This window comes from Phyllobates terribilis, unplaced genomic scaffold (genome assembly GCF_046119375.1).
Source record: "Phyllobates terribilis strain yellow unplaced genomic scaffold, ASM4611937v1 Scaffold_1__5_contigs__length_1240528914, whole genome shotgun sequence".
Lineage (NCBI taxonomy): Eukaryota > Metazoa > Chordata > Amphibia > Anura > Dendrobatidae > Phyllobates > Phyllobates terribilis.
Window position 1 is genome coordinate 1,226,524,987 of NW_027362761.1, and position 72,089 is coordinate 1,226,597,075.

The window sequence follows — 72,089 nt, forward strand, 5'->3', positions numbered from 1 at the left end:
GTGAGGTGTGCGCCCCCCAGTAATGGCCGCTACGTGTATAATAAAGCTCTGCACTATGTGTATATACAGATACTAAAGGCTGTAGTGATATAGTATGAGGTGTGCGCCCCCCAGTAATGGCCGCTACGTGTATAATAAAGCTCTGCACTATGTGTATATACAGATACTAAAGGCTGTAGTGATATAGTGTGAGGTGTGCGCCCCCCAGTAATGGCCGCTACGTGTATAATAAAGCTCTGCACTATGTGTATATACAGATACTAAAGGCTGTAGTGATATAGTGTGAGGTGTGCGCCCCCAGTAATGGCCGCTACGTGTATAATAAAGCTCTGCACTATGTGTATATACAGATACTAAAGGCTGTAGTGATATAGTGTGAGGTGTGCGCCTCCCAGTAATGGCCGCTACGTGTATAATAAAGCTCTGCACTATGTGTATATACAGATACTAAAGGCTGTAGTGATATAGTGTGAGGTGTACTCCCCCCAGTAATGGCCGCTACGGGTATAATAAAGCTCTGCGCTATGTGTATATACAGATACTAAAGGCTGTAGTGATATAGTGTGAGGTGTGTGCCCCTATTAATGGCCGCTACGTGTATAATAAAGCTCTGCACTATGTGTATATACAGATACTAAAGGCTGTAGTGATATAGTGTGAGGTGTGCTCCCCCCAGTAATGGCCGCTACGTGTATAATAAAGCTCTGCGCTATGTGTATATACAGATACTAAAGGCTGTAGTGATATAGTGTGAGGTGTGCGCCCCCCAGTAATGGCCGCTACGTGTATAATAAAGCTCTGCGCTATGTGTATATACAGATACTAAAGGCTGTAGTGATATAGTGTGAGGTGTGCGCCCCCAGTAATGGCCGCTACGTGTATAATAAAGCTCTGCGCTATGTGTATATACAGATACTAAAGGCTGTAGTGATATAGTGTGAGGTGTGCGCCCCCAGTAATGGCCGCTACGTGTATAATAAAGCTCTGCGCTATGTGTATATACAGATACTAAAGGCTGTAGTGATATAGTGTGAGGTGTGTGCCCCCAGTAATGGCCACTACGTGTATAATAAAGCTCTGCACTATGTGTATATACAGATACTAAAGGCTGTAGTGATATAGTGTGAGGTGTGCGCCCCCAGTAATGGCAGCTACGTGTATAATAAAGCTCTGCGCTATGTGTATATACAGATACTAAAGGCTGTAGTGATATAGTGTGAGGTGTGCGCCCCCAGTAATGGCAGCTACGTGTATAATAAAGCTCTGCACTATGTGTATATACAGATACTAAAGGCTGTAGTGATATAGTGTGAGGTGTGCTCCCCCAGTAATGGCAGCTACGTGTATAATAAAGCTCTGCGCTATGTGTATATACAGATACTAAAGGCTGTAGTGATATAGTGTGAGGTGTGCGCCCCCAGTAATGGCCGCTACGTGTGTAATAAAGCTCTGCGCTATGTGTATATACAGATACTAAAGGCTGTAGTGATACAGTGTGAGGTGTGCGCCCCCCAGTAATGGCCGCTACGTGTATAATAAAGCTCTGCGCTATGTGTATATACAGATACAAAAGGCTGTAGTGATATAGTGTGAGGTGTGCGCCCCCAGTAATGGCTGCTACGTGTATAATAAAGCTCTGCACTATGTGTATATACAGATACTAAAGGCTGTAGTGATATAGTGTGAGGTGTGCGCCCCCAGTAATGGCCGCTACGTGTGTAATAAAGCTCTGCGCTATGTGGTCGCCTCATGTCACGTCGGTGTAATCTATTCTTATACTGGAGGAAATCCCAGAATATGGTGGTCGGCCGTCTACCACAATGGCCTCCATCTATCTGAGGCGCTTGGCTGCTCGGTGTTATGAATTGGATTCCCACGGCTGTTGTCATGGATTGTGATGGACGACATTAGACAGAGGCCTGTACTAAAGCCAGCAGTGGTGATATGCGGTGGTCCGGGACCCTCGGGTAGACCTCCAACACCCTCAGCTCCTGGGGAGAATCATCTGCCGCCAAGAAGCTGATTTTCCCTCCATTTATTTGCATTATAAAGAGTCCAAGATAGTTTGTGTACACGAATACACATGTATGGACGCCCTGCGGATGAGGGCGAGCGGCGGAGGACGACGGAGCTCCACTGTACAGCCCGGTCATAGGCTGCGAATGCCTCTGGTCGCTGTATGGACCGGCGCCCCTGACTGCTCAATACATGGGGGGCACATCCTTTGCTCATTACATGGGGGGCGCATACTTTGTTCACTACTGTACATGGAATCACAGCTGGGCTGGAAGGAGTTACTGTCTCTTTAAGAGTAAAATACAATAATAAGGTCTAGGTTAGTAGATAATGCACAACATAGAGGTCCTGGAGACGACCCCCCAGTCTGGTGTATTCACTGTGTTATATGGTGATATTTATGAATGTCCTCAGGGGATATAGTGTGACTGTTCCTCCTGCTCACCGGGGGATATAGTGTGACTGTTCCTCCTGCTCACCGGGGGATATAGTGTGACTCTTCCCCCTGCTCACCAGGGGATATAGTGTGACTGTTCCCCCTGCTCACCGGGGGATATAGTGTGACTGTTCCTCCTGCTCACCGGGGGATATAGTGTGACTCTTCCCCCTGCTCACCGGGGGATATAGTGTGACTGTTCCCCCTGCTCACCAGGGGATTGCCACGGGTGTGTCGCCACGAAGATCGTCACGATTACACAGCCTGACTTCTCGCAGCTGACTTTTTGGTGCTTTGTGTTTTTCGGCAGTGAGGGAGTTAATTCTCTCTCTCTCTGTGCTAGACGAGGTCCTGCCTCGCCCAGCTGCAATCAATGCTGCTGTAGTGAGACTCCTTCAAATGCCTGCTGGTCTGTTTGGGAAGTGTCGGTGAAAGCATTTCATGCAGACTAACAGAGCGGATCGTGGTATTTGGGGTTTCTGAGATAAGTGTATTTGGAGTGTTTTTTCCCTTCCTCGCTTTATCATTTATCTCCTTTCCCGTTGGTGTTCCCTCTGTTGTAGTTGTGTAGTTTTTGTATGCAAGGTGGTTTTGGTTTTTCCCTTGTACTGTCTCGTTCGTCTAAGTACTGTGTGTGGGCATATTATTACTTGTCCCCTTTTGTTGTGATCGGGGTCCTTCTCAGGACTAGATTACTTAGGTGCAGGGATCCTCAGGAGGTAGGGGTTACGCTGGCGGCCTGGACCTCTGTACCTTTAACAGTACCTCCAGGTTGAGGGATTAGTCAGGGCCCCAGCTTAGGGTCAGCTTAGGCCCCCTACCTCCAGTATACAGAGACAGCGTGACATTTTCACCGACCCACTTAGTTTTTCTCCAGCTACCATGGATCCAGTAGCCGGTCTAGCTCGGCAGTTGCAGAGTTTGTCCATGGAGCTGGCGGACGTTAGGTCCAAGGTTTTGCATCCTCAGGAGCAAGCCAGACCAGAACCTAAAGTAGCTCTCCCTGACAGGTTCACTGGGGGGCGGGACAAGTTTTTTGTTTTCCGGGAGGCATGCAAGTTGTACTTTCGGCTGCGGCCTCGGTCATCGGTGCGGTTACTCCTTGGGTCTTACCTCCATTTCTGGCGGACTTTGAGGATGTATTCTCGGAGAAAGGGTGTCAGGAACTACCTCCTCATCGCGAGTATGACTGTTCTGTAAAACTGCTCCCTGAGGCCAAGTTACCTAAAGCTAGGTTGTATAACCTTTCTGGTCCTGAGAGGCAGGCCATGAAGGATTATATTTCAGAAAGTCTGGCTAAGGGGCATATTAGACCTTCATCTTCACCGGTGGCTGCGGGGTTCTTCTTTGTTAAGAAGAAAGATGGAGGCCTACGCCCTTGCCTGGATTTCCGTGACCTTAATCGGATTACGGTCCGAGATCCGTATCCGCTCCCACTTATTCCCGATCTCTTTAATCAGATCGTGGGCGCCAAATGGTTCTCTAAGTTGGATCTCAGGGGGGCGTACAATCTGATTAGGATGAAGGAGGGGGATGAGTGGAAGACGGCGTTTAACACTCCGGAGGGGCATTATGAGAACCTTGTCATGCCATTCGGTCTGACTAATGCCCCGGCGGTGTTCCAACACTTTGTTAATGACATTTTTCGCCGCCTGGTGGGACAGTTTGTTGTCATATATCTGGATGATATCTTAATTTACTCGCCGGATCTGGTGTCTCATCAGGAGCACGTTAGGCAGGTGTTACAGATCTTGCGGGATAATAAACTGTATGCCAGATGGGAAAAGTGTGTGTTCGCCGTACAGGAACTCCAGTTTTTAGGCTTCCTGGTTTCAGCGTCCGGTTTTCGTATGGACCCTGGGAAAGTGCGGGCAGTTCTTGAGTGGGATCGGCCAGAGAATCTTAAGGCACTACAACGTTTCCTGGGGTTTGCTAATTATTACCGGAAGTTCATTCGTAATTTCTCGTCCATGGTTAAGCCTCTCACAGACATGACTAAAAAGGGGACGGATTTTTCTAGGTGGTCTGACAAGGCTTGTCAAGCATTCTCCTCCTTGAAAAAAATGTTTTGCCTCGGCACCCATACTCATTCAACCTGATGCGTCACAGCCATTCATTGTAGAGGTAGACGCTTCCGAGGTAGGGGTGGGAGCAGTATTGTCACAGGGTTCGTCCCCTGGTAAGTGGCATCCGTGCGCCTTTTTCTCTAAAAAATTGTCGTCCGCTGAGAGGAATTACGATGTCGGCAATAGGGAACTCTTGGCCATTAAGTTAGCTTTTGAGGAGTGGCGCCATTTTTTGGAGGGGGCAGTCCATCCGGTCACCGTCATCACCGATCACAAGAACCTGCTATATCTGGAGACCGCGAAACGTCTGAATCCCAGACAAGCTAGGTGGTCATTGTTTTTTACCAGGTTTAATTTTGTCGTTACATATCGTCCTGGGTCAAAAAATGTAAAGGCGGATTCCTTATCTCGTAGTTTCCCTGGGGCCGGGAATACGGACGACCCGATTCCTATCCTTCAGGAGGGGCTGGTGGTTTCGGCAGTATGCTCTGAGCTGGAGGAGGAGGTATTGGAGGCTCAGGGGGACGCCCCTGTTGGACCTCCGGGGAGACTGTTTGTTCCAGATCAGTTGCGACAAAAGGTGATCGAGGCACACCATAACTCAGTTTTTGCAGGACACCCGGGGAGTAAAGCAACTGTGGATCTCCTCTCGCGTCGGTTTTGGTGGCCTAACTTACAAAAGGAGGTGGTAACTTTTGTCGCGTCTTGTGGGGTTTGTGCGCGCTCTAAGACCTCACATACCCGTCCGTCTGGGGCCCTCTTACCTTTGAAGATCCCGGAGCGTCCTTGGACTCATCTGTCTATGGACTTTATTACGGACCTCCCTCCGTCTTCGGGTAAAACGGTCATACTCGTTGTAGTGGACAGGTTCAGCAAGATGGCACATTTTATCGCTCTTCCGGCTCTCCCTAATGCTAAAACTCTTGCGCAGGTGTTCATTGGGGAGATTGTGAGGCTTCACGGGGTACCCTCCGAGGTGGTGTCTGATCGGGGGTCTCAGTTTGTGTCCAAGTTCTGGAAGGCGTTTTGTGCACGGCGGGGGATGCATTTGTCATTCTCATCGGCTTTTCATCCTCAGACCAATGGTCAGACGGAACGTATGAACCAGAGCTTGGAGACATATCTCCGGTGTTTTGTGTCAGAGAACCAGGAGGACTGGGCTTCTTTCTTACCTCTGGCAGAGTTTGCTCTTAATAATAGGCGGAGCGAGTCCACTGGTAAGTCCCCGTTTTTTGGGGCATATGGTTTTCACCCCCAGTTTTGTACTTTCAGTAGGGGGTTCCTGAGGAGGAACGATTTTCCTCATCACTCGCTTCAGTATGGAGAGGGGTGCTGAAGAATCTGAATACTATGGGGAACCGATACAAACGTATGGCTGATAGGAGGAGAGTGTCTGGTCCGGACCTAAGTGTGAACGATCGGGTATGGTTGTCTACCAGGAATATAAAACTTAAGGTTCCCTCCTGGAAACTGGGTCCCAGGTTCATCGGGCCGTACAGAATCAGTTCTATTATTAATCCGGTGGCATTCCGTCTTGACCTCCCCCCTACGTTTAAAATTCACAACGTGTTCCACAGATCGTTGCTTAAGAGGTATGTGGCGCCGGTGGTACCGTCACCTTTACCTCCCCCTCCTGTGGTGGTTAATGGTAACTTGGAGTTCCAGGTATCGAGGGTCATCGATTCACGCTTTAATCGCCGGTCCCTTCAGTACCTGGTTCATTGGAAAGGGTATGGTCCTGAGGAGAGGATGTGGGTTCCTGCGTCGGATATTAACACAGACCGATTAGTTCGGGCCTTCCACACGACTCACCCGGATAAACCTGGCCCTGAGGGTCCGGAGGCCCCTCGTAGAAGGGGGGGTACTGTCACGGGTGTGTCGCCACGAAGATCGTCACGATTACACAGCCTGACTTCTCGCAGCTGACTTTTTGGTGCTTTGTGTTTTTCGGCAGTGAGGGAGTTAATTCTCTCTCTCTCTGTGCTAGACGAGGTCCTGCCTCGCCCAGCTGCAATCAATGCTGCTGTAGTGAGACTCCTTCAAATGCCTGCTGGTCTGTTTGGGAAGTGTCGGTGAAAGCATTTCATGCAGACTAACAGAGCGGATCGTGGTATTTGGAGTTTCTGAGATAAGTGTATTTGGAGTGTTTTTTCCCTTCCTCGCTTTATCATTTATCTCCTTTCCCGTTGGTGTTCCCTCTGTTGTAGTTGTGTAGTTTTTGTATGCAAGGTGGTTTTGGTTTTTCCCTTGTACTGTCTCGTTCGTCTAAGTACTGTGTGTGGGCATATTATTACTTGTCCCCTTTTGTTGTGATCGGGGTCCTTCTCAGGACTAGATTACTTAGGTGCAGGGATCCTCAGGAGGTAGGGGTTACGCTGGCGGCCTGGACCTCTGTACCTTTAACAGTACCTCCAGGTTGAGGGATTAGTCAGGGCCCCAGCTTAGGGTCAGCTTAGGCCCCCTACCTCCAGTATACAGAGACAGCGTGACAGGGATATAGTGTGACTCTTCTCCCTGCTCACCAGGGGATATAGTGTGACTCTTCCCCCTGCTCGACGGGGGATATAGTGACTCTTCCCCCTGCTCACCAGGGGATATAGTGTGACTGTTCCCCCTGCTCACCGGGGGATATAGTGTGACTCTTCCACCTGCTCACCAGGGGATATAGCGTGACTGTTCCCCCTGCTCACCGGGGGATATAGTGTGACTCTTCCCCCTGCTCACCAGGGGATATAGTGTGACTCTTCCCCCTGCTCACCAGGGGATATAGCGTGACTGTTCCCCCTGCTCACCGGGGGATATAGTGTGACTCTTCCCCCTGCTCACCAGGGGATATAGTGTGACTGTTCCTCCTGCTCACCAGGGGATATAGTGTGACTCTTCTCCCTGCTCACCGGGGGATATAGTGTGACTGTTCCTCCTGCTCACCGGGGGATATAGTGTGACTCTTCCCCCTGCTCACCGGGGGATATAGTGTGACTCTTCCCCCTGCTCACCGGGGGATATAGTGTGACTCTTCCCCCTGCTCACCGGGGGATATAGTGTGACTTTTCCCCCTGCTCACCAGGGGATATAGTGTGACTTTTCCCCCTGCTCACCAGGGGATATAGTGTGACTCTTCCCCCTGCTCACCGGGGGATATAGTGTGACTCTTCCCCCTGCTCACCGGGGGATATAGTGTGACTTTTCCCCCTGCTCACCAGGGGATATAGTGTGACTTTTCCCCCTGCTCACCAGGGGATATAGTGTGACTTTTCCCCCTGCTCACCAGGGGATATAGTGTGACTCTTCCCCCTGCTCACCGGGGGATATAGTGTGACTCTTCCCCCTGCTCACCGGGGGATATAGTGTGACTTTTCCCCCTGCTCACCGGGGGATATAGTGTGACTCTTCCCCCTGCTCACCGGGGGATATAGTGTGACTCTTCCCCCTGCTCACCGGGGGATATAGAGTGACTCTTCCTCTTGCTCACCAGGGGATATAGTGTGACTCTTCCCCCTGCTCACCGGGGGATATAGTGTGACTCTTCCCCCTGCTCACCAGGGGATATAGTGTGACTCTTCCCCCTGCTCACCGGTGGATATAGTGTGACTTTTCCCCCTGCTCACCAGGGGATATAGTGTGACTCTTCCCCCTGCTCACCGGGGGATATAGTGTGACTTTTCCCCCTGCTCACCGGGGGATATAGTGTGACTCTTCCCCCTGCTCACCGGGGGATATAGTGTGACTTTTCCCCCTGCTCACCTGGGGATATAATGTGACTTTTCTGCCTACTCACCAGGGGATATAGTGTGACTCTTCCCCCTGCTCACCGGGGGATATAGTGTGACTCTTCCCCCTGCTCACCGAGAGATATAGTGTGACTTTTCCCCCTGCTCACCAGGGGATATAGTGTGACTTTTCTGCCTGCTCACCAGGGGATATAGTGTGACTCTTCCCCCTGTTCACCAGGGGATATAGTGTGACTCTTCCCCCTGCTCACCAGGGGATATAGTGTGACTCTTCCCCCTGCTCACCAGGGGATATAGTGTGACTCTTCCCCCTGCTCACCAGGGGATATAGTGTGACTCTTCCCCCTGCTCACCAGGGGATATAGTGTGACTCTTCCCCCTGCTCACCAGGGGATATAGTGTGACCTATCGATAGAGGTGTCGTGGCTCTGGCTGCGCAGACTTCTGCTCCAGTCACTTTATTGTTATGACAACAAAGGAAAACCTGCAGCACCTATATAGCAGAAAAAGCAGATAACCTGTTTTTTAGACACAATTTAGGCAATTACGGTATTGGTGTGCAGCTTCTCATTTCTCTTCTACTAATTTACTTTATTCTTATGGCTTTTGCTTGACGTCTCTGCACGCTCTTCTCTGCACGCTCTTCTCTGCACGCTCCTCTCTGCACGCTCCTCTCTGCACGCTCCTCTCTGCAGATCACATCTGTATTTATCTCTGCACGCTCTTCTCTACATGCTCCTCTCTGCACGCTCCTCTCTGCACGCTCCTCTCTGCACGCTCTTCTCTGCGCTCTTCTCTGCACGCTCCTCTCTGCACGCTCCTCTCTGCACTCTCCTCTCTGCACGCTCCTCTCTGCACGCTCCTCTCTGCACGCTCCTCTCTGCACGCTCTTCTCTGCACGCTCTTCTCTGCACGCTCCTCTCTGCACGCTCTTCTCTGCACTCTCCTCTCTGCACGCTCCTCTCTGCACGCTCCTCTCTGCACGCTCCTCTCTGCACGCTCCTCTCTGCACGCTCTTCTCTGCGCTCTTCTCTGCACGCTCCTCTCTGCACGCTCCTCTCTGCACTCTCTTCTCTGCACGCTCCTCTCTGCACGCTCCTCTCTGCACGCTCTTCTCTGCACGCTCTTCTCTGCACGCTCCTCTCTGCACGCTCTTCTCTGCACGCTCTTCTCTGCACGCTCTTCTCTGCACGCTCCTCTCTGCACTCTCCTCTTTGCACGCTCTTCTCTGCAGATCACATCTGTATTTATCTCTGCACGCTCTTCTCTGCACGCTCTTCTCTGCAGATCACATCTGCATTTATCTCTGCATCTCATCACCAAGAAAAATGTGAGAAACTCGACCTGAAAATATCTTCATGCCAGAGATGATGTAATGTGCAGAGTACAGGGTCATCACACAGATTATACCGCCATCACACAGCGTATACACCGCCATCACACAGCGTATACACCGCCATCACACAGCGTATACACCGCCATCACACAGCGTATACACCGCCATCACACAGCGTATACACCGCCATCACACAGCGTATACACCGCCATCACACAGCGTATACCGCCATCACACAGTGTATACCGCCATCGCCATGTGATAGATCTGTGGGGTCTCTGTCGCCCTCTTCTCCCTCCTTGTACTTAATGTTTCGTTCTCTCATAAGCCGTCCACACAGAAGAGACAGAGGAGACAGAGGAGACAGAAGAGACAGAGGAGACAGAAGAGACAGAAGAGACAGAGGAGACAGAAGAGACAGAGGAGACAGAGGAGACAGAGGAGACAGAAGAGACGGCGTAACACAGGGCGCTGCCGCCGCACCCGCCTGGAGCTGCTCTACCGGTCCTGTCAGCGGCAGCCACATCCGGACAGGCCCTGACCTGACTCCATCTCTATATACTCTGTGCTCCGGCTCTCTATATACTCTGTGCTCCATCTCTATATACTCTGTGCTCCATCTCTATATACTCTGTGCTCCGGCTCTATATACTCTGTGCTCCATCTCTATATACTCTGCGCTCCGGCTCTATATACTCTGCGCTCCGGCTCTATATACTCTGTGCTCCATCTCTATATATTCTGTGCTCCATCTCTATATACTCTGTGCTCCGGCTCTATATACTCTGTGCTCCGGCTCTATATACTCTGTGCTCCATCTCTATATACTCTGTGCTCCGGCTCTATATACTCTGTGCTCCATCTCTATATACTCTGTGCTCCATCTCTATATACTCTGCGCTCCGGCTCTATATACTCTGTGCTCCGGCTCTATATACTCTGTGCTCCGGCTCTATATACTCTGCGCTCCGGCTCTATATACTCTGTGCTCCGGCTCTATATACTCTGTGCTCCGGCTCTATATACTCTGTGCTCCGGCTCTATATACTCTGTGCTCCGGCTCTCTATACTCTGTACTCTGGCTCTATATATTCTGTGCTCCATCTCTATATACTCAGTACTCCGGCTCTATATACTCTGTGCTCCATCTCTATATATTCTGTGCTCCATCTCTATATACTCTGTGCTCCGGCTCTATATACTCTGTGCTCCATCTCTATATACTCTGTGCTCCGGCTCTATATACTCTGTACTCCGGCTCTATATACTCTGCGCTCCATCTCTATATACTCTGCGCTCCATCTCTATATACTCTGTGCTCCATCTCTATATACTCTGCGCTCCGGCTCTATATATTCTGTGCTCCATCTCTATATATTCTGTGCTCCATCTCTATATACTCTGTGCTCCGGCTCTATATACTCTGTGCTCCGGCTCTATATACTCTGTGCTCCGGCTCTATATACCCTGTGCTCCGGCTCTCTATACTCTGTGCTCCGGCTCTCTATATTCTGTGCTCCGGCTCTCTATATTCTGTACTCCATCTCTATATACTCTGTGCTCCATCTCTATATACTCTGTGCTCCATCTCTATATACTCTGTGCTCCATCTCTATATACTCTGTACTCCATCTCTATATACTCTGTGCTCCATCTCTCTATATACTCTGTGCTCCATCTCTCTATATACTCTGTGCTCCAGCTCTCTATATACTCTGTACTCCGGCTCTATATACTCTCTGCTCCATCTCTATATACTCTGTGCTCCATCTCTATATACTCTGTACGCCGGCTCTATATACTCTGTGCTCCATCTCTATATTCTCTGCGCTCCATCTCTATATACTCTGCGCTCCATCTCTATATACTCTGTGCTCCATCTCTATATACTCTGTGCTCCGGCTCTATATACTCTGTGCTCCGGCTCTATATACTCTGCGCTCCATCTCTATATACTCTGCGCTCCATCTCTATATACTCTGTGCTCCATCTCTATATACTCTGCGCTCCGGCTCTATATATTCTGTGCTCCATCTCTATATATTCTGTGCTCCATCTCTATATACTCTGTGCTCCGGCTCTATATACTCTGTGCTCCATCTCTAAATACTCTGTGCTCCGGCTCTATATACTCTGCGCTCCGGCTCTATATACTCTGTGCTCCATCTCTATATACTCTGTGCTCCGGCTCTCTATACTCTGCACTCCATCTCTATATACTCTGCGCTCCGGCTCTATATACTCTGCGCTCCATCTCTATATACTCTGCGCTCCGGCTCTATATACTCTGCGCTCCATCTCTATATACTCTGAGCTCCGGCTCTATATACTCTGTGCTCCATCTCTATATACTCTGTGCTCCATCTCTATATACTCTGTGCTCCGGCTCTATATACTCTGTGCTCCGGCTCTATATACTCTGTGCTCCATCTCTATATACTCTGTACGCCGGCTCTATATACTCTGTGCTCCATCTCTATATTCTCTGCGCTCCATCTCTATATACTCTGCGCTCCATCTCTATATACTCTGTGCTCCATCTCTATATACTCTGTGCTCCGGCTCTATATACTCTGTGCTCCGGCTCTATATACTCTGTGCTCCGGCTCTATATACTCTGCGCTCCATCTCTATATACTCTGCGCTCCATCTCTATATACTCTGCGCTCCATCTCTATATACTGTGCGCTCCGGCTCTATATACTGTGCGCTCCGGCTCTATATACTCTGTGCTCCGGCTCTATATACTCTGTGCTCCATCTCTAAATACTCTGTGCTCCGGCTCTATATACTCTGCGCTCCGGCTCTATATACTCTGTGCTCCATCTCTATATACTCTGTGCTCCGGCTCTATATACTCTGCACTCCATCTCTATATACTCTGCGCTCCGGCTCTATATACTCTGCGCTCCATCTCTATATACTCTGCGCTCCGGCTCTATATACTCTGCGCTCCATCTCTATATACTCTGAGCTCCGGCTCTATATACTCTGTGCTCCATCTCTATATACTCTGTGCTCCATCTCTATATACTCTGTGCTCCGGCTCTATATACTCTGTGCTCCGGCTCTATATACTCTGTGCTCCATCTCTATATACTCTGCGCTCCATCTCTATATACTCTGCGCTCCGGCTCTATATACTCTGCGCTCCGGCTCTATATACTCTGCGCTCCATCTCTATATACTCTGCGCTCCGGCTCTACATACTCTGCGCTCCATCTCTATATACTCTGTGCTCCGGCTCTATATACTCTGTGCTCCATCTCTATATACTCTGTGCTCCGGCTCTATATACTCTGCGCTCCGGCTCTATATACTCTGCGCTCCGGCTCTATATACTCTGCGCTCCATCTCTATATATTCTGTGCTCCATCTCTATATACTCTGTACTCCGGCTCTATATACTCTGTGCTCCGGCTCTATATACTCTGTGCTCCGGCTCTATATACTCTGTGCTCCATCTCTATATACTCTGTGCTCCGGCTCTATATACTCTGTGCTCCATCTCTATATACTCTGTGCTCCGGCTCTATATACTCTGTGCTCCATCTCTATATACTCTGTGCTCCATCTCTATATACTCTGTGCTCCGGCTCTATATACTCTGTGCTCCGGCTCTATATACTCTGTGCTCCATCTCTATATACTCTGTGCTCCGGCTCTATATACTCTGTGCTCCGGCTCTATATACTCTGTGCTCCATCTCTATATACTCTGTGCTCCATCTCTATATACTCTGTGCTCCATCTCTATATACTCTGTGCTCCATCTCTATATACTCTGTACTCCATCTCTATATACTCTGTGCTCCGGCTCTATATACTCTGTGCTCCATCTCTATATACTCTGTGCTCCATCTCTATATACTCTGTGCTCCATCTCTATATACTCTGTGCTCCATCTCTATATACTCTGTGCTCCATCTCTATATACTCTGTGCTCCGGCTCTATATACTCTGTGCTCCATCTCTATATACTCTGTGCTCCATCTCTATATACTCTGTGCTCCATCTCTATATACTCTGTGCTCCGGCTCTATATACTCTGTGCTCCGGCTCTATATACTCTGTGCTCCGGCTCTATATACTCTGTGCTCCATCTCTATATACTCTGTGCTCCATCTCTATATACTCTGTGCTCCGGCTCTATATACTCTGTGCTCCGGCTCTATATACTCTGTGCTCCATCTCTATATACTCTGTGCTCTGGCACATTATATATATATTACAGCCTCCTGTACATTATATATATATTACAGTCTTATATATCTATACATACATTACATTGTCTTGTACAGTAGATGACGTCACCTGGCCCCGCCCCCGGAGCGCAGCCGCGCCTGCTGATTGGCTGTCTCTCGGCCGCCTGCCTGTGTTATGATTCGAATATAAATGCAGCGCTGCGGCTGCAGCCGAGCAAAGAGGCCGGGGCAGCGGAGGAGGAGGAGGAGGACGGGAGGAGGAAGGGGAGCGCTGCCGGAGCCACTGCCGGAGCCACTGCCGGAGCCACTGCCGGCCGCCGCCGAGACTCTGCTGCCTGGGACAGACTGTGCCGCTGTGTGCACCCTGCGTGCTGCGCCGATGTCTACGATCTACTGCACGGCCTTACTGTATTCTGCACGCTCCGGTCACTGACTGACGCTCTTCTGCACTCTCCGGTCACTGACTGACGCTCTTCTGCACTCTCCGGTCACTGACTGACGCTCTTCTGCACGCTCCCGTCACTGACTGACGCTCTTCTGCACGCTCCCGTCACTGACTGACGCTCTTCTGCACGCTCCCATCACTGACTGACGCTCTTCTGCACTCTCCGGTCACTGACTGACGCTCTTCTGCACGCTCCCGTCACTGACTGACGCTCTCCTGCATGCTCCGGTCACTGACTGACGCTCTTCTGCACGCTCCCGTCACTGACTGACGCTCTTCTGCACGCTCCCATCACTGACTGACGACCTTCTGCACGCTCCCGTCACTGACTGACGCTCTTCTGCACGCTCCCGTCACTGACTGACGCTCTTCTGCACGCTCCCGTCACTGACTGACGCTCTTCTGCACGCTCCCTTCACTGACTGACGCTCTTCTGCACGCTCCCGTCACTGACTGACGCTCTTCTGCACGCTCCCGTCACTGACTGACGCTCTTCTGCACGCTCCCGTCACTGACTGACGCTCTTCTGCACGCTCCCGTCACTGACTGACGCTCTTCTGCACGCTCCCGTCACTGACTGACGCTCTTCTGCACACTCTGGGTGCTGCTTTTCTGCATTTGCACGGCTTGTCAGCTTTCTTTGCAAGATGGAGATGACAAAACTGCTGAGAGAGTTCAGTCCCGTTCGCCCCGTCCTGCCCCGACCCTGCACCCTGTTACCCTGCGGCCGGAGCCTGCTGTCCCCGGACACCGGAGGGGTGCTGTCCCCGGTCACCAGCCTGACCTTCACCATGAATCGGCTCACCGGCCTGGGAGGGTAAGAACCGACAGAGCACAGTGCTGCGTATACCACGTACCTGCTTTGTGTATTGATATATGTTGGTGTGTACTGATTTACGGCGCTTGGGGTACAGTGCTGTGTATACCATTATATTCTGGTATACTAGTGTGTTGGGAGTACCGAGGTGCAGCGCTGTGTGTAGCAGTGTGCAGCGCTGTGTGTAGCGGTGTACGTAGCGGTCTGCAGCGCTGGGTGTACCGGTGTGCAGCGCTGGGTGTACCGGTGTGCAGCGCTGGGTGTACCGGTGTGCAGCGCTGGGTGTACCGGTGTGCAGCGCTGGGTGTACCGGTGTGCAGCGTTGGGTGTAGCGCTGGGTGTACCGGTGTGCAGCGCTGGGTGTACCGGTGTGCAGCGCTGGGAGCACCGGTGTGCAGCGTTGTGTGCAGCGCTGAGTGTACGGCGCTGGGTGTACCGGTGTGCAGCGCTGGGTGCAGCGCTGGGTGTACCGGTGTGCAGCGCTGGGTGTACCGGTGTGCAGCGCTGGGTGTACCGGTGTGCAGCGTTGTGTGCAGCGCTGAGTGTACGGCGCTGGGTGTACCGGTGTGCAGCGCTGGGTGTACCGGTGTGCAGCGCTGGGAGTACCGGTGTGCAGCGCTGGGTGTACCGGTGTGCAGCGCTGGTTGTACCGGTGTGCAGCGCTGGTTGTACCGGTGTGCAGCGCTGGGTGTAGCGCTGGGTGTACCGGTGTGCAGCGCTGGGAGCACCGGTGTGCAGCGTTGTGTGCAGCGCTGAGTGTACGGCGCTGGGTGTACCGGTGTACGGCGCTGGGTGTACCGGTGTGCAGCGCTGGGTGTACCGGTGTGCAGCGCTGGGTGTACCGGTGTGCAGCGCTGGGTGTACCGGTGTGTAGCGCTGGGTGTACCGGTGTGTAGCGCTGGGTGTACCGGTGTGCAGCGCTGGGTGTACCGGTGTGCAGCGCTGGGTGTACCGGTGTGCAGCGCTGGGTGTACCGGTGTGTAGCGCTGGGTGTACCGGTGTGCAGCGCTGGGTGTACCGGTGTGCAGCGCTGGGTGTACCGGTGTGCAGCGCTGGGTGTACCGGTGTGCAGCGCTGGGAGCACCGGTGTGCAGCGTTGTGTGCAGCGCTGAGTGTACGGCGCTGGGAGTACCGGTGTGCAGCGCTGAGTGTACCGGTGTGCAGCGCTGGGTGTATCGCTGGGTGTAGTGGTGTGTATCGCTGGGTGTAGTGGTGTGCAGTTTAGCTGTGTATATGGGGGTACACATGGGGTGTACAGTATTTTGGGTACATACTATGCTCCGCCTGCCCTGTGTACGGCCCCCGTGTAACCTGGCGCTCGGCCCCAGTGTAACCTGGCGCTCGGCCCCCATGTAACCTGGCGCTCGGCCCCCGTGTAACATGGCGCTCGGCCCCCTTGTAACATGGCGCTCGGCCCCCTTGTAACATGGCGCTCGGCCCCCTTGTAACATGGCGCTCGGCCCCCGTGTAACATGGCGCTCGGCCCCCGTGTAACATGGCGCTCGGCCCCCGTGTAACATGGCGCTCGGCCCCCGTGTAACATGGCGCTCGGCCCCCTTGTAACATGGCGCTCGGCCCCCTTGTAACATGGCGCTCGGCCCCCTTGTAACATGGCGCTCGGCCCCCGTGTAACATGGCGCTCGGCCCCCGTGTAACATGGCGCTCGGCCCCCGTGTAACATGGCGCTCGGCCCCCGTGTAACATGGTTCTCTCTTGTAGGGTTGTGGTATCTGTAGCTGTCAGGTCCCATTAACCCCACCGTGCAGAGACCCCATAGCTGTCCCTGATCCGCCCTGCGGGGTCTTCACATTGGGGCAGCTCGATGGTTCTGAGCCTTGGAGGGAGGAGGCATCATATCCTGTGCAGGGATAGAGCGGTCACCTCGGCCGTGCTGTGACTTGTAGTCCCCTAACGATGATGATGACTGACCGCGGTCCCTCTCACCTTCAACATTACAGGCAAAGCGACACCCCGAAGAGAAGAGCGGAGCTGCCGTCCTATCGGAGTAGGACGCCGTCCCTGAGCCGCACCGCGTCCTCCGACTCCTCTGACTCTGGTGGGTTTTATACTGGTGGGCTTTATAACGAGCCTGCTTCTAGTATGGTGTTAATTATGGCCTCTGTCATCCCCAGGCTTATGTATGGACTACCTCAGCCCCCTGGACCCGGATTTGCCCACAGAAATGTAAGTCTCCTTTTTCTCAGTTGCCAGCCCCCTCACTGGGCGAGGGTGGTCTTAAGGGGCGTATTCACTGACATGAAGCAGAGATGTCCGCCGCGGCTGTCGTCCTCTGTGCACATAGAGCAGCAGGAAGGTACGGCGACATCTGCGGACACCATCTGGTATCTGTCTTTGTGATGGATGCCTCGTAACCCACTGCCATCCATCTCCTGTGGCAGGAGCGTGGCTGTGCAGCCGCAGTCGGGGTGGTGGGCGTCTGCAGCCGCAGTCGGGGTGGTGGGCGTCTGCAGCCGCAGTCGGGGTGGTGGGCGTCTGCAGCCGCAGTCGGGGTGGTGGGCGTCTGCAGCCGCAGTCGGGGTGGTGGGCGTCCGCAGACGGGGTGGTGGGTGTCTGCAGCCTCAGTCGGGGTGGTGGGCGTCTGCAGCCGCAGTCGGGGTGGTGGGCGTCTGCAGCCGCAGTCGGGGTGGTGGGCGTCTGCAGCCGCAGTCGGGGTGGTGGGCGTCTGCAGCCGCAGTCAGGGTGGTGGGCGTCTGCAGCCGCAGTCAGGGTGGTGGGCGTCTGCAGCCGCAGTCGGGGTGGTGGGCGTCTGCAGCCGCAGTCGAGGTGGTGGGCGTCCGCAGACGGGGTGGTGGGCGCCTGCAGCCTCAGTCGGGGTGGTGGGCGTCTGCAGTCGGGGTGGTGGGCGTCCGCAGTCGGGGTGGTGGGCGTCTGCAGCCGCAGTCGGGGTGGTGTGTGTCTGCAGCCGCAGTAAGGGTGGTGGACATCTGCAGCCCCAGTCGGGGTGGTGGGCGTCTGCAGCCGCAGTCGGGGTGGTGGGCGTCTGCAGCCGCAGTCGGGGTGGTGGGCGTCTGCAGCCGCAGTCGGGGTGGTGGGCGTCTGCAGCCGCAGTCGGGGTGGTGGGCGTCTGCAGCCCCAGTCGGGTTGGTGGGCGTCTGCAGCCCCAGTCGGGTTGGTGGGCATCTGCAGCCCCAGTTGGGGTGGTGTTTGTCCGCAGCCGCAATCGGGGTGGTGGGCGTCCGCAGTCGGGGGTGGTGGGCGTCCGCAGTCGGGGAGGTGGGCGTCGTTCACACAGCGCAGTTTGCTTCTGTTCTCCTGCCCAGAGGAATGCAGCTGTAAAGACTGATCCCACGGGATGACAGCTGAGATAGAAGCCAGACCTGTACTGGAATATATATGGGCAGGACTACAACTCCCAGCATGTCAAGAAAGGTTTTTAGAAGTGGACAGACTTGCCGATAAAGTTTATAGAAGATAGAGTTGGCTGTGGTCAGGCTTTCTGGCTACACTGATCACAAACAGTGGAGCAGTTGCCCGTAGCAACCAATCAGATTGCTTGTTTCATTTCCAATCTGCACTGGAAAAAATGAAAGCTGTAATTTGATTGGTTGTTATTGCGGCCTTGTTCTTATATTACATTTTCACTAAGTTCACGTTGTATTATTAACTCCAAACATGTCAGTCAGTAACCTGCACAAAGAGGAGGCATCGGGGGGCGGGGGGGTCATTTACTTTATGGCTTCAGGGACAGGTGCACTTTGTTGATAAAGATGTCAGATATGATGAAATAAATAACACTTTTGGCCCCACGTGCCGCTCCTCCCCCTTGTGGGTGTAATGTCCGCCCTAATTGGGGTCAGTCTGGTGTTGACACTGCCGGGCACCTGTTGGCACTTCATATAACAGGACGGGGGTGCGGGGTCATGTCTGCCCATAAAGGACAGCTGCTGGGCTTCCTGCACCTCTACCCCCGCCATTGTATCCCTCTCATTCCGCTCTATGGTGGTCTCCACACATTATACACGGACATTTGCTTTGCTCCCCTGAAGTGCGAGGGAGGGGGGGGGGGTGAATAAAGGGTGGGGGGCCGGAAGAAAGAGCAGAGAATGGGTTAATGGCGGCCTGCGGAGAATGGAGCAATCTGGGGAGGGTGACAGGTCTGCAGAGGAAGGTAATTGGATGGTGGCTGCCCCCCATCTGCTGCGGTCTGCTCCATCTGTGCGTACACGTGCCCCCCTGCAGCCGGCCATCTTGTAATGAATGGAAGCCACACTTATCAGACAGCTGCGGCCCGACGCTTGCACGGGGCATGCTGACAACAAAGGCGGACATTTACATACAGGTGGAGGGGGCTGCCCGGCCATAGAGACGAGGAGGAGGGGGCTGCTCTGCACGCTGCGGGACAAAAATGCCTTTTGTTGGGGGATTTTATGTATAATGTTTACTCTCGGGGTCATGTGACCTCTGTGTATACCCATCTGCACGCACTGCATATATCCCAGATACAACGCCCATGTGTACCCCGCTCTGCACCTGCACAGGATGGCCGATCACTCGCTGCCGCTTTCTCATTTTCTCTTTCCTTCCTTCCTTCAGTTTCGAGAAGTCTATTTTCGACAGAGGAGTCCTGAACAATGAGTGAGTAATGACGGGTGCTTATCTGATCGCTACTTCTGGCCACTGCTGACACCCCCTCCACTGCTGACACCCCCTCCACCGCTGACACCCCCTCCACCGCTGACACCCCCTCCACCGCTGACACCCCCTCCACTGCTGACTCCCCCTCCACCGCTGACACCCCCCCCCCACTGCTGACACCCCCCCCACTGCTGACCCCCCCCCCCCACTGCTGACCCCCCCCCCACTGCTGACCCCCCCCACTGCTGACACCCCCTCCACTGCTGACACCCCCCTCCACTGCTGACACCCCCCTCCACTGCTGACACCCCCCTCCACTGCTAACACCCCCCTCCACTGCTGACACCCCCCTCCACTGCTGACACACCCCCCTCGCTGACACCCCCTCCACCGCCCCATTCACTGCAACCATAAGAATGGCTGGTGTTAACCCTTTGCGGGTGCATTACAAAAAAGTTTTTACTTAAACTTTATTCGCCGCCATTTCTTCACCCCAGATGATGTGAAATATTCCTATGATGACCCTGACGCTCCGTTCTGATTTCTTTTCTTCTTTTATTCTTGCAGTTGTAAAGCACCGATCAGAAGACAGTCCTTACCGGTAAGTTTCCTCGTATTATAGTGCAAATGACATACAGTGTAGGCTTAATGTATATATACTCCACGGCAGGGGGGCCTTGGACTGGTATCAGTACATACCTAGACTAGTTTCTGCAGGATATCACAACCTGCCGTCTTCTGACCCCATGGTGGTCTGTACATGAGGAGATAATCCCTTTTCCACTAACTGCTTGCCTCCTGTCCCGGGATATCTGCATGTACGTAAAACACGGCTACCATCATCCTGACCGACTGTTCTTGCATTTTATAGGTGACGCGCCTCCATGGAAGCCCGGTCCTGAGAAGACTCTCCAGTACATCAGACCTGGATTTCGCCAGTCCCAGGGAAGGACAGCCTGCAGCCAAAGACAACAAGGAGAATGTAAGTCCCTGGGATCATGGGCAGCACGATGGTTCAGTGGTTAGCACTGTATAGTGGCTCAGTGGTTAGCACTGTTGCTTTGCAGCGCTGGGATCCTGGGTTCAAATCCCACCAAGGACAACATCTGCAAGGAGTGTGTATGTTCTCCCCGTATTTGTGTGGGTTTCCTCCCATATGAAAAAGACACTGATAGGGGATGTAGATTGTGAGCCCCAATGGGGACAGTGATGATTATGTCTATAAAGCGCTGTGGAATATGATGGCGCTACATAAGAAACACATAAATAATGGGTGCGACCTCTGAGGATACTGTATCCCTCCTCACTCCGTATCACTGACGATATCAATTTCCTCCATGAATCTCGGCTTTTGACCCTTTATTTTTAATCTTTGTATTCCCTTCCTTGCAGGACGTCTTCTTATTCAAGAGGCCGTTCATGTGTCCGGTGTTAAGGAACCGTCTACGTAGCTATGAGACCTTCAAGGCAAGACCTAACTCTGCCCCCTCCCTCATGGTGAGTCTCCGGCTGTAGACCGACCCTGCAGGGGGCGCCACTTCTTATGACTAGATATGGTGTGAATAAATTTGCAGGACCTGGTTCAGCAGCGGTATCAGTAATAAATGGCATTCTTACGGACCCCTGATTAGCCGGCCGGGCGCGACGTCCCATTTGTGTCACGCTGCATAGATGACGTCACACAAGGCCAGCTAATCCAATGGGGGGGCCGCGAATGCCATCAGATTAGAAGGGGTTTACAGGGAACCTACTGAGGTGGTCGGTGCAACGCATCCTGCACATCGATTCGCACCATCTCTACTTATGACCCAGAGAATCGTCCTGTTCCAAAAATTCCAATCTATGAAATGGAATTTTGTACATAGGCAACAAATCCATAGATCAGAATGAATAAATGTGTAAGAATATAGAATAAAGCAGAAGATGAAAGAAAATGCTAAAATATTCACCTACTGAATCCAGCGCTGCCGCTGTGGTGGTGCCTGGTGGTCCTGCATGTGGTGCTGCCCGACCTTGTCCTGCACCTGGTCCTGCATGTGGGTGGTGGTCCCTGCTGGTCCTGCATATGGGTGGTGGTCCCTGCTGGTCCTGCATATGGGTGGTGGTCCCCGCTGCAGCTATGATGTTATGTGGATGATAGATAGGACATCATTGCTCCAGGACCGGCGGAGGTATAAAAAGAAACTCTCTGCCCAATGTGAAAGAACACTATACAGTATGGTAGTATGCTCGAGCCAAATTGTCATTCCCCTTCCAGTTCTCCCCGGAGAGAATCGGGTTTGACTTGGATTCTGAAAGCCCAGTCCGGTTACGCAAATCTTCCCTGACCTTCTCTCTGCACGATGATGAAGATGATGACGGCTTCATGGAGATCATGGATGACGATGACGTGAAGGTGCGTCCACCTTTCTTGTAACGAGCGAGACACTTACTTGACACTCTTCTCCTTATTCTCACCTACTGTAATCTACTAATCTAATCTTCAGGGTGAACCAAATCTTCCCACCGGTATGAAGAACCTTCTGTGCGCACCCTTGAAAAAGGAGGAGACGCATGATGTGGTATGCTGTCGCATTTTATCATTCCTCTCTGTAGAGATCTGGTCTGTGACCGGCGTCTGGGTCCTCTCTGTAGAGATCTGTGACCGGCGTCTGGGTCCTCTCTGTAGAGATCTGTGACCGGCGTCTGGGTCCTCTCTGTAGAGATCTGTGACCGGCGTCTGGGTCCTCTCTGTAGAGATCTGTGACCGGCGTCTGGGTCCTCTCTGTAGAGATCTGTGACCGGCGTCTGGGTCCTCTCTGTAGAGATCTGTGACCGGCGTCTGGGTCCTCTCTGTAGAGATCTGTGACCGGCGTCTGGGTCCTCTCTGTAGAGATCTGTGACCGGCATCTGGGTCCTCTCTGTAGAGATCTGTGACCAGCGTCTGGGTCCTCCCTTTAGAGATCTGTGACCAGCGTCTGGGTCCTCCCTTTAGAGATCTGTGACCGGCGTCTGGGTCCTCTCTGTAGAGATCTGTGACCGCCGTCTGGGTCCTCCCTTTAGAGATCTGTGACCGCCGTCTGGGTCCTCTCTGTAGAGATCTGTGACCGGCGTCTGGGTCCTCTCTGTAGAGATCTGTGACCGGCGTCTGGGTCCTCTCTGTAGAGATCTGTGACCGGCGTCTGGGTCCTCTCTGTAGAGATCTGTGACCGGCGTCTGGGTCCTCTCTGTAGAGATTTGTGACCGCCGTCTGGGTCCTCCCTTTAGAGATCTGTGACCGGCGTCTGGGTCCTCTCTGTAGAGATCTGTGACCGGCGTCTGGGTCCTCTCTGTAGAGATCTGTGACCGGCGTCTGGGTCCTCTCTGTAGAGATCTGTGACCGGCGTCTGGGTCCTCTCTGTAGAGATTTGTGACCGGCGTCTGGGCCCTCTCTGTAGAGATCTGTGACCGGCGTCTGGGTCCTCTCTGTAGAGATCTGTGACCGCCGTCTGGGTCCTCCCTTTAGAGATCTGTGACCAGCGTCTGGGTCCTCCCTTTAGAGATCTGTGACCGGCGTCTGGGTCCTCTCTGGAGAGATCTGTGACCGGCGTCTGGGTCCTCTCTGTAGAGATCTGTGGTCTGTGACCGGCGTCTGGGTCCTCCCTTTAGAGATCTGTGACCGGCGTCTGGGTCCTCTCTGTAGAGATCTGTGACCGGCGTCTGGGTCCTCCCTTTAGAGATCTGTGACCGGCGTCTGGGTCCTCTCTGGAGAGATCTGTGACCGGCGTCTGGGTCCTCTCTGTAGAGATCTGTGGTCTGTGACCGGCGTCTGGGTCCTCCCTTTAGAGATCTGTGACCGGCGTCTGGGTCCTCTCTGTAGAGATCTGTGACCGCCGTCTGGGTCCTCTCTGTAGAGATCTGTGACCGCCGTCTGGGTCCTCTCTGTAGAGATCTGTGACCGCCGTCTGGGTCCTCTCTGTAGAGATCTGTGACCGCCGTCTGGGTCCTCTCTGTAGAGATCTGTGACCGGCGTCTGGGTCCTCTCTGTAGAGATCTGTGACCGGCGTCTGGGTCCTCTCTGTAGAGATTTGTGACCGCCGTCTGGGTCCTCCCTTTAGAGATCTGTGACCGGCGTCTGGGTCCTCTCTGTAGAGATCTGTGACCGGCGTCTGGGTCCTCTCTGTAGAGATCTGTGACCGGCGTCTGGGTCCTCTCTGTAGAGATCTGTGACCGGCGTCTGGGTCCTCTCTGTAGAGATTTGTGACCGGCGTCTGGGCCCTCTCTGTAGAGATCTGTGACCGGCGTCTGGGTCCTCTCTGTAGAGATCTGTGACCAGCGTCTGGGTCCTCCCTTTAGAGATCTGTGACCGGCGTCTGGGTCCTCTCTGGAGAGATCTGTGACCGGCGTCTGGGTCCTCTCTGTAGAGATCTGTGGTCTGTGACCGGCGTCTGGGTCCTCCCTTTAGAGATCTGTGACCGGCGTCTGGGTCCTCTCTGTAGAGATCTGTGACCGGCGTCTGGGTCCTCCCTTTAGAGATCTGTGACCGGCGTCTGGGTCCTCTCTGGAGAGATCTGTGACCGGCGTCTGGGTCCTCTCTGTAGAGATCTGTGGTCTGTGACCGGCGTCTGGGTCCTCCCTTTAGAGATCTGTGACCGGCGTCTGGGTCCTCTCTGTAGAGATCTGTGACCGGCGTCTGGGTCCTCTCTGTAGAGATCTGTGACCGGCGTCTGGGTCCTCCCTTTAGAGATCTGTGACCGGCGTCTGGGTCCTCTCTGTAGAGATCTGCGGTCTGTGACCGGCATCTGGGTCCTCTCTGGAGAGATCTGTGACCGGCGTCTGGGTCCTCCCTTTAGAGATCTGTGACCGGCGTCTGGGTCCTCCCTTTAGAGATCTGTGACCGGCGTCTGGGTCCTCCCTTTAGAGATCTGTGACCGGCGTCTGGGTCCTCCCTTTAGAGATCTGTGACCGGCGTCTGGGTCCTCCCTTTAGAGATCTGTGACCGGCGTCTGGGTCCTCTCTGTAGATCTGTGGTCTGTGATCGGCGTCTGGGTCCTCTCTGTAGAGATCTGTGACCGACGTCTGGGTCCTCTCTGTAGAGATCTGTGACCGGCGTCTGGGTCCTCTCTGTAGAGATCTGTGACCAGCGTCTGGGTCCTCCCTTTAGAGATCCGTGACCAGCGTCTGGGTCCTCCCTTTAGAGATCTGTGACCGGCGTCTGAGTCCTCTCTGTAGAGATTTGTGACCGGCGTCTGGGTCCTCTCTGTAGAGATTTGTGACCGGCGTCTGGGTCCTCTCTGTAGAGATTTGTGACCGGCGTCTGGGTCCTCTCTGTAGAGATTTGTGACAGGCGTCTGGGTCCTCTCTGTAGAGATTTGTGACCGGCGTCTGGGTCCTCCCTTTAGATATCTGTGACCGGCGTCTGGGTCCTCTCTGTAGAGATTTGTGACCGGCGTCTGGGTCCTCTCTGTAGAGATTTGTGACCGGCGTCTGGGTCCTCTCTGTAGAGATTTGTGACCGGCGTCTGGGTCCTCTCTGTAGAGATCTGTGACCGCCGTCTGGGTCCTCTCTGTAGAGATTTGTGACCGGCGTCTGGGTCCTCCCTTTAGAGATCTGTGACCGGCGTCTGGGTCCTCTCTGTAGAGATCTGTGACTGCCGTCTAGGCCGCTCTCCTCTACTGACCTCTCGTTTCCCTTCATCTCTTAGGATTTGGTTATAAAAAGCAAATGTCGCCGCCTGTTCCGCTCGCCGTCCATGCCGAGCAGCATCATACGACCAGTCCTGAAACGAGTGGACAGACCAGACGACGGCGACACTCCGGTGAAACCTAAGCGGCAGAAGAACGTGGCCTGTGTGGCCACAGAGGAGCCCGAGCCGGTGGAGCCGGTGAGTACAGAGGAGACCCCCTCTTGTAAGAACCTCGCCGTCATACGGCCATATCTGTAGGTAACTCATCCCGAATGTTTCCCTCCGTATTAGAAAATGAAGCTCGGACGATCCAAGTCACTCTGCGTGGAAACAGTCGAGAACATTTTAGATAACGATCAAAGGGATTTAATTGGCGACTCCTCGAAGGTAAGACGAGAAAGAGTAGTCAACTGATAATATTCTCACGCTGTGTACAGGTGTATATGTATATATATATATATATATATATATATATATATATATATCCTGGCAGGGACCGCTGCAATTCCCAGGAATGACGGTGGTTTGGACACTGCGTATAATCATGTATTACATCTACAGATGTTTGTACCTTTCCATTTTATAGACATATTTATTGAAGACGGTGGACGGTCAGCACCAGGACCTCAAGTACATCACCCCAGAAATGGTGAGTGTGGCCCCTGCTTGCGGCCCCCGGTGCTGTAATACATACGGTATAATATGATATAACCCCCTGCTTGTCCCATCAGATGAATGACGTGCTGAATGGAAAGTATGCGCAGCAGATCGATCGCTGCATCGTTGTGGACTGCCGCTACCCGTACGAGTATGAGGGAGGACACATCAAGGTAAGGGGGAACCACGGTCAATGGTCGGATGGAATAATACATATATATCTGTGCTCAATGCCTTGTGTCCTCCTTCCTGCAGGGGGCAGTGAATCTCCCAATGGAGCAGGACGTGGACGCTTTCCTCCTGAAGACGCCGATCGTGCCGAGCGGCGAGGATAAGAGAGTCATCATCATCTTCCACTGTGAATTCTCCTCCGAGAGAGGACCCCGCATGTACGTGCTTCCCTTGTGTATAACCACACGTATAAGACGTCTTATCTAGAATTGTTATCTCACTATTCCTTATTACTCGGCAGGTGCCGCTTTGTTAGGAAGCAGGACAGGAGCAGCAATGAATACCCCAAACTCCATTACCCCGAGCTGTACGTGCTGAAAGGGGGCTACAAAGAGTTCTTCCCCGGCTTCCAGGTGGGTGACGTCTCACAGTATACATGGTGGTCATCTCTGTACCGTGCCCTCAGATCTGCAGTTTGGGGTGATCACCCCATACACAACTGCAGGTCCGTGCCGGTGTCTGCCATGACTAATGGGCTTTCTCCCTTCCTCTGTTGCAGACGCTGTGCGAGCCTCAGGCTTATCGCTCCATGTATCACAAAGACTTTAAGGAAGACCTAAAACTCTTCCGTGCCAAGAGTCGGACATGGGGAGGCGACAGGAGCAAGCGGGAGATCTACCGGCAGCAGACCAAGTGGTGATGAGTCTACAGAAAGAGCCTCACCCCGGACACCGGACCATCACAAGGCCGGCATTTACGTTGGTCATCAGTTGTGAAAGATCTTGGGATAATCTCAGAGGACGGACCCCCCAGACTGGAGATCATCTGCTGGACCCACCATGGTGTAAGGACAGGACTTCTCTGATGGCTGGAGTCCTGCAGGACACAAACTTGATCATGTCTGTACCACAAGGACGTCTCATGGAGTCGTGTGAATACTTGAAGTTGCACTTGCACTTTTCTTGGGTATTGTAAGGCGGCGGCCGCCTCCTCCACTGCTCTGCGCGGTCAATCAGTCTCCACGCGTCGCCACCACCCGTCTACGGGAGCCCTCACCGCCGTCCTGCTCCGAGGGATGGACTCTACAGGAGGTTATAGTCCAAATTTTTTTTTTTTTTTTTACTATTTTTATATAAAATTTTATATTTCTCCCCTCGGCATTACTTGTGTGTTCTCGTTGCTGTGTATTATATAGGGGGAGGGTTTCTGTATATTCTACATATCGTAACATATATCCACAAATACTGGAGCCGGGGTTAATATTCTCATCTCCTGGGTAGAAGAGAAACGCCTGTTCTGCAGGTAACATGGCCGACACCTAGGTGGACTGCAAAAAAATCCAAAAATATTCTCCTTCACTTAAAGTGGACGTTCTCATCAGTGGGGTACTCTTATGAAATGGAGCGACAGTCGAAGATGCGCAGGTCCCGGCAGTCGGCCCCCCGGCCATCAGCACGTTCTCCCCGGACCCCCTCTAAACACAGCTTACAACATGGCAGCTGCTGCACAATAACTGTGAAATTCAGGAAACCTCAGACGCTTCACTCATGATTAATATCAATGATCCCAGAAATTAATTTTTTTACATTTTTCCAGATTTTATCGCCCGCAGCAAAATTATAACATTTATTTTTTTTGTCATTTTCTTGCATTAAAAAAAATTGTATTTTCTTCCTTATTTTTCTTTCATCCTGATACAAATGGCGTCTCCCCCGGAGCGGCTGGCGCACTTTTATTTTTGCGGTTTTTCTCTCGTTGTTTTTCCCCCGTTTGGTGTTTAGCGCTTGTATTTATGGATGTTCTTGGTTCTTGTGGTCCCTGTCGCCATGATTCTTCTATGTATTCATCCCCCGGTCGGACCTCGCACCGTCCTGTGTACACAATCTGCCGCCATCTTTATATTTCTTATTTATGTCGTTTGCACACTTTGTCTTTTTTTTTTTGCTGTAATGAAGCTGTTTTCTACCAATCTGTTGTGAGGACGCTGGGACCCCGGATGATTAGACGCCGTATCCGGCTGCTGACGCTTCGCGCTTTTATTTTATTTTATTTAATTTTTTTTGCTATTTTTCATTATGTCACAAATTCAGGGATAATAAAATTCTGATTGTTACACTGAACGCGTGGTCTGTGCGCCTGCGGGATTACGGGGGAATCCAGGAGCGGCGGATAGGAGCGCTTAGTGGTCATGTGACCTCCCCTATGGCTTCTGATTGGTGGAGATCAGCGGCGCCTGAGGGATTGTGTCCCGGTATGACACCTACGAGGTGCAGGGATCATTCTGCTTCCCTTTAAGGCCAGAAAATCCCCTACAGAGGGGGAAATACGAAGCGTTATGGGGACAGGATGGTGCTTTCACAATAATGTCTGACTATTCCCACCTCACAATCAGCGTAACCCGGTGATTTCCCAAAGAAATCCCATTAAAGAGGCCATGTAAGTGCGTTTTGTTTGGTTGCTAAGGACGCCCTGCCTAGCAACCGGTGTTGTCGTGCTGCACTCCCCCCCCTTAGCAGCCCCTCGGTTTGATTGCTCAGGCTGTGAGGACACACCGGGGGGGGGGCACGTCACCATGGAGACGCCACTTCTCTGATTTATTTTCTGACGCTTTGTGTGGAGAATTCCTGTAAATTGCTGTTGGATAGCGATGGCTTCCCGTCCGCCCCGTGAGAACCTCGGCTCACAGCGTCAATATCCCCCACATGAGATGAGCGTTCGTATTGCGCCTCCTTCAGGTGCGTGGCAGTACGGCCGCCAGTGCAGCTCTTCTCATATAGGGTCAGCCATGTTTCCCAAACACCATCCTGAACTAGACCACTATGTGACCATTCAGACACCGCAGAAATGTCGGTGACATCTGTGTTCTTCTAAGGTCTTTACCTTCTCTATATAAACAGCTCACGTCCATGTATCTCCCCCCCGACCAGCATATAGGACCAGCACATATATACCGACCCTGCAATCTCCACTACAGACCCCATGAAATCACATGAGCGTCCATCACACAGGAACGGAGAAGTGATCCCACAACTGACGCGTTTCACAGACTCCGCACAGCAGGAAGTGCAGCCGCCTCACCGCAGGGTCTGATCTGGGGCCGGTGAGAAGAAATTGGGTAAATGACAGCAGTGACATCGGAGGGGATCATTAGCGGCCGCAGGTGGTTATAAAGTCCCTATGAACAAATGTGCGTAGTGACCGGGACGAAAAGACTGCAACGACAAAATTTAGATGCATAGATCCATCTGGTGTATGGGTTTCGCACGTACAGAGATCTATCTGGTGTATGAGTTTCGCACATAGAGAGATCCATCTGGTGTATGGGTTTCGCACGTACAGAGATCCATCTGGTGTATGGGTTTCGCACGTAGAGAGATCTATCTGTTTTATGAGTTTCGCACATAGAGAGATCCATCTGGTGTATGGGTTTCACACATAGAGAGATCCATCTGGTGTATGGGTTTCACACATAGAGAGATCCATCTGGTGTATGGGTTTTGCACATAGGGAGATCCATCTGGTGTATGGGTTTCGCACATAGAGAGATCCATCTGGTGTATGGGTTTTGCACTTAGAGAGATCCATCTGGTGTATGGGTTTCACACATAGAGAGATCCATCTGGTGTATGGGTTTTGCACATAGGGAGATCCATCTGGTGTATGGGTTTCACACATAGAGAGATCCATCTTGTGTATGGGTTTTGCACATAGGGAGATCCATCTGGTGTATGGGTTTCGCACTTAGAGAGATCCATCTGGTGTATGGGTTTTGCACTTAGAGAGATCCATCTGGTGTATGGGTTTCACACATAGAGAGATCCATCTGGTGTATGGGTTTTGCACATAGGGAGATCCATCTGGTGTATGGGTTTTGCACATAGGGAGATCCATCTGGTGTATGGGTTTCGCACTTAGAGAGATCCATCTGGTGTATGGGTTTTGCACATAGGGAGATCCATCTTGTGTATGGGTTTCGCACTTAGAGAGATCCATCTTGTGTATGGGTTTTGCACATAGGGAGATCCATCTTGTGTATGGGTTTTGCACATAGGGAGATCCATCTTGTGTATAGATCCCACACGTATGGAGATTCAGAGAGTGTATAGATTCAACAAGTACGGGGACCTGACATGTCAAGAGATCCAGACATTGTAAAGATCCTCTTGTAGACCTCGGCCTAGGAGCTGACAATCTAACATTGTCAGCAGTAATGCTGCAGCTGTGTCCTGCCATTATAAAGCTGGCGCATATGGCGGCCTCCGCTGTCCGGGGAATGTGGCCACATGGCAGGTACCTGGATAATGGGGCAGATTATACCCAGGAATGTCACCGACACTAATCACCAGAGAGACGATGAGGAGTGTAGTACTGTGCCGGCCTCTACTAAGGTATCACAGCATAGGCTTAGATACACAGGTCTGCAGACAGGATCATGCAGGATGAGATACACAGTATCACATGACGGGATTAGATACATGAGCTTGTGTACACTGTATCCACCCGTCATTATATAATGCTGCGAGCGTGGAAAGAATCCAGACTCCCGAGAGATTATTGTCACCTCTCCTCACCCTGTTCAGGTATTTCTGGTTCATTTATAGAATATCTGCGAATAATGTATAAAACCGACGTCTGACCGCGAGGAACCTGCGAGGTTATCCAGATGGTAATGGGGTTCTCCACCCAAAACAAAGGACATGAAAACCCTCTACCGGAGCAAAACCACTGCAGAAGTCATCCGATATGACTACCCCTGTGTGCAAACATATAGCTGATATAATACTGCCCCCTATGTACAAGACCATAACTACTACAATACTGCCCCCTATGTACAAGAATATAACTACTATAATACTGCTCCTATGTACAACAATATAACTACTATAATACTGCCCCCTATGTACAAGAATATAACTACTATAATACTGCTCCTATGTACAAGAATATAACTACTATAATACTGCCCCTATGTACAAGAATATAACTACTATAATACTGCTCCCTATGTATAAAAATATAACTACTATAATACTGCTCCTATGTACAAGAATATAGCTACTATAATACTGCCCCTATGTATAAGAATATAACTACTATAATACTGCTCCTATGTACAAGAATATAACTACTATAATACTGCTCCTATGTACAAGAATATAACTACTATAATACTGCTCCCTATGTACAAGATTATAACTACTATAATACTGCCCCCTATGTACAAGAATATAACTACTATAATACTGCTCCTATGTACAAGAATATAACTACTATAATACTGCTCCCTATGTATAAGAATATAACTACTATAATACTGCTCCCTATGTACAAGAATATAACTACTATAATACTGCCCCCTATGTACAAGAATATAACTACTATAATACTGCTCCTATGTACAAGAATATAACTACTATAATACTGCTCCTATGTACAAGAATATAACTACTATAATACTGCTCCCTATGTACAAGATTATAACTACTATAATACTGCCCCCTATGTACAAGAATATAACTACTATAATACTGCTCCTATGTACAAGAATATAACTACTATAATACTGCTCCCTATGTATAAGAATATAACTACTATAATACTGCTCCTAGTACAAGAATATAACTACTATAATACTGCCCCCTATGTACAAGAATATAACTACTATAATACTGCTCCTATGTACAACAATATAACTACTATAATACTGCCCCCTATGTACAAGAATATAACTACTATAATACTGCTCCTATGTACAAGAATATAACTACTATAATACTGCCCCTATGTACAAGAATATAACTACTATAATACTGCTCCCTATGTATAAAAATATAACTACTATAATACTGCTCCTATGTACAAGAATATAACTACTATAATACTGCCCCTATGTATAAGAATATAACTACTATAATACTGCTCCTATGTACAAGAATATAACTACTATAATACTGCTCCCTATGTATAAGAATATAACTACTATAATACTGCCCCCTATATACAAGAATATAACTACTATAATACTGCTCCCTATGTATAAGAATATAGCTACTATAATACTGCTCCCTATGTATAAGAATATAGCTACTATAATACTGCTCCCTATGTACAAGAATATAACTACTATAATACTGCTCCCTATGTATAAGAATATAGCTACTATAATACTGCCCCTATGTACAAGAATATAACTACTATAATACTACTCCTATGTACAAGAATATAACTACTATAATACTGCTCCCTATGTACAAGAATATAACTACTATAATACTGCCCCCTATGTACAAGAATATAACTACTATAATACTGCTCCTATGTACAAGAATATAACTACTATAATACTGCTCCTATGTACAAGAATATAGCTACTATAATACTGCTCCTATGTACAAGAATATAACTACTATAATACTGCCCCTATGTACAAGAATATAACTACTATAATACTGCTCCTATGTACAAGAATATAACTACTATAATACTGCCCCTATGTACAAGAATATAACTACTATAATACTGCCCCTATGTACAAGAATATAGCTACTATAATACTGCTCCTATGTACAAGAATATAACTACTATAATACTTCTCCCTATGTACAAGAATATAACTACTATAATACTGCCCCTATGTACAAGAATATAGCTACTATAATACTGCTCCTATGTACAAGAATATAACTACTATAATACTTCTCCCTATGTACAAGAATATAGCTACTATAATACTGCTCCTATGTACAAGAATATAACTACTATAATACTGCTCCTATGTACAAAAATATAACTACTATAATACTGCCCCTATGTACAAGAATATAACTACTATAATACTGCTCCTATGTACAAGAATATAACTACTATAATACTGCCCCTATGTACAAGAATATAACTACTATAATACTGCCCCTATGTACAAGAATATAGCTACTATAATACTGCTCCTATGTACAAGAATATAACTACTATAATACTGCTCCTATGTACAAGATTATAACTGCTATAATACTGCCCCCTATGTACAAGAATATAACTACTATAATACTGCTCCTATGTACAAGAATATAACTGCTATAATACTGCCCCTATGTACAAGAATATAACTACTATAATACTGCCCCTATGTACAAGAATATAGCTACTATAATACTGCTCCTATGTACAAGAATATAACTACTATAATACTTCTCCCTATGTACAAGAATATAACTACTATAATACTGCTCCCTATGTACAAGAATATAACTACTATAATACTGCCCCTATGTACAAGAATATAGCTACTATAATACTGCTCCTATGTACAAGAATATAACTACTATAATACTGCCCCTATGTACAAGAATATAACTACTATAATACTGCCCCTATGTACAAGAATATAGCTACTATAATACTGCTCCTATGTACAAGAATATAACTACTATAATACTGCTCCTATGTACAAGAATATAACTACTATAATACTGCCCCCTATGTACAAGAATATAACTACTATAATACTGCTCCTATGTACAAGAATATAACTACTATAATACTGCTCCTATGTACAAGAATATAACTACTATAATACTGCTCCTATGTACAAGAATATAACTACTATAATACTGCCCCTATGTACAAGAATATAACTACTATAATACTTCTCCCTATGTACAAGAATATAACTACTATAATACTGCCCCCTATGTACAAGAATATAACTACTATAATACTGCCCCTATGTACAAGAATATAGCTACTATAATACTGCTCCTATGTACAAGAATATAACTACTATAATACTGCTCCTATGTACAAGAATATAACTACTATAATACTGCTCCTATGTACAAGAATATAACTACTATAATACTGCTCCTATGTACAAGAATATAACTACTATAATACTGCTCCTATGTACAAGAATATAACTACTATAATACTGCCCCCTATGTACAAGAATATAACTACTATAATACTTCTCCCTATGTACAAGAATATAGCTACTACAGTTATATGAAAAAGTTTGGGCACCCCTATTAATCTTAAGCTTAATGTTTTATAAAAATTGGTGTTTTTGCAGCAGCTCTTTCAGTTTGATATATGTAATAACTGTTGGACACAGTAATGTTTCTGCCTTGAAATGAGGTTTATTGTACTAACAGAAAATGTGCAATCTGCATTCAGACGAAATTTGACAGGTGGATAAGTATGGGCACCCTTATCATTTTCTTGTTTTAAATACTCCTACCTACTTTTTACTGACTTACTAAAGCACTTTTTTTGGTTTTGTAACCTCATTGAGCTTTGAGCTTCATAGCCAGGTGTATGCAATCATGAGAAAAGCTACTTAAAGAGGCCACTTGCAAGTTGTTCTCCTGTTTGAATCTCCTCTGAAGAGTGGCATCATGGGCTCCTCAAAACAACTGTCAAATGATCTGAAAACAAAGATTATTCAACATAGTTGTTCAGGGGAAGGATACAAAAAGCTGTCCCAGAGATTTAACCTGTCAGTTTCCACTGTGAGGAACATAGTAAGGAAATGGAAGAACACAGGGACAGTTCTTGTTAAGGCCAGAAGTGTCAGGCCAAGAAAAACATCAGAAAGGCAGAGAAGAAGAATGGTGAGATCAGTCAAGGACAATCCTCAGACCACCTCCAGAGAGCTGCAGCATCAACTTGCTGCAGATGGTGTCACTGTGCATCGGTCAACTATACAACGCACTTTTCACAAGGAGAAGCTGTATGGGAGAGTGATGCGAAAGAAGCCGTTTCTGCAAGCACGCCACAAACAGAGTCGGCTGAGGTATGCAAAAGCACATTTCTTTTTGGAAGAAGGTCCTGTGGACTGATGAAACCAAGATTGAGTTATTTGGTCATACAAAAAGGCGTTATGCATGGCGGCAAAAAAACACAGCATTCCAAGAAAAGCACTTGCTACTCACAATAAAATTTGGTGGAGGTTCCATCATGCTTTGGGGCTGTGTGGCCAATGCCGGCATCGGGAATCTTGTTAAAGTTGAGGGACACATGGATTCCACTCAGTATCAGCAGATTCTTGACAATAATATTCAAGAATCAGTGACAAAGTTGAAGTTACGCAGGGGATGGATCTTTCAGCAAGACAATGATCCAAAACACCGCTCCAAATCTACTCAGGCATTCATGCAGAGGAACAATGACAATGTTCTGGAATGGCCATCCCAGTCCCCAGACCTGAATATCATTGAACATCTGTGGGATCATTTGAAGAGGGCTGTCCATGCTCCGCGACCATCAAACTTACAGGAACTGGAATTGTTTTGTAAAGAGGAATGGTCAAAAATACCTTCATCCAGGATCCAGGAACTCATTAAAAGCTACAGGAAGCGACTAGAGGCAAAAGGAGGATCTACTAAATATTAATGTCACTTTTCTGGTGAGGTGCCCATACTTATGCACCTGTCAAATTTTATTTGAATGCAGATTGCACATTTTCTGTTAGTACAATAAACCTCATTTCAAGGCAGAAACATTACTGTGTCCACCAGTTATTACATATATCAAACTGAAAGAGCTGCTGCAAAAACACCAATTTTTATAAAACATTAAGCTTAAGATTAATAGGGGTGCCCAAACTTTTTCATATAACTGTATAATACTGCTCCTATGTACAAGATTATAACTACTATAATACTGCTCCTATGTACAAGAATATAACTACTATAATACTTCTCCCTATGTACAGGAATATAACTACTATAATACTTCTCCCTATGTACAAGAATATAACTACTATAATACTGCCCCTATGTACAAGAATATAGCTACTATAATACTGCCCCCTATGTACAAGAATATAACTACTATAATACTGCCCCTATGTACAGGAATATAACTACTATAATACTGCTCCTATGTATAAGATTATAACTACTATAATACTGCTCCTATGTACAAGAATATAACTACTATAATACTGCTCCTATGTACAAGAATATAACTGCTATAATACTGCCCCCTATGTACAAGAATATAACTACTATAATACTGCCCCTATGTACAAGAATATAACTACTATAATACTGCCCCCTATGTACAAGAATATAACTACTATAATACTGCTCCCTATGTACAAGAATATAACTACTATAATACTTCTCCCTATGTACAAGAATATAACTACTATAATACTTCTCCCTATGTACAAGAATATAACTACTATAATACTGCCCCTATGTACAAGAATATAGCTACTATAATACTGCCCCCTATGTACAAGAATATAACTACTATAATACTGCCCCTATGTACAGGAATATAACTACTATAATACTGCTCCTATGTATAAGATTATAACTACTATAATACTGCTCCTATGTACAAGAATATAACTACTATAATACTGCTCCTATGTACAAGAATATAACTGCTATAATACTGCCCCCTATGTACAAGAATATAACTACTATAATACTGCCCCTATGTACAAGAATATAACTACTATAATACTGCTCCCTATGTACAAGAATATAACTACTATAATACTGCTCCTATGTACAAGAATATAACTACTATAATACTGCTCCTATGTACAAGAATATAACTACTATAATACTGCTCCTATGTACAAGAATATAACTACTATAATACTGCTCCCTATGTATAAGAATATAACTACTATAATACTGCCCCATATGTACAAGAATATAACTACTATAATACTTCTCCCTATGTACAAGAATATAACTACTATAATACTGCTCCTATGTACAAGAATATTGCTACTATAATACTGCTCCTATGTACAAGAATATAACTACTATAATACTTCTCCCTATGTACAAGAATATAACTACTATAATACTGCCCCTATGTACAAGAATATAACTACTATAATACTGCTCCTATGTACAAGATTATAACTACTATAATACTGCTCCTATGTACAAGAATATAACTACTATAATACTGCTCCTATGTACAAGAATATAACTGCTATAATACTGCCCCCTATGTACAAGAATATAACTACTATAATACTGCCCCTATGTACAAGAATATAACTACTATAATACTGCTCCCTATGTACAAGAATATAACTACTATAATACTGCTCCTATGTACAAGAATATAACTACTATAATACTGCCCCTATGTACAAGAATATAACTACTATAATACTGCTCCTATGTACAAGAATATAACTGCTATAATACTGCCCCCTATGTACAAGAATATAACTACTATAATACTGCCCCTATGTACAAGAATATAACTACTATAATACTGCTCCCTATGTACAAGAATATAACTACTATAATACTGCTCCTATGTACAAGAATATAACTACTATAATACTGCCCCTATGTACAAGAATATAACTACTATAATACTGCTCCCTATGTACAAGAATATAACTACTATAATACTGCTCCTATGTACAAGAATATAACTACTATAATACTGCCCCTATGTACAAGAATATAACTACTATAATACTGCTCCTATGTACAAGAATATAACTGCTATAATACTGCCCCCTATGTACAAGAATATAACTACTATAATACTGCCCCTATGTACAAGAATATAACTACTATAATACTGCTCCCTATGTACAAGAATATAACTACTATAATACTGCTCCTATGTACAAGAATATAACTACTATAATACTGCTCCTATGTACAAGAATATAACTACTATAATACTGCTCCCTATGTATAAGAATATAACTACTATAATACTGCCCCCTATGTACAAGAATATAACTACTATAATACTTCTCCCTATGTACAAGAATATAACTACTATAATACTGCTTCCTATGTACAAGAATATAACTACTATAATACTGCTCCTATGTACAAGAATATAACTACTATAATACTGCTCCCTATGTACAAGAATATAACTACTATAATACTGCTCCCTATGTACAAGAATATAACTACTATAATACTGCTCCTATGTACAAGAATATAACTACTATAATACTGGCCCTATGTACAAGAATATAACTACTATAATACTGCCCCTATGTACAAGAATATAACTACTATAATACTGCCCCCTATGTACAAGAATATAACTACTATAATACTGCTCCCTATGTACAAGAATATAACTACTATAATACTGCTCCTATGTACAAGAATATAACTACTATAATACTGCTTCCTATGTACAAGAATATAACTACTATAATACTGCCCCCTATGTACAAGAATATAACTACTATAATACTGCTCCTATGTACAAGAATAGTATATCTATAATATAACCAGGGATGTGTCCGTCTGTCCAAAGCCTCTATAGACTTCACCTGTGCAGTCTGGCCCCAGACAGAAAAACAGATCCATATCCCAGACAGTGATGAGGAGTGTGACGCTGGAGATCGCAGTATGCATAGGTCCTGAACGCATACCGCGATCTCCGGCGCCTAAGCACATAATTTCTGCGGAGAAGTGTGGCGCCTCTGTTTGGGCTGGAGGCTGGGCATGAGTGCGGCATCGGAATCGGTGCCTGCACATAGCGCAATATCCAGGGCCATTTTTGCAGTGTCTTCAACAAAATGCCATCGGACATCGAGGTATGTGAATGCTCGTACTCTGGCACCATTTTGTTGAAGACACTCTGCACATTTGTCTTTAATAAAATGGTGCCGGATATCACGCTATGCATGTGCTGATTCCAGCGCCATTTTAGTAAAATAACCCAGGCAATGCACAGCAGGGGAGCAATGGAAAGGTGAGTTGGTTGAGTTTTTTTTATTTAATTAATGGATGGATGGGAGAGCATATACCAGGATTGGGGAGCACATAACAGGATGGGGCAGCATATACCAGGATGGGGGAGTATATACCAGGATGGGGGCACAAATACCAGGATGGGGGCACAGATACCAGGATGGGGGAGCATATACCAGGATGGGGGAGCATATAACAGGATGGGAGAGCACATAACAGGATGGGGCAGCATATACCTGGATGGAGGAGCATATACCAGGATGGGGACACAAATACCAGAATGGGGGAGCATATACCAGGATAGGGGATATGTACCAGGATGGGGGAGCATATACCAGGATGGGGGAGCATAAACCAGGATGGGGGAACAAATTCCAGGATTGGGGAGCATATACCAGGATGGGAGAGCTTATACCAGGATGGAGGAGCATATACCAGGATGGGGGAGCATAAACCAGGATGGGGGCACAAATACCAGGATAGGGGAGCATATATCAGGATAGGGGAGCATATACCGGGATGGGGGAGCATATACTGGGATGGGGGAGCATATACCAGGATGGGAGAGCATATACCAGGATGGGGGACCAGGATTGGGAAGCATATACCAGGATGGGGGAGCATATACCAGGAGGGGGGACCAGGATGGGAGAGCATATACCAAGATGGGGGACCAGGATGGGAGAGCATATACCAGGATGAGGGAGCATATACCAGGATGGGGGACCAGGATAGGGAAGCATATACCAGGATGGGGGAGCATATACCAGGATGGGAGAGGATATACCAGGATGGGAGAGCATATACCAGGATGGGGGACCAGGTTGGGGGAGCATATACCAGGATGGGGACCAGGATGGAAGAGCATATACCAGGATGGGGGACCAGGATGAGACAGCATATACCAGGATGGGGGAGCATATACTATAAAGGGGGAGCATATACCAGGATGGGGGAGCATATACTACAATGGAGGAGCATATACCAGGATGGAGGAGCATATACCAGGATGGGGGACCAGGATGGGGGAGCATATACCAGGATGGGGGAGCATATACTTCGATGGGGGAGCATATACCAGGATGGGGGAGCATATACCAGGATGGGGGAGAATATACCAGTATGGGGGAGCATATACCAGGATGGGGGAGCAGATACCAGGATGGGGGAACAGATACCACAATGAGGGAGCATATACTAGGATGGGGAAGCATGGACTAGGATGGGGGAACATATACTAAGATGGGGGAGCATGTAACCAGGATGGGGGAGCTGATACCAGGATGGGGGAGCATATACCAGGAGGGGGGACCAGGATGGGAGAGCATATACCAGGATGGGGGACCAGGATGGGAGAGCATATACCAGGATGAGGGAGCATATGCCAGGATGGGGGACCAGGATAGGGAAGCATATACCAGGATGGGGGACCAGGATGGGAGAGGATATACCAGGATGGGAGAGCATATACCAGGATGGGGGACCAGGATGGGGGAGCATATACCAGGATGGGGAACTAGGATGGAAGAGCATATACCAGGATGGGGGACCAGGATGGAAGAGCATATACCAGGATGGGGGACCAGGATGAGACAGCATATACCAGGATGGGGGAGCATATACCAGGATGGGGGAGCATATACTATGATGGGGGAGCATATACCAGGATGGGGGAGCATATACTACAATGGAGGAGCATATACCAGGATGGGGGAGGATATACCAGGATGGGGGAGCATATACTTCGATGGGGGAGCATATACCAGGATGGGGGAGCATATACCAGGATGGGGGAGAATATACCAGTATGGGGGAGCATATACCAGGATGGGGGAGCAGATACCAGGATGGGGGAACAGATACCACAATGAGGGAGCATATACTAGGATGGGGAAGCATGGACTAGGATGGGGGAACATATACTAAGATGGGGGAGCATGTAACCAGGATGGGGGAGCTGATACCAGGATGGGGGAGCATATACCAGGAGGGGGGACCAGGATGGGAGAGCATATACCAGGATGGGGGACCAGGATGGGAGAGCATATACCAGGATGAGGGAGCATATGCCAGGATGGGGGACCAGGATAGGGAAGCATATACCAGGATGGGGGACCAGGATGGGAGAGGATATACCAGGATGGGAGAGCATATACCAGGATGGGGGACCAGGATGGGGGAGCATATACCAGGATGGGGGACTAGGATGGAAGAGCATATACCAGGATGGGGGACCAGGATGGAAGAGCATATACCAGGATGGGGGACCAGGATGAGACAGCATATACCAGGATGGGGGAGCATATACCAGGATGGGGGAGCATATACTATGATGGGGGAGCATATACCAGGATGGGGGAGCATATACTACAATGGAGGAGCATATACCAGGATGGGGGAGGATATACCAGGATGGGGGAGCATATACTTCGATGGGGGAGCATATACCAGGATGGGGGAGCATATACCAGGATGGGGGACCAGGATGGGTGTAATGGGTCTGGGCGGCGGAACCTCTGAGCTACTATACAAGGGGGCGGTCCTTGTAAGGGAGCGGGTGGCGACCAGGGTAGACGGGCAGGCAGTCACAGCAGGTCACCGGGACAGTCTCTGAATGAACGGACAGGAGGTCACGGCAAGTGACCGAGGCAGTCTCTGGATGAACGGGCAGGAGGTCACGGCAAGTGACCGGGGCAGTCTCTGGATGAACGGGCAGGAGGTCATGGCAAGTGACCGGGGCAGTCTCTGGGTAAAGGATTGGTACGACCTGTGGCGGCAGATGATAGACGTGAGCTCCCAGGTGAGCAGGCGAGAGTCTCTGGATAATCGGGTGGTCACAGCATGTGACGGCGGAGCCTCCAGGAAGACCAACAGACAGGTAGCAGATGAGCGCTCCCAGGTGAGCGGGCAGGAGTCTCTGGACAGGCGGGTGGTCACAGCACGTGACGGTAGAGCCTCCTGGTAGGCTAGCAGACAGGCAGCAGATGAGCGCTCCCAGGTGAGCGGGCAAGCTGGTCCTTAGACAGACTGACAGGAGTTGGAAGGCAGACCGTCGGACCTCAGGCAAGCAGGCAGGTAGAAGATGTGCGCTCCCAGGTGAGCGGGCAAGCTGGTCCTTAGACAGACTGACAGGAGTTGGAAGGCAGACCGTCGGACCTCAGGCTAGCAGGCAGGTAGCAGGATATCAGGCAGGAATTAGACAGCAGACTGGCAGGAATCTGGCAGGTATCTGGCAGGTAACTGGCAACGGGACCTCAGGGCTGAAGCAGAGTAGTGAACAGTGCTACAATATTGCTCGGGCACCTCCATTTTGGAGGAGGTGCCTTTTATATGGGAGGTCCTCCGGCAATTGGCCGGGGACTCCTTAGGACGGCGCGCGCGGTCCCTTTAAGAGAGGGGGAGCGCGCGCGCCCTAAGCACACTGCCGGGGAAGGAGCACGTGCCGGAAGCAGCGGGGAGAGAAGCGCTGGGGGACGCCGCGCCAGGAGCGGGGAGGTGAGAGGGACGGCGTCTCTGTCTAGAACGGGGCAGAGACGCCGATGCTACAATGGGGTAGCATATACCAAGATGGGGGAACATATACTAGGATGGGGGAGCATGGACCAGGGAGGGGAGCAGATACCAGGATGAGGGAGAAGATACCAGGATGGGGGAACAGATACCACAATGGGGGAGCATATACTAGGATGGGGAAGCATGGACCAGGATGGGGGAACATATACTAAGATGGGGGAGCATGTAACCAGGATGGGGGAGCTGATACCAGGATGGGGGACCATATACTAGGATGGGGGAGCATGGACCAGGATTGGGGAGCATATGCCAGGATAGGGGAACATATACCAGGATGGGGGTACATGGACCAGGATGGGGGAGCATATACCAGGATAGGGGAGCATAGACCAAGATGGGGGATAGACCAAGATGGGGAGCATATGCCAGGATAGGGAAGCATATGCCAGTATGGGGGTGCATGGACTAGGATGGGGGAGCGTATACCAGGATGGGGGAGCGTATACCAGGATGGGGGCGCATGGACCAGGATGGGGGAGCATGGACAAGGATGGGGGACCGTATACCAGGGTGGGGGAGCATGGACCGGGATGGGGGACCGTATACCAGGGTGGAGGAGCATGGACCGGGATGGGGGACCAGGATAGGGGACCATATACCAATAAAAATGCTCGCCACCCGGGCATACAACGGATTCAATAGCTAGAATATACACTGCTTAAGAAAATAAAGGGAACACTTAAACAACAGAGTATAACTACAAGTAAATCAAACTTCTGTGACATCAAACTGTCCACTTAGGAAGCAACACTGATTGACAATCAATTTCACCTGCTGTTGTGCAAATGGAATAGACAATAGATGGAAATTATTGGCAATTATCAAGACACCCTCAATAAAGGAGTGGTTCTGCAGGTGGGGACCACACACCACATCTCAGTACCAATGCTTTCTGGCTGATGTTTTGGTCACTTTTGAATGTTGGTTGTGCTTTCACACTCGTGGTAGCATGAGACGGACTCTACAACCCACAGAAGTTGCTCAGGTAGTGCAGCTCATCCAGGATGGCACATCAATGCGAGCTGTGGCAAGAAGGTTTGCTGTGTCTGTCAGCGTAGTGTCCAGAGGCTGGAGGCGCTACCAGGAGACAGGCCAGTACACCAGGAGACGTGGAGGGGGCCATAGGAGGGCAACAACCCAGCAGCAGGACCGCTACCTCCGCCTTTGTGCCAGGAGGAACAGGAGGAGCACTGCATGAGCCCTGCAAAATGACCTCCAGCAGGCCACAAATGTGCATGTGTCTGTACAAATGGTTAGAAACCGACTCCATGAGGGTGGTATGAGGGCCCGACATCCACAGATGGGGGTTGTGCCTTTGACACAGAACACCAGGATTGGCAAAGTGGCCACTGGCGCCCTGTGCTCTTCACAGATGAAAGCAGGTTCACACTGAGCACATGTGACAGACGTGACAGAGTCTGGAGACGCTGTGGAGAGCGATCAACTGCCTGCAACATCCTTCAGCATGACCGGTTTGGCAGTGGGTCAGTAATGGTGTGGGGTGGCATTTCTTTGGAGGGCCGCACAGCCCTCCATGTGCTCGCCAGAGGTAGCCTGACTGCCATTAGGTACCGAGATGAGATCCTCAGACCCCTTGTGAGACCATATGCTGGTGCGGTTGGCCCTGGGCTCCTCCTAATGCAGGACAATGCCAGACCTCATGTGGCTGGAGTGTGTCAGCAGTTCCTGCAAGATGAAGGCATTGAAGCTATGGACTGGCCGCCCGTTCCCCATACCTGAATCCGATTGAGCACATCTGGGACATTATGTCTCGCTCCATCCACCAAAGTCACGTTGCACCACAGACTGTCCAGGAGTTGGCGGATGCTTTAGTCCAGGTCCGGGAGGAGATCCGACAGGAGACCATCCGCAACCTCATCAGGAGCATGCCCAGGCGTTGTAGGGAGGTCGTACAGGCACGTGGAGGCCACACACAATACTCAGCCTCATCAGGAGCATGCCAAGGCGTTGTAAGGAGGTCATACAGGCACGAGGAGGCCACACACAATACTCAGCCTCATCAGGAGCATGCCCAGGCGTTGTAGGGAGGTCATACAGGCACGTGGAGGCCACACACAATACTCAGCCTCATCAGGAGCATGCCCAGGCGTTGTAGGGAGGTCATACAGGCACGTGGAGGCCACACACAATACTCAGCCTCATCAGGAGCATGCCCAGGCGTTGTAGGGAGGTCATACAGGCACGTGGAGGCCACACACAATACTCAGCCTCATCAGGAGCATGCCCAGGCGTTGTAGGGAGGTCATACAGGCACGTGGAGGCCACACACAATACTCAGCCTCATCAGGAGCATGCCCAGGCGTTGTAGGGAGGTCATACAGGCACGTGGAGGCCACACACAATACTCAGCCTCATCAGGAGCATGCCCAGGCGTTGTAGGGAGGTCATACAGGCTCGTGGAGGCCACACACAATACTCAGCCTCATCAGGAGCATGCCCAGGCGTTGTAGGGAGGTCATACAGGCGCTTGGAGGCCACACACAATACTCAGCCTCATCAGGAGCATGCTCAGGCGTTGTAGGGAGGTCATACAGACACGTGGAGGCCACACACAATACTCAGCCTCATCAGGAGCATGCCCAGGCGTTGTAGGGAGGTCATACAGGCACGTGGAGGCCACACACAATACTCAGCCTCATCAGGAGCATGCCCAGGCGTTGTAGGGAGGTCATACAGGCACGTGGAGGCCACACACAATACTCAGCCTCATCAGGAGCATGCCCAGGCGTTGTAGGGAGGTCCTACAGGCACGTGGAGGCCACACACAATACTCAGCGTCATCAGGAGCATGCCCAGGCGTTGTAGGGAGGTGATACAGGCACGTGGAGGCCGCACACAATACTCAGCCTCATCAGGAGCGTGCCCAGGCGTTGTAGGGATGTCATACAGGCACGTGGAGGCCACACACAATACTCAGCCTCATCAGGAGCATGCCCAGGCGTTGTAGGGAGGTGATACAGGCACGTGGAGGCCGCACACAATACTCAGCCTCATCAGGAGCGTGACCAGGCGTTGTAGGGAGGTCATACAGGCACGTGGAGGCCACACACAATACTCAACCTCATCAGGAGCATGCCCAGGCGTTGTAGGGAGGTCATACAGGCACGTGGAGGCCACACACAATACTCAGCCTCATCAGGAGCATGCCCAGGCGTTGTAGGGAGGTCCTACAGGCACGTGGAGGCCACACACAATACTCAGCGTCATCAGGAGCATGCCCAGGCGTTGTAGGGAGGTGATACAGGCACGTGGAGGCCGCACACAATACTCAGCCTCATCAGGAGCGTGCCCAGGCGTTGTAGGGATGTCATACAGGCACGTGGAGGCCACACACAATACTCAGCCTCATCAGGAGCATGCCCAGGCATTGTAGGGATGTCATACAGGCACGTGGAGGTCACACACAATACTCAGCCTCATCAGGAGCATGCCCAGGCGTTGTAGGGAGATCATACAGGCACGTGGAGCGCACACACAATACTCAGCCTCATCAGGAGCATGCCCGGGCGTTGTAGGGAGGTCATACAGGCACGTGGAGGCCACACACAATACTCAGCCTCATCAGGAGCATGCCCGGGTGTTGTAGGGATGTCATACAGGCACGTGGAGGCCACACACAATACTCAGCCTCATCAGGAGCATGCCCAGGCGTTGTAGGGAGGTCATACAGGCACGTGGAGGCCACACACAATACTCAGCCTCATCAGGAGCATGCCCAGGCGTTGTAGGGAGGTCATACAGGCACGTGGAGGCCACACACAATACTCAACCTCATCAGGAGCATGCCCAGGCGTTGTAGGGAGGTCATACTGGCACGTGGAGGCCACACACAATACTCAGCCTCATCAGGAGCATGCCCGGGCGTTGTAGGGAGGTCATACAGGCACGTGGAGGCCACACACAATACTCAGCCTCATCAGGAGCATGCCCGGGCGTTGTAGGGAGGTCATACAGGCACGTGGAGGCCACACACAATACTCAACCTCATCAGGAGCATGCCCAGGCGTTGTAGGGAGGTCATACAGGCACGTGGAGGCCACACACAATACTCAGCCTCATCAGGAGCATGCCCAGGCGTTGTAGGGAGGTCATACAGGCACGTGGAGGCCACACACAATACTCAACCTCATCAGGAGCATGCCCAGGCGTTGTAGGGAGGTCATACAGGCACGTGGAGGCCACACACAATACTCAACCTCATCAGGAGCATGCCCAGGCGTTGTAGGGAGGTCATACTGGCACGTGGAGGCCACACACAATACTCAACCTCATCAGGAGCATGCCCAGGCGTTGTAGGGAGGTCATACTGGCACGTGGAGGCCACACACAATACTCAGCCTCATCAGGAGCATGCCCGGGCGTTGTAGGGAGGTCATACAGGCACGTGGAGGCCACACACAATACTCAGCCTCATCAGGAGCATGCCCGGGCGTTGTAGGGAGGTCATACAGGCACGTGGAGGCCACACACAATACTCAGCCTCATCAGGAGCATGCCCAGGCGTTGTAGGGAGGTCATACAGGCACGTGGAGGCCACACACAATACTCAGCCTCATCAGGAGCATGCCCAGGCGTTGTAGGGAGGTCATACAGGCACGTGGAGGCCACACACAATACTCAGCCTCATCAGGAGCATGCCCAGGCGTTGTAGGGAGGTCATACAGGCACGTGGAGGCCACACACAATACTCAACCTCATCAGGAGCATGCCCAGGCGTTGTAGGGAGGTCATACAGGCACGTGGAGGCCACACACAATACTGAGCCTCATCAGGAGCATGCCCAGGCGTTGTAGGGAGGTCATACAGGCACGTGGAGGCCACACACAATACTCAACCTCATCAGGAGCATGCCCAGGCGTTGTAGGGAGGTCATACAGGCACGTGGAGGCCACACACAATACTCAGCCTCATCAGGAGCATGCCCAGGCGTTGTAGGGAGGTCATACAGGCACGTGGAGGCCACACACAATACTCAGCCTCATCAGGAGCATGCCCAGGCGTTGTAGGGAGGTCATACAGGCACGTGGAGGCCACACACAATACTCAGCCTCATCAGGAGCATGCCCAGGCATTGTAGGGAGGTCATACAGGCACGTGGAGGCCACACACAATACTCAGCCTCATCAGGAGCATGCCCGGGCGTTGTAGGGAGGTCATACAGGCACGTGGAGGCCACACACAATACTCAGCCTCATCAGGAGCATGCCCAGGCGTTGTAGGGAGGTCATACAGGCACGTGGAGGCCACACACAATACTCAGCCTCATCAGGAGCATGCCCAGGTGTTGTAGGGAGGTCATACAGGCACGTGGAGGCCACACACAATACTCAGCCTCATCAGGAGCATGCCCAGGCGTTGTAGGGAGGTCATACAGGCACGTGGAGGCCACACACAATACTCAGCCTCATCAGGAGCATGCCCAGGCGTTGTAGGGAGGTCATACAGGCACGTGGAGGCCACACACAATACTCAGCCTCATTAGGAGCATGCCCAGGCGTTGTAGGGAGGTCATACAGGCACGTGGAGGCCACACACAATACTCAGCCTCATCAGGAGCATGCCCAGGCATTGTAGGGAGGTCATACAGGCATGTGGAGGCCACACACAATACTCAGCCTCATCAGGAGCATGCCCGGGCGTTGTAGGGAGGTCATACAGGCACGTGGAGGCCACACACAATACTCAGCCTCATCAGGAGCATGCCCAGGTGTTGTAGGGAGGTCATACAGGCACGTGGAGGCCACACACAATACTCAGCCTCATCAGGAGCATGTCCAGGCGTTGTAGGGAGGTCATACAGGCACGTGGAGGCCACACACAATACTCAGCCTGATTAGGAGCATGCCCAGGCGTTGTAGGGAGCTCATACAGGCACGTGGAGGCCACACACAATACTCAGCCTCATCAGGAGCATGCCCAGGCGTTGTAGGGAGGTCATACAGGCACGTGGAGGCCACACACAATACTCAGCCTCATCAGGAGCATGCCCAGGCGTTGTAGGGAGGTCATACAGGCACGTGGAGGCCGCACACAATACTCAGCCTCATCAGGAGCATGCCCAGGCGTTGTAGGGAGGTCATACAGGCACGTGGAGGCCGCACACAATACTCAGCCTCATCAGGAGCATGCCCAGGCGTTGTAGGGAGGTCATACAGGCACGTGGAGGCCGCACACAATACTCAGCCTCATCAGGAGCATGCCCAGGCGTTGTAGGGAGGTCATACAGGCACGTGGAGGCCGCACACAATACTCAGCCTCATCAGGAGCATGCCCAGGCGTTGTAGGGAGGTCATACAGGCACGTGGAGGCCGCACACAATACTCAGCCTCATCAGGAGCATGCCCAGGCGTTGTAGGGAGGTCATACAGGCACGTGGAGGCCACACACAATACTGAGCCTCATCAGGAGCATGCCCAGGTGTTGTAGGGAGGTCATACAGGCACGTGGAGGCCACACACAATACTCAGCCTCATCAGGAGCATGTCCAGGCGTTGTAGGGAGGTCATACAGGCACGTGGAGGCCACACACAATACTCAGCCTCATCAGGAGCATGCCCAGGCGTTGTAGGGAGGTCATACAGGCACGTGGAGGCCACACACAATACTCAGCCTCATCAGGAGCATGCCCAGGCGTTGTAGGGAGGTCATACAGGCACGTGGAGGCCACACACAATACTCAGCCTCATCAGGAGCATGCCCAGGCATTGTAGGGAGGTCATACAGGCACGTGGAGGCCACACACAATACTCAGCCTCATCAGGAGCATGCCCGGGCGTTGTAGGGAGGTCATACAGGCACGTGGAGGCCACACACAATACTCAGCCTCATCAGGAGCATGCCCAGGCGTTGTAGGGAGGTCATACAGGCACGTGGAGGCCACACACAATACTCAGCCTCATCAGGAGCATGCCCAGGCATTGTAGGGAGGTCATACAGGCACGTGGAGGTCACAAACAATACTGAGCCTCATCAGGAGCATGCCCAGGCGTTGTAGGGAGGTCATACAGGCACGTGGAGGTCACAAACAATACTGAGCCTCATCAGGAGCATGCCCAGGCGTTGTAGGGAGGTCATACAGGCACGTGGAGGCCACACACAATACTCAGCCTCATCAGGAGCATGCCCAGGCGTTGTAGGGAGCTCATACAGGCACGTGGAGGCCACACACAATACTCAGCCTCATCAGGAGCATGCCCAGGCGTTGTAGGGAGGTCATACAGGCACGTGGAGGCCACACACAATACTCAGCCTCATCAGGAGCATGCCCAGGCGTTGTAGGGAGGTCATACAGGCACGTGGAGGCCGCACACAATACTCAGCCTCATCAGGAGCATGCCCAGGCGTTGTAGGGATGTCATACAGGCACGTGGAGGCCACACACAATACTCAACCTCATCAGGAGCATGCCCAGGCGTTGTAGGGAGGTCATACAGGCACGTGGAGGCCACACACAATACTCAGCCTCATCAGGAGCATGCCCAGGCGTTGTAGGGAGGTCCTACAGGCACGTGGAGGCCACACACAATACTCAGCGTCATCAGGAGCATGCCCAGGCGTTGTAGGGAGGTGATACAGGCACGTGGAGGCCGCACACAATACTCAGCCTCATCAGGAGCGTGCCCAGGCGTTGTAGGGATGTCATACAGGCACGTGGAGGCCACACACAATACTCAGCCTCATCAGGAGCATGCCCAGGCATTGTAGGGATGTCATACAGGCACGTGGAGGTCACACACAATACTCAGCCTCATCAGGAGCATGCCCAGGCGTTGTAGGGAGATCATACAGGCACGTGGAGCGCACACACAATACTCAGCCTCATCAGGAGCATGCCCGGGCGTTGTAGGGAGGTCATACAGGCACGTGGAGGCCACACACAATACTCAGCCTCATCAGGAGCATGCCCGGGTGTTGTAGGGATGTCATACAGGCACGTGGAGGCCACACACAATACTCAGCCTCATCAGGAGCATGCCCAGGCGTTGTAGGGAGGTCATACAGGCACGTGGAGGCCACACACAATACTCAGCCTCATCAGGAGCATGCCCAGGCATTGTAGGGAGGTCATACAGGCACGTGGAGGCCACACACAATACTCAACCTCATCAGGAGCATGCCCAGGCGTTGTAGGGAGGTCATACTGGCACGTGGAGGCCACACACAATACTCAGCCTCATCAGGAGCATGCCCGGGCGTTGTAGGGAGGTCATACAGGCACGTGGAGGCCACACACAATACTCAGCCTCATCAGGAGAATGCCCGGGCGTTGTAGGGAGGTCATACAGGCACGTGGAGGCCACACACAATACTCAACCTCATCAGGAGCATGCCCAGGCGTTGTAGGGAGGTCATACAGGCACGTGGAGGCCACACACAATACTCAGCCTCATCAGGAGCATGCCCAGGCGTTGTAGGGAGGTCATACAGGCACGTGGAGGCCACACACAATACTCAACCTCATCAGGAGCATGCCCAGGCGTTGTAGGGAGGTCATACAGGCACGTGGAGGCCACACACAATACTCAACCTCATCAGGAGCATGCCCAGGCGTTGTAGGGAGGTCATACTGGCACGTGGAGGCCACACACAATACTCAACCTCATCAGGAGCATGCCCAGGCGTTGTAGGGAGGTCATACTGGCACGTGGAGGCCACACACAATACTCAGCCTCATCAGGAGCATGCCCGGGCGTTGTAGGGAGGTCATACAGGCACGTGGAGGCCACAGACAATACTCAGCCTCATCAGGAGCATGCCCGGGCGTTGTAGGGAGGTCATACAGGCACGTGGAGGCCACACACAATACTCAGCCTCATCAGGAGCATGCCCAGGCGTTGTAGGGAGGTCATACAGGCACGTGGAGGCCACACACAATACTCAGCCTCATCAGGAGCATGCCCAGGCGTTGTAGGGAGGTCATACAGGCACGTGGAGGCCACACACAATACTCAGCCTCATCAGGAGCATGCCCAGGCGTTGTAGGGAGGTCATACAGGCACGTGGAGGCCACACACAATACTCAACCTCATCAGGAGCATGCCCAGGCGTTGTAGGGAGGTCATACAGGCACGTGGAGGCCACACACAATACTGAGCCTCATCAGGAGCATGCCCAGGCGTTGTAGGGAGGTCATACAGGCACGTGGAGGCCACACACAATACTCAACCTCATCAGGAGCATGCCCAGGCGTTGTAGGGAGGTCATACAGGCACGTGGAGGCCACACACAATACTCAGCCTCATCAGGAGCATGCCCAGGCGTTGTAGGGAGGTCATACAGGCACGTGGAGGCCACACACAATACTCAGCCTCATCAGGAGCATGCCCAGGCGTTGTAGGGAGGTCATACAGGCACGTGGAGGCCACACACAATACTCAGCCTCATCAGGAGCATGCCCAGGCATTGTAGGGAGGTCATACAGGCACGTGGAGGCCACACACAATACTCAGCCTCATCAGGAGCATGCCCGGGCGTTGTAGGGAGGTCATACAGGCACGTGGAGGCCACACACAATACTCAGCCTCATCAGGAGCATGCCCAGGCGTTGTAGGGAGGTCATACAGGCACGTGGAGGCCACACACAATACTCAGCCTCATCAGGAGCATGCCCAGGTGTTGTAGGGAGGTCATACAGGCACGTGGAGGCCACACACAATACTCAGCCTCATCAGGAGCATGCCCAGGCGTTGTAGGGAGGTCATACAGGCACGTGGAGGCCACACACAATACTCAGCCTCATCAGGAGCATGCCCAGGCGTTGTAGGGAGGTCATACAGGCACGTGGAGGCCACACACAATACTCAGCCTCATTAGGAGCATGCCCAGGCGTTGTAGGGAGGTCATACAGGCACGTGGAGGCCACACACAATACTCAGCCTCATCAGGAGCATGCCCAGGCATTGTAGGGAGGTCATACAGGCACGTGGAGGCCACACACAATACTCAGCCTCATCAGGAGCATGCCCGGGCGTTGTAGGGAGGTCATACAGGCACGTGGAGGCCACACACAATACTCAGCCTCATCAGGAGCATGCCCAGGTGTTGTAGGGAGGTCATACAGGCACGTGGAGGCCACACACAATACTCAGCCTCATCAGGAGCATGTCCAGGCGTTGTAGGGAGGTCATACAGGCACGTGGAGGCCACACACAATACTCAGCCTCATCAGGAGCATGCCCAGGCGTTGTAGGGAGCTCATACAGGCACGTGGAGGCCACACACAATACTCAGCCTCATCAGGAGCATGCCCAGGCGTTGTAGGGAGGTCATACAGGCACGTGGAGGCCACACACAATACTCAGCCTCATCAGGAGCATGCCCAGGCGTTGTAGGGAGGTCATACAGGCACGTGGAGGCCGCACACAATACTCAGCCTCATCAGGAGCATGCCCAGGCGTTGTAGGGAGGTCATACAGGCACGTGGAGGCCGCACACAATACTCAGCCTCATCAGGAGCATGCCCAGGCGTTGTAGGGAGGTCATACAGGCACGTGGAGGCCGCACACAATACTCAGCCTCATCAGGAGCATGCCCAGGCGTTGTAGGGAGGTCATACAGGCACGTGGAGGCCGCACACAATACTCAGCCTCATCAGGAGCATGCCCAGGCGTTGTAGGGAGGTCATACAGGCACGTGGAGGCCACACACAATACTGAGCCTCATCAGGATCATGCCCAGGTGTTGTAGGGAGGTCATACAGGCACGTGGAGGCCACACACAATACTCAGCCTCATCAGGAGCATGTCCAGGCGTTGTAGGGAGGTCATACAGGCACGTGGAGGCCACACACAATACTCAGCCTCATCAGGAGCATGCCCAGGCGTTGTAGGGAGGTCATACAGGCACGTGGAGGCCACACACAATACTCAGCCTCATCAGGAGCATGCCCAGGCGTTGTAGGGAGGTCATACAGGCACGTGGAGGCCACACACAATACTCAGCCTCATCAGGAGCATGCCCAGGCGTTGTAGGGAGGTCATACAGGCACGTGGAGGCCACACACAATACTCAGCCTCATCAGGAGCATGCCCAGGCATTGTAGGGAGGTCATACAGGCACGTGGAGGCCACACACAATACTCAGCCTCATCAGGAGCATGCCCGGGCGTTGTAGGGAGGTCATACAGGCACGTGGAGGCCACACACAATACTCAGCCTCATCAGGAGCATGCCCAGGTGTTGTAGGGAGGTCATACAGGCACGTGGAGGCCACACACAATACTCAGCCTCATCAGGAGCATGCCCAGGCATTGTAGGGAGGTCATACAGGCACGTGGAGGTCACAAACAATACTGAGCCTCATCAGGAGCATGCCCAGGCGTTGTAGGGAGGTCATACAGGCACGTGGAGGCCACACACAATACTCAGCCTCATCAGGAGCATGCCCAGGCGTTGTAGGGAGGTCATACAGGCACGTGGAGGCCACACACAATACTCAGCCTCATCAGGAGCATGCCCAGGCGTTGTAGGGAGGTCATACAGGCACGTGGAGGCCGCACACAATACTCAGCCTCATCAGGAGCATGCCCAGGCGTTGTAGGGAGGTCATACAGGCACGTGGAGGCCGCACACAATACTCAGCCTCATCAGGAGCATGCCCAGGCGTTGTAGGGAGGTCATACAGGCACGTGGAGGCCACACACAATACTGAGCCTCATCAGGAGCATGCCCAGGCGTTGTAGAGAGGTCATACAGGCACGTGGAGCGCACACACAATACTCAGCCTCATCAGGAGCATGCCCAGGCGTTGTAGGGAGGTCATACAGGCACGTGGAGGCCACACACAATACTCAGCCTCATCAGGAGCATGCCCAGGCGTTGTAGGGAGGTCATACAGGCACGTGGAGGCCGCACACAATACTCAGCCTCATCAGGAGCATGCCCAGGCGTTGTAGGGAGGTCATACAGGCACGTGGAGGCCACACACAATACTCAGCCTCATCAGGAGCATGCCCAGGCGTTGTAGGGGGGTCATACAGGCACGTGGAGGTCACACACAATACTCAGCCTCATCAGGAGCATGCCCAGGCATTGTAGGGAGGTCATACAGGCACGTGGAGGCCACACACAATACTCAGCCTCATCAGGAGCATGCCCGGGCGTTGTAGGGAGGTCATACAGGCACGTGGAGGCCACACACAATACTCAGCCTCATCAGGAGCATGCCCAGGTGTTGTAGGGAGGTCATACAGGCACGTGGAGGCCACACACAATACTGAGCCTCATCAGGAGCATGCCCAGGCGTTGTAGGGAGCTCATACAGGCACGTGGAGGCCACACACAATACTCAGCCTCATCAGGAGCATGCCCAGGCGTTGTAGGGAGGTCATACAGGCACGTGGAGGCCACACACAATACTCAGCCTCATCAGGAGCATGCCCAGGCGTTGTAGGGAGGTCATACAGGCACGTGGAGGCCGCACACAATACTCAGCCTCATCAGGAGCATGCCCAGGCGTTGTAGGGAGGTCATACAGGCACGTGGAGGCCGCACACAATACTCAGCCTCATCAGGAGCATGCCCAGGCGTTGTAGGGAGGTCATACAGGCACGTGAAGGCCGCACACAATACTCAGCCTCATTAGGAGCATGCCCAGGCGTTGTAGGGAGGTCATACAGGCACGTGGAGGCCGCACACAATACTCAGCCTCATCAGGAGCATGCCCAGGCGTTGTAGGGAGGTCATACAGGCACGTGGAGGCCGCACACAATACTCAGCCTCATCAGGAGCATGCCCAGGCGTTGTAGGGAGGTCATACAGGCACGTGGAGGCCACACACAATACTCAGCCTCATCAGGAGCATGCCCAGGCATTGTAGGGAGGTCATACAGGCACGTGGAGGCCACCCACAATACTCAGCCTCATCAGGAGCATGCCCAGGTGTTGTAGGGAGGTCATACAGGCACGTGGAGGCCGCACACAATACTCAGCCTCATCAGGAGCATGCCCAGGCGTTGTAGGGAGGTGATACAGGCACGTGGAGGCCGCACACAATACTCAGCCTCATCAGGAGCATGCCCAGGCGTTGTAGGGAGGTCATACAGGCACGTGGAGGCCACACACAATACTCAGCCTCATCAGGAGCATGCCCAGGCGTTGTAGGGAGGTCATACAGGCACGTGGAGGTCACACACAATACTCAGCCTCATCAGGAGCATGCCCAGGCGTTGTAGGGAGGTCATACAGGCACGTGGAGGCCGCACACAATACTCAGCCTCATCAGGAGCATGCCCAGGCGTTGTAGGGAGGTCATACAGGCACGTGGAGGCCACACACAATACTCAGCCTCATCAGGAGCATGCCCAGGCATTGTAGGGAGGTCATACAGGCACGTGGAGGCCACACACAATACTCAGCCTCATCAGGAGCATGCCCGGGCGTTGTAGGGAGGTCATACAGGCACGTGGAGGCCACACACAATACTCAGCCTCATCAGGAGCATGCCCAGGCGTTGTAGGGAGGTCATACAGGCACGTGGAGGCCACACACAATACTCAGCCTCATCAGGAGCATGCCCAGGCGTTGTAGGGAGCTCATACAGGCACGTGGAGGCCACACACAATACTCAGCCTCATCAGGAGCATGCCCAGGCGTTGTAGGGAGGTCATACAGGCACGTGGAGGCCACACACAATACTCAGCCTCATCAGGAGCATGCCCAGGCGTTGTAGGGAGGTCATACAGGCACGTGGAGGCCGCACACAATACTCAGCCTCATCAGGAGCATGCCCAGGCGTTGTAGGGAGGTCATACAGGCACGTGGAGGCCACACACAATACTCAGCCTCATCAGGAGCATGCCCAGGCGTTGTAGGGAGGTCATACAGGCACGTGGAGCGCACACACAATACTCAGCCTCATCAGGAGCATGCCCAGGCGTTGTAGGGAGGTCATACAGGCACGTGGAGGCCACACACAATACTCAGCCTCATCAGGAGCATGCCCAGGCGTTGTAGGGAGGTCATACAGGCACGTGGAGGCCGCACACAATACTCAGCCTCATCAGGAGCATGCCCAGGCGTTGTAGGGAGGTCATACAGGCACGTGGAGGCCACACACAATACTCAGCCTCATCAGGAGCATGCCCAGGCGTTGTAGGGGGGTCATACAGGCACGTGGAGGTCACACACAATACTCAGCCTCATCAGGAGCATGCCCAGGCATTGTAGGGAGGTCATACAGGCACGTGGAGGCCACACACAATACTCAGCCTCATCAGGAGCATGCCCGGGCGTTGTAGGGAGGTCATACAGGCACGTGGAGGCCACACACAATACTCAGCCTCATCAGGAGCATGCCCAGGTGTTGTAGGGAGGTCATACAGGCACGTGGAGGCCACACACAATACTGAGCCTCATCAGGAGCATGCCCAGGCGTTGTAGGGAGCTCATACAGGCACGTGGAGGCCACACACAATACTCAGCCTCATCAGGAGCATGCCCAGGCATTGTAGGGAGGTCATACAGGCACGTGGAGGCCACACACAATACTCAGCCTCATCAGGAGCATGCCCAGGCGTTGTAGGGAGGTCATACAGGCACGTGGAGGCCGCACACAATACTCAGCCTCATCAGGAGCATGCCCAGGCGTTGTAGGGAGGTCATACAGGCACGTGGAGGCCGCACACAATACTCAGCCTCATCAGGAGCATGCCCAGGCGTTGTAGGGAGGTCATACAGGCACGTGGAGGCCGCACACAATACTCAGCCTCATTAGGAGCATGCCCAGGCGTTGTAGGGAGGTCATACAGGCACGTGGAGGCCGCACACAATACTCAGCCTCATCAGGAGCATGCCCAGGCGTTGTAGGGAGGTCATACAGGCACGTGGAGGCCGCACACAATACTCAGCCTCATCAGGAGCATGCCCAGGCGTTGTAGGGAGGTCATACAGGCACGTGGAGGCCACACACAATACTCAGCCTCATCAGGAGCATGCCCAGGCATTGTAGGGAGGTCATACAGGCACGTGGAGGCCACCCACAATACTCAGCCTCATCAGGAGCATGCCCAGGTGTTGTAGGGAGGTCATACAGGCACGTGGAGGCCGCACACAATACTCAGCCTCATCAGGAGCATGCCCAGGCGTTGTAGGGAGGTGATACAGGCACGTGGAGGCCGCACACAATACTCAGCCTCATCAGGAGCATGCCCAGGCGTTGTAGGGAGGTGATACAGGCACGTGGAGGCCACACACAATACTCAGCCTCATCAGGAGCATGCCCAGGCGTTGTAGGGAGGTCATACAGGCACGTGGAGGTCACACACAATACTCAGCCTCATCAGGAGCATGCCCAGGCGTTGTAGGGAGGTCATACAGGCACGTGGAGGCCGCACACAATACTCAGCCTCATCAGGAGCATGCCCAGGCGTTGTAGGGAGGTCATACAGGCACGTGGAGGCCACACACAATACTCAGCCTCATCAGGAGCATGCCCAGGCATTGTAGGGAGGTCATACAGGCACGTGGAGGCCACACACAATACTCAGCCTCATCAGGAGCATGCCCGGGCGTTGTAGGGAGGTCATACAGGCACGTGGAGGCCACACACAATACTCAGCCTCATCAGGAGCATGTCCAGGCGTTGTAGGGAGGTCATACAGGCACATGGAGGCCACACACAATACTCAGCCTCATCAGGAGCATGCCCAGGCGTTGTAGGGAGGTCATACAGGCACGTGGAGGCCACACACAATACTCAGCCTCATCAGGAGCATGCCCAGGCGTTGTAGGGAGCTCATACAGGCACGTGGAGGCCACACACAATACTCAGCCTCATCAGGAGCATGCCCAGGCGTTGTAGGGAGGTCATACAGGCACGTGGAGGCCACACACAATACTCAGCCTCATCAGGAGCATGCCCAGGCGTTGTAGGGAGGTCATACAGGCACGTGGAGGCCGCACACAATACTCAGCCTCATCAGGAGCATGCCCAGGCGTTGTAGGGAGGTCATACAGGCACGTGGAGGCCGCACACAATACTCAGCCTCATCAGGAGCATGCCCAGGCGTTGTAGGGAGGTCATACAGGCACGTGGAGGCCGCACACAATACTCAGCCTCATCAGGAGCATGCCCAGGCGTTGTAGGGAGGTCATACAGGCACGTGGAGGCCGCACACAATACTCAGCCTCATCAGGAGCATGCCCAGGCGTTGTAGGGAGGTCATACAGGCACGTGGAGGCCGCACACAATACTCAGCCTCATCAGGAGCATGCCCAGGCATTGTAGGGAGGTCATACAGGCACGTGGAGGCCACACACAATACTCAGCCTCATCAGGAGTATGCCCAGGCATTGTAGGGAGGTCATACAGGCACGTGGAGGCCACCCACAATACTCAGCCTCATCAGGAGCATGCCCAGGCATTGTAGGGAGGTCATACAGGCACGTGGAGGCCACCCACAATACTCAGCCTCATCAGGAGCATGCCCAGGCGTTGTAGGGAGGTCATACAGGCACGTCGAGGCCGCACACAATACTCAGCCTCATCAGGAGCATGCCCAGGCGTTGTAGGGAGGTGATACAGGCACGTGGAGGCCGCACACAATACTCAGCCTCATCAGGAGCATGCCCAGGCGTTGTAGGGAGGTCATACAGGCACGTGGAGGCCACACACAATACTCAGCCTCATCAGGAGCATGCCCAGGCATTGTAGAGAGGTCATACAGGCACATGGAGGCCACACACAATACTCAGCCTCATCAGGAGCATGCCCAGGCGTTGTAGGGAGGTCATACAGGCACGTGGAGGTCACACACAATACTCAGCCTCATCAGGAGCATGCCCAGGCGTTGTAGGGAGGTCATACAGGCACATGGAGGCCACACACAATACTCAGCCTCATCAGGAGCATGCCCAGGCGTTGTAGAGAGGTCATACAGGCACGTGGAGGCCACACACAATACTCAGCCTCATCAGGAGCATGCCCAGGCGTTGTAGGGAGGTCATACAGGCACGTGGAGGCCACACACAATACTCAGCCTCATCAGGAGCATGCCCAGGCGTTGTAGGGAGGTCATACAGGCACGTGGAGGCCACACACAATACTCAGCCTCATCAGGAGCATGCCCAGGCGTTGTAGGGAGGTCATACAGGCACGTGGAGGCCACACACAATACTCAGCCTCATCAGGAGCATGCCCAGGCATTGTAGGGAGGTCATACAGGCACGTGGAGGCCACACACAATACTCAGCCTCATCAGGAGCATGCCCAGGCGTTGTAGGGAGGTCATACAGGCACGTGGAGGTCACACACAATACTCAGCCTCATCAGGAGCATGCCCAGGCGTTGTAGGGAGGTCATACAGGCACGTGGAGGCCGCACACAATACTCAGCCTCATCAGGAGCATGCCCAGGCGTTGTAGGGAGGTCATACAGGCACGTGGAGGCCACACACAATACTCAGCCTCATCAGGAGCATGCCCAGGCATTGTAGGGAGGTCATACAGGCACGTGGAGGCCACACACAATACTCAGCCTCATCAGGAGCATGCCCGGGCGTTGTAGGGAGGTCATACAGGCACGTGGAGGCCACACACAATACTCAGCCTCATCAGGAGCATGTCCAGGCGTTGTAGGGAGGTCATACAGGCACGTGGAGGCCACACACAATACTCAGCCTCATCAGGAGCATGCCCAGGCGTTGTAGGGAGCTCATACAGGCACGTGGAGGCCACACACAATACTCAGCCTCATCAGGAGCATGCCCAGGCGTTGTAATGAGGTCATACAGGCACGTGGAGGCCACACACAATACTCAGCCTCATCAGGAGCATGTCCAGGCGTTGTAGGGAGGTCATACAGGCACATGGAGGCCACACACAATACTCAGCCTCATCAGGAGCATGCCCAGGCGTTGTAGGGAGGTCATACAGGCACGTGGAGGCCACACACAATACTCAGCCTCATCAGGAGCATGCCCAGGCGTTGTAGGGAGCTCATACAGGCACGTGGAGGCCACACACAATACTCAGCCTCATCAGGAGCATGCCCAGGCGTTGTAGGGAGGTCATACAGGCACGTGGAGGCCACACACAATACTCAGCCTCATCAGGAGCATGCCCAGGCGTTGTAGGGAGGTCATACAGGCACGTGGAGGCCGCACACAATACTCAGCCTCATCAGGAGCATGCCCAGGCGTTGTAGGGAGGTCATACAGGCACGTGGAGGCCGCACACAATACTCAGCCTCATCAGGAGCATGCCCAGGCGTTGTAGGGAGGTCATACAGGCACGTGGAGGCCGCACACAATACTCAGCCTCATCAGGAGCATGCCCAGGCGTTGTAGGGAGGTCATACAGGCACGTGGAGGCCGCACACAATACTCAGCCTCATCAGGAGCATGCCCAGGCGTTGTAGGGAGGTCATACAGGCACGTGGAGGCCGCACACAATACTCAGCCTCATCAGGAGCATGCCCAGGCATTGTAGGGAGGTCATACAGGCACGTGGAGGCCACACACAATACTCAGCCTCATCAGGAGCATGCCCAGGCATTGTAGGGAGGTCATACAGGCACGTGGAGGCCACCCACAATACTCAGCCTCATCAGGAGCATGCCCAGGTGTTGTAGGGAGGTCATACAGGCACGTGGAGGCCGCACACAATACTCAGCCTCATCAGGAGCATGCCCAGGCGTTGTAGGGAGGTGATACAGGCACGTGGAGGCCGCACACAATACTCAGCCTCATCAGGAGCATGCCCAGGCGTTGTAGGGAGGTCATACAGGCACGTGGAGGCCACACACAATACTCAGCCTCATCAGGAGCATGCCCAGGCATTGTAGGGAGGTCATACAGGCACGTGGAGGCCACACACAATACTCAGCCTCATCAGGAGCATGCCCAGGCGTTGTAGGGAGGTGATACAGGCACGTGGAGGCCGCACACAATACTCAGCCTCATCAGGAGCATGCCCAGGCATTGTAGGGAGGTCATACAGGCACATGGAGGCCACACACAATACTCAGCCTCATCAGGAGCATGCCCAGGCGTTGTAGAGAGGTCATACAGGCACGTGGAGGCCACACACAATACTCAGCCTCATCAGGAGCATGCCCAGGCGTTGTAGGGAGGTCATACAGGCACGTGGATGCCACACACAATACTCAGCCTCATCAGGAGCATGCCCAGGCGTTGTAGGGAGGTCATACAGGGACGTGGAGGCCACACACAATACTCAGCCTCATCAGGAGCATGCCCAGGCGTTGTAGGGAGGTCATACAGGCACGTGGAGGCCACACACAATACTCAGCCTCATCAGGAGCATGCCCAGGCGTTGTAGGGAGGTCATACAGGCACGTGGAGGCCACACACAATACTCAGCCTCATCAGGAGCATGCCCAGGCGTTGTAGGGAGGTCATACAGGCACGTGGAGGCCACACACAATACTCAGCCTCATTGTGACTTGTTTTAAGGACATTACATCACAGTTGGATCGGCCTGTAGTGGGTTTTTCCACTGTCATTTTGGGGGTGACTCCACATCCAGGCCTCCATTGGGTAATAAATGTGATTTCCATTGATGATTTTTGGGTGATTTTGTTGTCAGCACATTCAGCTTCTACAGAACAAAGTATTCACTGAGGAGATTTCATTCACTCAGATCTAGGAGGGGGGATTTCAGTGTTGTGATCTGACAGCTGAAGGAGCAGATGGTGAGGTGAAATCTTCCCTTTGATGTACAGGAGACCTGACAGCGTTCACACCTTCACTTCTCTGGCAACAGGGTCCTGACTTCATATTGCTGCCCACGGTTTTGTTTGAGGGGTCTTTTGACCCTTATGTTGTGGACAGTGATGCGGCTGTGACTGAGGTCAGAACTTATTAGCCAACACTGCCCCCGCGGGAGAACGCCGGCACTGCAGCCCTTCAATATAAACTGAGAGGGAAGAGGAACTTGGAGCTCAGATCTAGAACACTGCATCCTGGTAACACCACTCCATGATCTGCTCTGCACTGATACATTGTAACAAACCTCCAGGACAAGACAGATTCCTGCTGATCATCATGTCTCTCCCCAATAATGCAGCGCTGAGATTCTGGGTTCAAATCCCACCAAGCACAACATCGGCAACTAGTCTGTATGTCTGTATGTCACCACTGGGGGGCGCTGATATATAGTGTAATGTGATGTAATTACACTGCGCTGCCTACATGTCACCACTGGGGGGGCGCTGATATATAGTGTAATGTGATGTAATTGTACTGCGCTGCCAACATGTCTCCACTGGGGGGCACTGATATAAAGCGTAATGTCAGGGATTTCACAATGACAACACCGGGGAGATCACGCAATATCTCGCTGTTGCCGTCACTCGGTCACTGTTTCGTCAGGGATCCGAGAGCACACTGTTCCTACTACTCACTACGGAGGTATCGGCAAGCAACCATTGAGAGTGTATGGCGTCACACCTCTGGATTCCAACGCATGGAATATGTGTTTACGCCCTCCGTACGGTTACTGTCTGTAGCATCGGCGTCTCTGCCCCTTGCTAGGCACAGACGCCGTCCCTCTCACCTCCCCGCTCCTGGCGCGGCGTCCTCCAGCGCTTCTCTCCCTGCTGCTTCCGGCACGCGCTCCTTCCCCGGCTGTGTGCTTAGGGCGCGCGCACTCCCCCTCTCTTAAAGGGACCGCGCGCGCCGTCCTAAGGAGTCCCCGGCCCATTGCCGGAGGACCTCCCATATATAAGGCACCTCCTCCAAAATGGAGGAGCCCGAGCAAAGTTGTTTGCACTGTGTCTGATCTGTGCTTCAGCCCTCAGGTCCCGCTGCTAGCCTGACTCCTCGTCCTGCCTGCCAGCCTGTTATCTGCCCGTTACCTGCCTTGTCTGTCAGACCGCTCACCTGGGAGCATCCGCCTGTTACCTACTGTGTCCGTCAGCCCGCTCACCTGGGAGCGCCCACCAGTTACCTGCCTCGTCGGTTTGCCCGCTCATCTGGGAGCATCCGCCTGTTACCTACTGTGTTGTCCGTCAGCCCGCTCACCTGGGAGCGCCCGCCTGTTTCCTGCCTGCCTGTCTGGAGACCCTGCCGTCACTTGCTGTGACCACCTTCCTGGTAAACCTAAAGACTGTTACTTGTCCTGCTATCAAGAACTGTGACCACCTGTCTGCTACCAGTTCCAGCCACCTGACCCGTGGGAGCCACCTGCTCTCTTACAAGGTCGTCCCCATAGTAGCACCTGGTCCCTCTGCCGGATCCTCCCTGGTCATGGAGTCGTTAGCCGCCGTCTGACCAGGGTCGGTTCGGGTTGATACTTAGTCACGCCCCTCTGGGTCCCTCCTTGCACCTCGGCACAGAGGTTCCACCACCCGGACCCGTAACACTGTCAGCTTCACGATAGCTGATTATTAATATTATTCGCTGCCACCACCGGCCAAGTTTGAAATATAATACAGGACTGGCCGGACGGACGTAGTAGTGTATATGGCTTCGGGGGAGGTAACGATTACAGGACAAAAGAAATAAAACTATTACATTTTATATTTTATCCAAAAGGAAGGCAGTGTTTAGGAAAAATATACAAAAGTTTTTATAAAAGGAGACAATACAATACATAAGCAGTTACACAAAATAATAAGGATTAAAGAAGAGACTTACTAAAAGATCGCTGAGACGATTCAATATAGGTGGAGGAGGGGCTCCCCGATTTGATTTGAACGTTACCCGTTGCTTATAGTATCTATACCCCCCTGGCAATGAGTATGGATCAGTCTTCAGTTGGCTCTTTTATGCCTAAGGGGTGATCTGCCCAAACACCCCTGTGGTGATATCACGTGGGCTCTGGCTCCACCCTTCATGTTTTTATTAAATTAACTAAATTTCCGTGATAACTTATCCCTGGTTGTTCGCAGAAGCCCAAAAGTGATACCATATTTCCTGTTATGAATTTACCTTTCCGTAGAGACCACACATGGCGTACCTGTGATCCGTTATTCTGGTGCTTTTGCGCTACAGCTCCATGGAGGGGTTTACAGCAACAGGAAAATAGCCCTATCGTTCCCTAGCTGACACTGTCACTAAAAATATGGGTCCCATCATTATCGGATGTATGGAACTTTAGTTGCTCCATATTTCGTTTAGACTCCGAAAAGTCTGGAGACTTTTGTTAAACTCTCTTTGAAGCCCTGGGAATGAAATTTCAACAGGTATCTGTAGATTTATTGCAAGCCTGTGTCTAATTGTCCCCTGCCTTTGCCAGGGGAAATCTACTCACATCTTAAGTAGGTTGGTGGCACCTATCTTGCCAGCATTTGTTTACGGGGCCTTACTCATGAGTGTGTTAATTGGGTTTTTGTGCTGAGATTTACATGGATACAGCTCTTGTACTGACAAGTTGCCAATTGCTAGCTCTTGTCTTGTGACAAAAGGTGGATAATAGAGGGGTGAGAGGGGCTTGGGAGAAATGGTTAATATTCTCTTAATATCTATGACAGGGGAGAAAATATTTTTCTATGATATGTAATATGATATAATTACAATGCGCTGCCTCTACATCACCACTGGGGGTGCTGATATATAGTGTAATGTCATGTAATTACACTACGCTGCCTACATATCACCACTGGGGGCACTGATATATAGTGTAATGTGATGCAATTAGACTACGCTGCCTCTACATCACCACTGGGGGGCGCTGATACATAGTGTAATGTGATGTAATTACAGTATATATCAATGCTCCCCCAGTGTTGATATAGAGGCAGCGCAGTGTAATGTGATGTAATTACACTGTGCTGCCGACATATCACCATTGGGGGGTGCTGATGTACACTACCGTTCAAAAGTTTGGGGTCATTTAGAAATTTCATTCGTTTTGAAAGAAAAGCACATTTTTTTCAATGAAGCTAACATTAAATGAATCAGTAATCCGCTCTATACATTGTTAAGGTGGTAAATGACTATTCTAGCTGCAAACGTCTTGTTTTTATTGCAGTATCTATATAGGTGTATAGAGGCTCATTTCCAACAACCACCACTCCAGTGTTTAATGGTACATTGTGTTTGGTAACTGTGTAAGAAGCTAATGGATGTTTAGAAAACCCTAGAAAACCCTTGCACAAGTATGTTAGCCCAGCGGAAAACGGTTTGGCTGATTTGAGAAGCTATAAAATTGACCTTCCTTTGAGCTAGTTGAGAATCTGGAGCATTACATTTGTTTGTTCTGTGAAACTCTCAAAATGGCCAGAAAAAGAGAACTTTCATGTGAAACTCGACAGTCTATTCTTGATCTTAGAAATGAAGGCTATTCCATGTGAGAGATTGCCAAGAAACTGAAGATTTCCTACAACGGTGTGTACTACTCCCTTCAGAGGAGAGCACAAACAGGCTCTAACCAGAGTAGAGAGAGAAGTGGGAGCCCCGCTGCACAACTGAGCAACAAGACAAGGACATTAGAGTCTCTAGTGTGAGAAATCGAAGCCTCACAGCTCCTCAACTGGCAGCTTCATTAAATAGTACACGCAAAACACCAGTGTCAACGTCTACAGTGAAGAGGCGACTCCGGGATGCTGGCCTTCAGGACAAAGAAAAAGCCATATCTGAGACTGGCTAATAAAAGGAAAAGATTAATATGGGCAAAAGAACACAGACATTGGACAGAGGAAGATTGGAAAAAAGTTTTATGGACAGACGAATCAAAGTTTGAGGTGTTTGGATCACACAGAAGGACATTTGTGAGACGCAGAACAACTAAAAAGATGCTGGAAGAGTGCCTGACGCCATCTGTCAAGCATGGTGGAGGTAATGTGATGGTCTGGGGTTGCTTTGGTGCTGGTAAAGTGGGAGATTTGTACAAGGTAAATGGGATTTTGAATAAGGAAGGCTATCACTCCATTTTGCAACGCCATGCCATACCCTGTGGACAGCGCTTGATTGGAGCCAATTTCATCCTACAACAGGACACTGACCCAAAGCACACCTCCAAATTATACATGAACTATAGGGAAGAAGCAGGCAGCTGGTATTCTATCTGTAATGGAGCGGCCAGCGCAGTCACCAGATCTCAACCCCATTGAGCTGTTGTGGGAGCAGCTTGACCGTATGGTACAACGCAAAAAGTGCCCATCAAGCCAATCCAACTTCTGGAGGGGCTTCAGGAAGCATGGGGGGGGAGATGTCTCAAGAAACCTCAGCAAATTAACATCTAGAAGCCAAAGGTCTGCAATGCTGGAACTGCTGCAAAGGAGCAAAGTGTGAAGGAGAAAATTATTCTTTCAAATAAAAATCATTATTTCTAACCTTCTCAATGTCTGGACGATATTTTCTATTCATTTTGCAACTCATTTGATAAATAAAAGTATCATGGAAAACACAAGATTGTCTGGGTGACCCCAAACTTTTGAACGGTAATGTATACTCGTGTGATAAAGATGTAATTTTTTTTTTTTTCACAAACTCATGGATGGTTTGTGTCTCGTGGTCTTTGGATCCCCGAAATTAATTTCAAACCCCTCTGATAATTGGTTGCCAGGTGCCCACTTAAAGAAAAACTCTTTAAGAAAGACGTTCCATTATTAAGCAGCCGCAGGTTTCAAGCTATATGGGAAGGAAAAAGGATCTCTTCTGCCGAAAAGCATCACATAGTGCAATGCCTCGGACAAGGTGTGAAAACATTAGAGATTTCACAAAAACTTATGCGTGATCATCGTTGTCAGGGATCCTTCAGAGACGACACCGGGGAGATCACACAATATCTCACCGCTACCGTCACTCTGTCAGGATTTCGTCCCCACTACTCTCTATGTAGGTATCGGCGACCAGTGAGCGTATGGCGTCACACCTCTGGATTCCAACGCATGGAATATGTGTTTACGCCCTCCGTACGGTCACTGTCAGCTTCACGATAGCCCGATTATTAATATTATTCGTTGCCACCACCGGCCGAGTTTGAAATATAATACAGGCCTGGCTGGACGCCTGGGTTATGGTAGCATATGGCTTCGGGGAACGATTACAGGACAAAGGAAACAGAACTATTAAATGTTATATTTAATACAAAAGGGAGGCAGTGTTTATGAAAAATATACAAGATCTTACAAAGGAGACATTACAATACATAAGCAGTTACACAAAATTATAAGGATTAAAGAAGAGACTTACTATAAGATCGCTGAGACGATTCAATATAGGTGGAGGAGGGGCTCCCCGATTTGATTTGAACGTTATCGAACGTGACCCGTTGCTTGTAGTATCTATACCCCCCTGGCCAGGAGTGCTCCTCTATCCTCCGTGGTCTCTTTTATGTCTAAGGGGAAACCTGCCCACACAGCCACTGTGCTGGCATCACAGGGGCTGGGCTCCACCCTTCATGTCTTTATTAAAAACTCTAACGTCTGGGATAACTTATCGCTTGTTGATCGCAGAAGCTTGCAAATGACGCCATTTTTTCCTGTTATGATTTTACCTTCATTTAGAGACCACGCACGGCGTATTTGCGACCCATTATTTTGGTGCTTTTGCGCTACAGCTCCACATTCAGCATCTCCTACTCCCACACTACCTCCTCACCCCACCACCTCTCTGTTGGAGTCCCTCAAGGCTCTGTCCTAGGACCCCTACTCTTCTCCATCTATACCCTCGGCCTGGGACTGCTCATAAAGTCCCATGGCTTCCAGTACCATCTGTACGCGGATGACACCCAGATCTACCTCTCTGGCCCAGATGTCACCTCTCTGCTGTCCAGAATCCCAGCATGTCTAGCAGCCATATCCTCCTTCTCCTGACGCTTCCTCAAGCTTAATGTGGACAAAACTGAACTCACCATCTTTCCCCCATCTCGCATATCTTCCCCACCTGATCTTTCTATCACAATAAATGACATCACTCTTTCCGCTGTACCGACAATCCGCTACCTCGGAGTAACCCTTGACTCTGCCCTGTCCTTCAAACCCCACATCCAAGCTCTCGCCACCTCCTGTCGCCTCCAGCTCAAAAATATTTCCACAATCCATGATTTTCTCAACCCTCAATCTACTAAACTGCTTGTGCATGCCCTCATCATCTCCCGCCTCGACTTCTGCAACATCCTCCTCTGTGGCCTCCCTGCTAAAACTCTCGCACCCCTCCAGTCCATCCTCAACTCTGCTGCGCGACTGGTCCATCTCTCTCCTCGCTACTCCTCTGCTAAGCCCCTTTACAAATCCCTTCAACGGCTCCCATTCCCCCAGCGTATCCAGTTCACACTACTAACACTGACCTACAAAGCCATCCATGACCTCCCTCCTCCGTACATCTCTGAACTAATCTCCCGATATATTCCCTTATGTAATCTTCGGTCCTCCCAAGACCTCGTTCTCTCCTCGACACTTATCCGTTCCTTGCCCAATCGCCTGCAAGATTTCTCCGAATATCCCCCATCTTCTGGAATTCTGTGACTCAAAACGTCCGACTATCCACAGACATCCGGATCCTCCAGACGGAACCTGAAAACCCATCTCTTCAAACAAGCTACAGCCTGCCATGACCCCGCTGCCACCTCATCAACAATACCGAAGCTACTGCAACCCCCCCAACCTACTGTCTCCTTCCCCGTTCCTGTAGAATGTAAGCCCCCAAGGACAGGGTCCTCCTCCCTCTGTACCCGTCTATCATTGTTAGTTCTTTACTGTAAGTGATATCTGTATCTGGTATGTAACCCCTTCTCATGTACAGCACCATGGTATCAATGGTGCTATATAAATAATAATAATATACAATGTATCTGTAGAATGTAAGCCCGCAGGGGCAGGGTCCTCCTCCCTCTGTACCCGTCTATCATTGTTAGTTCTTTACTGTAAGTGATATCTGTATCTGGTATGTAACCCCTTCTCATGTACAGCGCCATGGCATCAATAGAGCTATATAAATAATAATAATATACAATGTATCTGTAGAATGTAAGCCCCCAGGGGCAGGGTCCTCCTCCCCCTGTACCCGTCTATCATTGTTAGTTCTTTACTGTAAGTGATATCTGTATCTGGTATGTAACCCCTTCTCATGTACAGCACCATGGAATCAATGGAGCTATATAAATAATAATAATATACAATGTATCTGTAGAATGTAAGCCTGCAGGGGCAGGGTCCTCCTCCCTCTGTACCCGTCTATCATTGTTAGTTCTTTACTGTAAGTGATATCTGTATCTGGTATGTAACCCCTTCTCATGTACAGCGCCATGGCATCAATGGAGCTATATAAATAATAATAATATACAATGTATCTGTAGAATGTAAGCCCCCAGGGGCAGAGTCCTCCTCCCTCTGTACCCGTCTATCATTGTTAGTTCTTTACTGTAAGTGATATCTGTATCTGGTATGTAACCCCTTCTCATGTACAGTACCATGGAATCAATGGAGCTATATAAATAATAATAATATACAATGTATCTGTAGGATGTAAGCCCCCAGGGGCAGGGTCCTCCTCCCTCTGTACCCGTCTATCATTGTTAGTTCTTTACTGTAAGTGATATCTGTATCTGGTATGTAACCCCTTCTCATGTACAGCGCCATGGAATCAATGGCGCTATATATGTAATAATAATATACAATGTATCTGTAGGATGTAAGCCCCCAGGGGCAGGGTCCTCCTCCCTCTGTACCCATCTATCATTGTTAGTTCTTTACTGTAAGTGATATCTGTATCTGGTATGTAACCCCTTCTCATGTACAGCACCATGGAATCAATGGCTCTATATAAATAATAATAATATACAAAGTATCTGTAGAATGTAAGCCCCCAGGGGCAGGGTCCTCCTCCCTCTGTACCCGTCTATCATTGTTAGTTCTTTACTGTAAGTGATATCTGTATCTGGTATGTAACCCCTTCTCATGTACAGCACCATGGAATCAATGGCTCTATATAAATAATAATAATATACAATGTATCTGTAGAATGTAAGCCCCCAGGGGCAGGGTCCTCCTCCCTCTGTACCCGTCTATCATTGTTAGTTCTTTACTGTAAGTGATATCTGTATCTGGTATGTAACCCCTTCTCATGTACAGCACCATGGAATCAATGGCTCTATATAAATAATAATAATATACAATGTATCTGTAGAATGTAAGCCCCCAGGGGCAGGGTCCTCCTCCCTCTGTATCCGTCTATCATTGTTAGTTCTTTACTGTAAGTGATATCTGTATCTGGTATGTAACCCCTTCTCATGTACAGCACCATGGAATCAATGGCGCTATATAAATAATAATAATATACAATGTATCTGTAGAATGTAAGCCCCCAGGGGCAGGGTCCTCCTCCCTCTGTATCCGTCTATCATTGTTAGTTCTTTACTGTAAGTGATATCTGTATCTGGTATGTAACCCCTTCTCATGTACAGCACCATGGAATCAATGGCGCTATATAAATAATAATAATATACAATGTATCTGTAGAATGTAAGCCCCCAGGGGCAGGGTCCTCCTCCCTCTGTATCCGTCTATCATTGTTAGTTCTTTACTGTAAGTGATATCTGTATCTGGTATGTAACCCCTTCTCATGTACAGCACCATGGCATCAATGGAGCTATATAAATAATAATAATATACAATGTATCTGTAGAATGTAAGCCCCCAGGGGCAGGGTCCTCCTCCCTCTGTACCCGTCTATCATTGTTAGTTCTTTACTGTGAGTGATATCTGTATCTGGTATGTAACCCCTTCTCATGTACAGCACCATGGAATCAATGGCTCTATATAAATAATAATAATATACAATGTATCTGTAGAATGTAAGCCCGCAGGGGCAGGGTCCTCCTCCCTCTGTACCCGTCTATCATTGTTAGTTCTTTACTGTAAGTGATATCTGTTTCTGGTGTGTAACCCCTTCTCATGTACAGCACCATGGAATCAATGGAGCTATATAAATAATAATAATATACAATGTATCTGTAGGATGTAAGCCCCCAGGGGCAGGGTCCTCCTCCCTCTGTACCCATCTATCATTGTTAGTTCTTTACTGTAAGTGATATCTGTATCTGGTATGTAACCCCTTCTCATGTACAGCACCATGGAATCAATGGCTCTATATAAATAATAATAATATACAATGTATCTGTAGAATGTAAGCCCCCAGGGGCAGGGTCCTCCTCCCTCTGTACCCGTCTATCATTGTTAGTTCTTTACTGTAAGTGATATCTGTATCTGGTATGTAACACCTTCTCATGTACAGCACCATGGCATCAATGGCGCTATATAAATAATAATAATATACAATGTATCTGTAGAATGTAAGCCCGCAGGGGCAGGGTCCTCCTCCCTCTGTACCCGTCTATCATTGTTAGTTCTTTACTGTAAGTGATATCTGTATCTGGTATGTAACCCCTTCTCATGTACAGCACCATGGAATCAATGGCTCTATATAAATAATAATAATATACAATGTATCTGTAGAATGTAAGCCCCCAGGGGCAGGGTCCTCCTCCCTCTGTATCCGTCTATCATTGTTAGTTCTTTACTGTAAGTGATATCTGTATCTGGTATGTAACCCCTTCTCATGTACAGCACCATGGAATCAATGGCGCTATATAAATAATAATAATATACAATGTATCTGTAGAATGTAAGCCCCCAGGGGCAGGGTCCTCCTCCCTCTGTATCCGTCTATCATTGTTAGTTCTTTACTGTAAGTGATATCTGTATCTGGTATGTAACCCCTTCTCATGTACAGCACCATGGAATCAATGGCGCTATAT

The 72,089-nt window shown here is 50.7% G+C and overlaps 1 protein-coding gene across 1 annotated transcript; it reads left to right on the forward strand.

Annotated features, from left to right (window-relative positions):
• The first annotated feature begins 13,988 nt into the window (after window positions 1–13,988).
• On the forward strand, window positions 13,989–28,234 carry CDC25B (cell division cycle 25B). The gene is made up of 16 exons (XM_073649855.1): window positions 13,989–15,051; window positions 17,010–17,107; window positions 17,184–17,235; window positions 19,606–19,647; window positions 20,215–20,248; window positions 20,519–20,629; window positions 21,040–21,144; window positions 21,905–22,042; window positions 22,134–22,208; window positions 25,310–25,489; window positions 25,583–25,678; window positions 25,878–25,940; window positions 26,023–26,121; window positions 26,204–26,337; window positions 26,421–26,532; window positions 26,679–28,234. The coding sequence occupies exons 1-16, from the start codon at window positions 14,882–14,884 to the stop codon at window positions 26,817–26,819; spliced, it is 1,650 nt and encodes a 549-aa protein (XP_073505956.1). The 5' UTR covers window positions 13,989–14,881; the 3' UTR covers window positions 26,820–28,234.
• The last annotated feature ends 43,855 nt before the right edge of the window (window positions 28,235–72,089 follow it).

Coding starts and splice junctions, on each gene's coding strand:
- CDC25B (XM_073649855.1), top strand. CDS start 14,882: ATGGAGATGACAAAACTGCTGAGAGAGTTCAGTCCCGTTCGCCCCGTC. Junction 17,236..19,605: donor CCGGATTTGCCCACAGAAAT/GTAAGTCTCCTT, acceptor TCCTTCCTTCAG/TTTCGAGAAGTCTATTTTCG. Junction 26,533..26,678: donor AGTTCTTCCCCGGCTTCCAG/GTGGGTGACGTC, acceptor CCTCTGTTGCAG/ACGCTGTGCGAGCCTCAGGC.